The 72,089-nt window shown below is 45.6% G+C and overlaps 3 protein-coding genes across 3 annotated transcripts; all 3 read right to left on the reverse strand.

Annotated features, from left to right (window-relative positions):
* Nucleotides 1-1,171: 1,171 nt before the first annotated feature.
* LOC120978173 (neural proliferation differentiation and control protein 1-like) lies at nt 1,172-10,045 on the reverse strand. Its single transcript, XM_040406395.1, has 9 exons — nt 10,030-10,045; nt 9,512-9,643; nt 8,718-8,816; nt 5,703-5,903; nt 4,268-4,334; nt 3,643-3,721; nt 1,922-1,992; nt 1,747-1,837; nt 1,172-1,303 (listed from the first exon to the last, which is right to left on the reverse strand). Exons 1-9 carry the CDS (start codon nt 10,043-10,045, stop codon nt 1,247-1,249), a joined length of 813 nt encoding a protein of 270 aa, XP_040262329.1. The 3' UTR covers nt 1,172-1,246.
* Nucleotides 10,046-25,351: 15,306 nt separating this feature from the next.
* On the reverse strand, nt 25,352-27,759 carry LOC121009392 (heat shock 70 kDa protein-like). Its single transcript, XM_040442485.1, has one exon. It carries the CDS (start codon nt 27,550-27,552, stop codon nt 25,633-25,635), a length of 1,920 nt encoding a protein of 639 aa, XP_040298419.1. The 5' UTR covers nt 27,553-27,759; the 3' UTR covers nt 25,352-25,632.
* A 19,967-nt stretch (nt 27,760-47,726) lies between these two features.
* On the reverse strand, nt 47,727-50,375 carry LOC120977276 (heat shock 70 kDa protein). Its single transcript, XM_040405130.1, has 2 exons — nt 48,323-50,375; nt 47,727-48,204 (listed from the first exon to the last, which is right to left on the reverse strand). The coding sequence occupies exons 1-2, from the start codon at nt 50,243-50,245 to the stop codon at nt 48,196-48,198; spliced, it is 1,932 nt and encodes a 643-aa protein (XP_040261064.1). The 5' UTR covers nt 50,246-50,375; the 3' UTR covers nt 47,727-48,195.
* Nucleotides 50,376-72,089: the final 21,714 nt, after the last annotated feature.

Raw genomic sequence — 72,089 nt, forward strand, 5'->3', positions numbered from 1 at the left:
TCAGGATCGGCTGTGAGGGATTTGCTCTCCGCCATGTGGAACATTGCATCCCGTGCCCACCGCTATCGACTATTTGTACAGGGAAAGTCGCGGCGTATTAATCGCCTATAGGTTTCGGCTTCCGTCCCCTGATCCTGCAGCTGGACCTCCGCTTACTGATTGCAGCTAATGAATAGACCCCTGTGTGAGCGGACGGCGTTTTCCTCTACGGCGGAACGTTCTGATACGGGAGTGAGTGATATATAACGCTGCGTCGTGGAGCCGATGGCCGGCGTGACCGATGCTCAGGGTATGCGAGCGGACGTCGTGACCCGTCGCTGCTGAGCCACAGGTGAGGGGTGCCTGCCTGGGGGACGCTGCATGTGGGAGCGGGGGTACTTAGCGCAGGGCCTGGAGCGGATCGGGGTGCCTGTCTCGGGGTGCCGGAAGCGATCGGGAGTGCGGGCAGTCTCCAGCGCAGCTGGGGACCGGCTGCACGCTCGGCAGCCCCACATGTTATACATAGCGAGACGGGTGTGCAAGCCACCCTGCCTACCTAATCACCGTAGCGACGAGCTCGACGCAGCCGATCTGCCGATCCCCCGATCCTCCAGTGACGCATGCCCTTCTCTGGCACCAACCCACAAGCCGATTCGAAATCGTTCGAACCGACAAGTGGGGGGAGGAGGGCCAGGTTTAAATAGTGAACGCCCCGCCTCCCCTCACACAAATGCGGCACTCTTAATTGCCTACCACTAAGCTTGAGTTTGAGTGAATCGACCTTCGGATCATAGATCCGAAGTCGATTAGTTCAAATACTTTGATTTTAATGGCGTCTCCATACAGCATGAAAATGTATTTGCTCCTTGGAGCCACAGATACGACATTAAAATCGAACTATTTGAACGAATCTACTTTGGATCCATGATCCGAAGGCCGATTCGCTCAAGCTTAGTTGTGATCATCGGCCGTGCCGTATCACACGACCAAAGTTAGCGTGTAGCCCAGGCCGTAAAAATGGCCATATTTCTAACAAGAGCTGCTCCTTACACGCCTCCTCAGAATAAGGTCATCGGAGAAGATTGCATATTATATTATGAGATTATATTGAGATAATATATTTAGCCAAGTCGTGCAGTGACTGAGGAGAAGCTTGAGTCAGATGGGCAGGGCATGGAAATAAGTACATGTCCACGATACTGAGACTTTAATGCACACACTTTATAAATGACGCTTATGAGACACGTGACGTCCATATATCATGCTTTCACTGCTTGGTCCGTGACGGGTCAAACAGAGGATTATGAACTTCCATCTCTCCCGTCTGTAAAGAAAAAAAAAACACATGTTTAGCTCCTGTTTGATTTAAAGGGCGCTTGTCAGCAGGATCAGCCCTGTTAAACCAGGCACACTAGTTAGTAGGGGTGATCCCACTGATAAAAATGACACCTGTCTTGTGAAAATCGGTTGTGGCATTCCTGAGAAAAAAAAGACTTTCATTCTTCATGCACATAAAGGCTTTAGCGCACTGGGGGTGTGGTCAGCACTGGAGGGGCAGGGCCTAGACCCTCAGTGCACCTCCTCTTTTCAGTACTGGTCACACTTCTTGGTGCACTGAAAAAAAGTCTTCTATCTCGGGAACGCTGCAACCAATTTGTACAAGACGGGTACCGTTTTAATCAGCAGGATCAGCCCTACCATGCAGTATGTCTGGTTTAATAAGGTTGACAGGTGCTCTTTAAAGGTTTAGTTTAAGAAGTTACACACAGGGGCAAGTCCAGGACACTCGTAGATGGCAAATTCCTCAGTATCCGCCTCAGAGTCGGTGGACAGCTGCTGGCAAGGCTTCTTTTCAGAGCTGATGGGAGTAATGGAAGATAGTCGGATAGAAGGATTTGTAGAAGCAGCCAAGTGACAGAGGATCATTCACACTGCTCATTACCTCTCCCGTGCCTGGAAGTGCTTCTTCTGAGCGCTGTAATGTTGCATATAGTGAGACATCTGATCTGCCGACTGTAGGGAAAAGAAAGATTGATCTTTTTGTTTGTTATATATGGCAATATCTCATTTCATCATGCTGCACAATCTATATTGGTGACCTATGCTCAAGATATGTCATCAGATCGGTAGGAGTCTAACTAGTGGCACCCCCACCGATCAGCTGTTTGAAGGGGTAGCTGTGGTCGTGCGAGCGATGCATACTTTTCCTGCCCGTTCTCTTCTTTGCATCGGCGGTGCAGTGTAATTACAACTGCTCGTCCAGTGGTTATAGTCCACTGCCTCTCAATATCGTGGCACTGCACAACCCCTTTAACCCTAGTATTATATTTGAAATGTAGGATACGGGTGTGTCGCGGAAAATCATGCAATTTTGCCGGTGAGTGGGGTGAGTTTTTGCATGTGATTGCGTAGCGTTCTTTCGCTTTTCCGCGCGAGTGCAATGCATTTTGCACGCGCGTGAGAAAAAACGGAATGTGGTACCCAGACTTCTTCAAAGAAGTTCAGGTTTGGGTTAGGTATTCTGTAGATTTTATTATTTTCCCTTATAACATGGTTATAAGGGAAAATAATAGTATTCTGAATACAGAATGCATAGTAAATTAGGGCTGGAGGGGTTAAAAAATAATAAATTAACTCACCTTAATCCACTTGATCGCGCAGCCCGGCTTCTCTTCTGTCTTCATCTTTGCTGTGCACAGGAAAAGGACCTGTGGTGACGTCACTGCGGTCATCACATGGTCCGTCACATGATCTATCACCATGGTGATGGACCATGTGAAGAGCGCAGTGACGTCATCAAAGGTCCTATTCCTCAAAGAAGAAGACAGAAGAGAAGCCGGGCTGCGCGAACAAGTGGATTAAGGTGAGTTCTTCTGTGAAGAAGTTCGGGTCTGGGTACCACATTCAGTTTTTTATCACGCGCGTGCAAAACGCATGTCACCCGCGCGATAAAAACTGAACAACGGTCACGCGGGTTTGCCGCATTGCACCCTGAACGCCTCCGGAGCCAAAACGTGGCGCCCGTGTGAAAGGGGCCTAAGGGTTACATGGCATCATAAATCAATATAATGCTATATGACCCTAGCAGTGCTAGAAGGTCAGGACGGGTGCTGCGCTGCAAGTCTGCAACGTGACATCCGCTCGTCTGAAAGCAGCCTAACTGGTAACTCCCAGCTGGACCTTCATTGCAGACTGCTAGCAATTAATTCATAACTTCTAGCAGGAATAACAGGATTGGACCAACATAGAACCATCAGAATAGATGTTCCAGAATTGTTATTACATGGGCAATGGAAGTAGTTGCTAAAACAGACACGTCCAGAGAGGTGACAGGTCCTCTTTAAAGGGGTTGTGCCAAGTTTTCAAGTTACCCCTATCCACAGATTAGGAGAGAAGTAACCGACTGCTGGGACCCCCACAAGAACGGGAGTCCAGTTCCTCCGATCTGATGGTGCGGCAGGTCGAGCATGCACGCTGCGCCTCCATTCATTCTTTATGGGACTGCATGCTCGGCCACTGCTCCATTCATATAGGAGATGGGGAAGGGGGAACAAGAACCCCATTCTGGTTATTGGTGCAGCGATTGTAAACGATCGCTCACAGGATCATCGGCTCATATAAAAGGAGCCTTTACTATAAATTTTGGTGAGGACTGTGCCTTACCCTTTGGCTTGGGTGCTGCCTGCTGCCTTTGTATGCTGTATACGCCATCTCCTGTGCCAGACGCACTTCTTTTTGTAACCTGAATAAACAAAATTTACACAAATGGTTAAATGGCGAATGTAAAAATCCGTATTGGTCACCGATAACAGCTTGGTGTATGCTCAGCTTGGTGGGGGATGCATGTGTTTTTCACTGGGGAAGGGGAGTGATCCGCTGGCAGATCCACTGTGTGTACTAAGGATTGGGCATGTTGAAATCCAACATGCCCGATCCTTATTTTTTTTTCCAAATCTGCCATCCAGGGAGAGTGTGCTGACCGTGTTGCCCACCATGTATGAACGCCTGCACGTGTTAGGGTGCGTTCACATCGTGTTTTATGCCTCTGTTTGACGAATACGTTACAAAAACGCAGCAGTATCCTGCACAGTCTAGTAAAAAAAACGTATACGTTTTTGTTTTTTTTGTCGATGGTGAACGGATGCCACTGTATGGCATCAGTCTGAGGCATCCGTTTAACGTATACGTTTTTTGTATACGTTAAACGGATGGGAAAATCGTGATGCGAACCCGCCCATATGACCTTACATTACTTTATGGTTTAGACTTTCCCCTGTGTATTACGTACCTGTACCAGCACGTTGCCACCACAAGTATCCCAGACATGGCGGTCAGGCTGCAGATGACTATCAGCGCTGAAACAACACAATATACATGGTGAGGAGAGGAATACGCTTTATATTACAGCCATGTTATCCGAGCTGCCAGGGACAGGCGCAAATAAGAACAGATATTTTGATAAAATGTGAACTATTAAAGGGATTTATTTATGAGATTAGATAAAACATGGATACTCTGATATAGAAACCGCTCCATAGACTGGATCCCGTATTGCACGTCGGCTACATTCATTCCCTGTTGGACCGCCAGAGCTAGCGCTCGGCGATATCCGGCAGTGCTATAGAAAATTAATGGAGCGGCAATGTGCATAGTCAACATGCTGCTTCATCAGGAACGGGATTGATAGGGGACCCAATGGTCAGCCCTCAAGATCAGTTAGATATCCCCTAACTATAATACTTGGTACTACCCCTTTAAAGGGCATCTGTCAGCAGTTTTGTACCTATGACACTGGCTGACCTGTTACATGTGCACTTGGCAGCTGAAGGCATCTGTGTTGGTCCCATGTTCACATGTGACCGCATTGCTGATAAAAATGAAGTTTTAATATATGCAAATGAGCCTCTAGGAGCAACGGGGGCGTTGCTGTTACACCTAGAGGCTCTGCTCTCTCTGCAACTGCTGCCACCCTCTGTACTTTGACAGGGCCGGGTGTCAGGAGTGATCACATTTACTCTGTCTGGCCCTGTCAAGCAAAGTGGAGAGGACATGGCAGTTGCAGAGAGAGCAGAGCCTCTAGGTGTAAAAGTAAACTCTGGAGTATAATTCAGAATATAACTCAGGATAAGTAATGTATGTGCACCAGCAGAATAGTGAGTGCAGCTCTGAAGTATAATATAGGATGTAACTCAGGATCAGTACAGGATAAGTAATGTAATGTATGTACACAATGACTCCACCAACAGAATAGTGAGTGCAGCTCTGAAGTATAATACAGGATGTAACTCAGGATCAGTACAGGATAAGTAATGTAATGTATGTACACAGTGACCACACCAGCAGAATAGTGAGTGCAGCTCTGGGGTATAATACAGGATGTAACTCAGGATCAGTGCAGGATAAGTAAAGTAAGGTATTCACACCGTGACTCAGGTTGTGTATATTCCCTTGCGAAGGAAACCGTGTTATGAGCTCTTGGAGATACAGTATATAAATGGTATATGTCACTAGACAGGCACTTTTATTTTCGAGCACTTGCACCCAACACCCATGGACATAGCTAGGGGGGCATCTGGCGAGGGGTGCAGTAAAGTGAAATTTTGCCCTAATTGAAGGAAAGCCAAGCTACAACTCTGCTTCTGCCTTCTTTTTATGGTCTCTCGGATACCAGAATCCATTTCATAGTTAAAAGTTTGAAAATGGAGAGTAAGGAGTTTAAGTACTTAGTGACATGGTCTGGTTCATCTCGCTCTTCCTCCTCCTGCCCAGCTTCCTATCTTTCATCTGTGGTGGGAACGTTGAGGCAAGCAGTGATGGGGTGCGGACATCAGAGCTACTTTGGAGAAGTTTGGGTTTATCTCCTGCGGAAGTAAGATGTGGGGATGCAGCAGCAGCGGTGGTGGTGGTCATGGTAGTGGTGGACGCTGCAAAAGAAAGTGAGTGAGAATGAAAGAACTAGAAGAAGAAGCTACTAAGGTTTGACCAACAGAATCCACTTAAGGCTTTGATTTAAAAAACTGCATGTGTGATTCCAGCTTTAGGGTGCCTTCACACACTGCGGATTTTGTTCCAGAATTTTCCGCAAGGTGAAAATCGGTCTTTATCTGATCTTTATAGCAGAGTGAGCACAAAGAAGTCTCTCCTCAGTAAAAGACACCTAAAAGTTAGCAAAAAAGCACCTCAAGGACTCAGACTTTTTGGTCTGATGAAACCAAGATTAAACGTTGTATATGGAGGACACCAGGCAGTGCTCATCACCTGCCCAATACCATCCCTACAGTGTAGCACATACTGGGAGGACAGGGAGACTGGTCAGAGTTGAGGGAAAGCTGAATGGAGCAACGTACAGAGATATTCTTAAGGAAAACCTCCAACAAGACCATTCCCTAAGCACACAGCCAAGAGGTTTAGGGACAACTCTGTGAATGTTCTTCAGTGGCCCAGCCATTCCTGACTTGAACCCAATGGAACATCTCTGGAGAGACCTGAAAATGTCTGTCCACCGACGGTCCTCATCCAACCTGATAGAGCTTAAGAGGATCTGCAGAGAAGAATGGTAGAAAATCCAGGTGACCAAACCTTGCGGCATCATCCCCAAGAAGACTGGAGGCTGATCGTTGCCAAATGGGCTTCAACAAAGTCCTGAGTAAAAGGTTTTAGTTTTACCTTTTCAATAAAGCCGCATGCGGCCCCCAGAGCCAAGGTTTGCTCCCCCCGTCCTGCTGATCGTGCAATCAGCTGTGTGTCTGCCAGGAGTGCCACAGGATACAGCCTTACAGGTCCTTCTCCCGCACTGTAGCAGGAGCCGGACGGGTCCCCGGCTGCCAGTGACAGCGGGGGACCCGAGGAGAAGGCAGAAGCGGTTTATCAGTGCTTCTGCCTTCTCCTCAGATAGGTGAGCCTGTGCAGTTTGGACTCGGCTTGGGGGCAGAGGAGCGCAGAGCTACAGGGTCAGTAGACCCTGATCAGCTCTGCCTTGTACAAAGCCACCACAGCAGGCTGGTTTCCCCTGTAATTGGGGCTCCTTTGGATGCAATAGTGCAAAAAAACTCATTGTCTCACAAATGTCTTTCAGTGACCTCTTGGGAAAAGTATGAGGAAAAAAATATATATAAAAAAAATAAGTTAAAAAAAGAAGAAAACAAAAAAATAAAATATGGAGAAAAATAGAAAATATGTGGCAAAAGAAAATGATAAAAAAAATGTACAAAAATAAAATACATATTAAACAAAAAAAAAGTGTCCACTGTCCCCCAACGGTCTTTTTATGACCCCCATGGGGGATATATTATGTGGAAAAAAAAATACTAAAAAATAAATAAAATACAAAAAAATATATATAAAAAAATAAGTTAAAAATGATTGATAAAATGAAAACAAAATAAAAACAAATAAAAATACAAATAAAGGTAAAAAAAAGAAAATATGTGGCAAAAAAAATAGAAAATTATACGGCCTATGTGTCACGTAAAAAACTGTTGCAAAAACTATTTTGGTAGTCCAAGAAATAAATAAAGTTACAACCGTTTGAACCACCACGTGCGCTAAATCACAAAAAAAAAAGTCATTATGGCCTTTTACAGCCTGGCCATTAAAGGGTTAACCAATAAGCGCTCTCCCTGCTAGTAAGAGAAAGTGCTTACTGGTTATTTCATGGCGCCTGTAACTGGAGGGGCAGGAGGCTGTAATAACCATTGAGCGCTGTCCTCTGCAGTGTAGGAAAGCGCTGATTTTATTAATAGGAAGCAGGGTGGAAAGAAATGTCGCCATTTTTCCGGTAAAATTTTTAATATTTTTTTTAACAAGTTCCTGCAGCATGGCCCCTGAAATAGAAGAGTTAGACTTACCAGCTCCCCGCAGCTCCGGTCCTCTGCACTGCACTGATTACACCTGGCAGCGCATGGGCATAGTCATACACCACCGCTCCAGTCAATGATTGGATGCAGCAGTGACATGCTGCTTGTGGCCACATCACCGCTGAAGCCAGTCATTGGCTGGAGAGGCGCATGTGACTATGCCCAATCAGCACAGGGACTGAAAGATGGACCCCACGGGGGCGGAGTGCGGAGGACCGGAGCGGCGAGCAGCAGGTAAGTATAACTCTTTGGTTTCAGGGGCCATGCTGCAGGAACGTGTTAAAGGGATTTCCCAGTAAAAATGATTTTTTTTAAGCCCCTAATATACTGCACAATATTCAGGACAATTACTGGGAACAAGTCTTCATGGGAGAGCTTATTCCTGATATCTGGCCTGCGCCGCTGATCAGCTGATAAACAAGGAGTCGCTCGTTTGTCGGCTGATTCGCATATTTTATCAGGATGAAAGATGTACGATTATTGTCAGCACGTCTCCCAGTCAGCGGTGCACCTCGCATTTCTGCTGCCTGAGGTGAAAACTGAAATGGCGCCCCCCGCCCCAATGCCAATTTCTTTGCCACTATGAAAGCGCTCATTGCCCATAGCCCTTCGGCTGCCCCCCTCTTGCCCCTACCTGGTGCTGTCTGAGTCGCTGGTGCACCCCTGCTCCCTGTGTAATCAGGAATGTGCTACCGATAGAACTGAATGAGGAAGGAAGGGCTGGTGGCGATCATTCCTCCCCAGTCACTTGGCTTGTGTAATAGGCCGATGCAAATGAGCACCGATCAACATTTTTATATGTGGCCCCTTGAAATAGAGAAATGTTGACAATGCGGCCCCCAGACCGAAAAAAAAATCCGGGCACCCCTGATTTATACTGACCTGTCCCCGTTGGGTTCACTCTGTGTCCTTTGCTGATACTGTATTCTTGTATAACATCTATCACTGAATCGGGCTCCAGGATCTTCAATCTCCTGCTCACTGAAAGAAGCAGAGGCAGAAATATTGAGCACTTCTGTTGCAATTTACACCTGTAGACTTTAACAAGGTTGTCCAGGATCCATCCTCAGGATAGGCCCTCACAATGCTGACACCATGCACCCTCTCGGATCAGCTCTTTTGCAGTACCTCCAGAAGTCGGTGCTGGAACTACACAACTTCATTCATTGTGTAATGGATGGTGCTGGATACTGCAGCGCTGCTCCCGTGCACTTCAATACTAAGGTGACTGGCCCAGTCTACTGAACAGCGGATGGAGCTGTGTAGTTCCGATGCCGAATCCTGGCGCCAGAGCTACTGCAGAACAAATGATCGGTAGGGGTGTAGGGCATATACAATCCTGGAATACCCCTTTAATTGATATTAACACTCCTGTTTTCTGACTCCATAGGAGCGGGTCCTGGCATTATATCTATACATTGTCCTATCAGTGCCTGGGAACGGAAGGCAGTACAGGAACGGCAGAGAGGTAAGTAGCTGAATGTCTGGTCTGAGCTCTGGAAAAGGGTAGTTTAGGGTCTGGACCTGGTGTATAAGGTGTTTCTGGACTGGGATGTATATGTTTATTTCTTGTCATACTGCCCCCTATGGACCCAAATAAAATTACTATTGTGCTGCCAGAATAAAGCTGCTATAGCACTGCCCCCTATGGACAAGAATACGTCAACGGCTCATACCTTTTAATTTGCACATTCCAAAATTGGATTCCTCATAGTTGCTTATGCAGGGGCCACATTCCCGGCTGCCTGGAGGACACATTTCTCTCTTCTTCATCACACAGTCCAAGCTTGAAAGACAGCGACCGTGCACTGCAAGGAGACACGTTCTGATGTGGTGAGCACCTCCGATCAGATGTATATACAATACAAAGGTAGGGAATTCAGAGGGGCCACCATGTCATGATATATTACAGCAACAATCTAAGTAATCTTTTCTCACAGGTGATTTCAATTCTTGCCATTTCTAAACATCATGTCAGCTCTCCATTCCCTGACCTCCTGCTGAGCTTTGAGCAGCTCCTCAGAACACGCAAAGCTGTAATGTAAAGCATGGAGGAGCCAGAGCCTTTGAGACCAGAGTTGGATGACTGAACCTCAGGCTCTAATTCAGCTAATATGGAATCACTCTTTGTGACCATGTCCTACAGGATCTGAGCTAAATGGCTACCAACCCTGGGGTCATGGCCTAAACAAACCTGGTGTAGGACGCATGTTCCGCCACCCGAACCCAGCTCTGCTAACCTGCCTCAGATCATAAGACGTCATGGAAGAGTCATCATGCCTTGCAAGAGGGATTAGAACACCCTACCAAAGAAGGAGAGGAGGTAACGACCAGAATAAAGCAGCGGGATACTGCACCGTGGATAGGACGCGTGAGGACGGCCGTCAGTCAATGCACCTCTCTTTATTAGATGGGGAAGCACGAGAGAAGATCTGTCCATGATTAAACATGACTTGCACAAAGAAACAGCGCACAACGGTGCCAGAGGTGTTATGGCCACGACTGCTATACGAATTGGCGGGAGCTGATTAGCCTGCCTTGCCAATCCATGCTCCCAAGGTCCCGGGCACAAGAGAGACCACTGCTTTTTACTATAGTGTGCAAGCACGACCACCGCTGCTGGATTGCAGGGAGGTCGTAACCCCTGGAAAAGAGCAGTGTATAATAATGTGGTATAAAAATAAAAACAGCCAGCAACCAGGAGGCAACATGGACAATCACAATACATTAGTAAGTGGATTGTATTAACTTCATCTACATAATAAATGCCATTTGCTGAAGTGAGACAACCCCTTTAAATTTCCGATGGCTGCAGGACATACTCTGGGACAGGCTCCTATCTCAAGAATGGTGCTATTACTGTGGATCTCCTCAAACCAGGAGCTCCTCAGTTACCTGAATCTTATAGGGCCATTACTCTTTTATCGACGAATGTCAAGATCCCGACTAAAGTCTTGGGTAATTGACTGATTAAAGTTATCTCCTCTCACACATCCACACCAAACGCGTTTTATGCCTCAGAAGTCCACATCTATCAATATTAGATGTCTGTTTCCTAGCCTTCAGATTCCTCCAGAAAATTGCTGGGATAGATCCATTTTCTTTCTGGTTGCCACCAAAGCATTGGATGGCTCTATCTCTGGCATGCCATGGAATTCATGGGATTTGGTTGAGATTTTATTTCCTGGTTGAAGTTGTGTTCTAGTTTGAGTGGCCTTCCTGGACTGTTCCCTGTTGCCAGAGAAGAAGTCTCTCCAATTGTAACCCAACTGTTGGCAGCTCTTCAGAAGATTTCATACATTCAGGGGGTTAAGTATGGCTAGATAGAACATAAGGTCATGTTTTATGTGAAGGATGCTCTGTTTCTTGAGGTTCAGGACCCTCCCTGAGTGCAATCCTGGCACTTATAGACCTCTTTGGCACATTGTCTGGACTATCAGCTGGCATAAATCTGTGCCAATAGCTCAGTCGCATGACGTGTTGACTCAGTGAGTAACAGAAGTATTTGAACACCCTGCGATTTTGCAAGTTCTCCCACTTAGAAATCATGGAGGGGGCTGAAATTCACATTGTGGGTGCATTCCCACTCCGAGAGACAGAATTAAAAAAAAAATCAGGAAATCACATTGTATGATTTTTAAAGAATTTATTTGTCTTGCACTGCTGAACATAAGTATTTGAACACCTGAGAAAATCCGTGTTAATATTTGGTACAGAAGCCTTTGTTTGCAATTACAGAGGTCAAACGTTTCCTGTGGTTCTTGACCAGGTTTGCACACACTGCAACAGGGATTTTGGCCCACTCCTCCACACAGGTCTCCTCTAGATCTGTCAGGTTTCGGGGCTGTCACTGAGCAACACAGAGTTAAGCTCCCTCCAAAGATGTTCTATTGGATTTAGGTCTGGACACCGGCTAGGCCACTCCAGAACCTTGATATGCTTCTTATGGAGCCAAGGCTGTGTGCTTTGGGTCGTTGTCATGTTGGAAGACCCAGCCACGACCCATCTTCAATGCTCTGACTGAGGGAAGGAGGTTGTTGCTCAAAATCTCACAATAAATGGCCCCATTCATCCTCTCCTTAATACAGTGCAGTCGTCCTGTCCCCTTCGCCTTCACAGTAGGGATGGTGTTCTTGGGATGCAACTCATCCTTCTTTTTCCTCCAAACACAACGAGTGAAGTTTAGACCAAAAAGTTCTACTTCCACATGACTTTCCACATGACTTCCTCCCATGGCTCCTCTGGATCATCCAGATGGTCATTGGCAAACTTCAGACGGGCCTGGACATGTGATGACTTGAGCAGGGGAACCTTCCGTGCAATACATGATTTGAAACCACGATGCCGTAGTGTTCTACCGACAGTGACCTTTGAAACTGTGGTCCCAGCTCTCTTCATGTCATTGACCAGCTCCTCCCTTGTAGTTCTGGGCTGATTCCTCACCTTTCTTATCATCAGTAATACCCCAGGAGGTGAGATCTTGCATGGAGCGCCAGTCCGAGGGAGACTGACAGTCGTCTTTAGCCTCTTCCATTTTCTAACAATTGCTCCAACAGTTGATCTATTTTCACCAAGCTGTTTGGCAATTGCCCCGTAGCCTTTTCCAGCCCTGTGGAGGTCCACAATTGTGTCTCTGGTGTCTTTTGACAGCTCTTTGGTCTTGCCCATGGTAGTAGTTGGCGTCTGACTGACTGTGGGGTGGACAGGTGTCTTTAAAGAGCTCAGACAGGTGCTACTAAGTTAGATTAATGAGTGGAGTAAAGGTGGACTTTTTAAAGGCACAGTAACAGGTCTTTGAGAGCCAGAATTCTTGCTGTTTTTCAGGTATTCAAATACTTATGTTCAGCAGTGCAAGGCAAATACATTCTTTAACCCTTTGGCTACTGGAGGTTTTTTCGTTTTTGCGTTTTCATTTTTGTTCCTTATTTTCCGTGAGCCATAACTTTATTATTTTTCCGGTCACATAGCTGTATGAGGGCTTATTTTTTTGGCATAAAATGTTGTGGGAAGCGGTAAAAAAATTCCAAATAGGGTGGAATTGGAAAAAAACCGCAATCCCTCCATCGTTTTATGGGTTTTGTTCCCACAGCGTTTTGTTTACCGCAAAACTGACCAATGCCCTTCATTCTATGGGTCAGTATGATTACAATGATACCCCATATGTATAGGCTCTTTATGTCTAAATAGTGTTAAAATAAATGTAAACTTTGAGATTTTTTTTAAAATATATATCACCATATTCTGACCACCATAACTTTTTATACTTATGTCTACTGAGCTGTTTAGGGGCTAATTTTTTGTGAAACAATCTGTACTTTTAATTGATACCATTTTGGAGTATTTGATCACATTTTATTACATTTTTTGGGTTAAGAGAAGCAATGAAAAAATGGCAAATCAGCCATTTTGACCATTTTTTCCATTATGCCATTTGCAGTATTGGATTTTTTTTTTTCTATTTTAATAGTATGGGCATTTTCGGATGTGGTGATACCCATGATGTTTATATTTATTGTTATTTAGGTATTTGTTTTTTAATTATACGGAAAGGGAGGTGATTTAAACTTTTCTATATTTTTTTTATATATTTTTAAACTTTTTTTTTCTTGATAATTATGTGCCTCATATATGAACTTATTATTATTTTTTTTTTGTTTATCGGGAATTTATTATTAGCCTATTTTTCTCACTTTTGCTAATTTCTTATCCTGGCCTGCCATCTGGTGGCCAAAATAAGAATTGCAGTTTGAATACTGTTCGTCTACTCAGTAAGGCTTACAGTATTTAGCGCAACTACCTATGCCCGGATTGGACACGCGGGGTATAGGTTTTTGCGCATTTAGGTGCCGTGATCTCACTGGATCACGGTATGTATAGCATTTAATTAGCCGCAGGTCTCTGCTGTATGAAACAGCAGAGATCTGCCGGCCGCTGCACATGAGAGCGGGCGTCATGTTTACACATTGCACCAGCGCCGTACATGTACGTCGCTGGTAGCCTAAGGGTTAAAAATCATACAATGTGATTTCCTGATTTTATTTTTTTATTTTTTTATTCTGTTTCTCAGAGTGGGAATGCACCTACAATGTGAATTTCAGACCCCTCCATGATTTCTACGTGGGAGAACTTGCAAAATCGCAGGGTGTTCAAATACTTCTGTTCCAGTCACTGTAAATACTGAGGAATAGACGTTTTTGGTTCCTTAGCTGAATTTGAAGATCTTATTTCACATCCCCTGTTGCAAAAGTTTGTGTTTTCTGCCCTAAAATGCAAATTACTTACCTATTCCTCGCCACTCCGTTCCAGCACCAAGGCTCAGGTCCCCGGAGTGTGACTTTTATATGGTCACGTGCATCACTGCAGCCATCCACAGTCCCCAAACAGAATTCCAGAAGCGGCCCGTGACCACGGAGGTTTGCCCTCTGGAGATCTTTAGGTGTTACAAAGCAGATGTGGATCTATCTGGTGGTCCATTGAATGGATTTGACACCTAAGGGCGTTATCTAAGCACCTTCCGTGGTCTTCACCTTTTAACCACTGTACAGGTATTTGGACTCTGCTGCAGAGGAACCACCAGTCTACTACCCAAAAGAGAAGGTACCTAAAGAGAGAGCATGCACGCCCTATGAGCGTCGAGAGGCAGAGTTGTCAAGAAGCAGGTCTCAGTCAGTGTGGGAAAGAGATCAGCACAACTCTGGTGGCCGCACCCAGCCAGGGGAAGAGCGCCGGCAGGCCTGGAGCGCTAGAGATGTGGCGCGCGTACACCGAAACTAGAAGACAGTGGCGCATGCACAGAATTTAGAAAGGGTTTGAGATGACGTACCCTGTCTTCAGGGATGTCAATACAGCCAATCTAAATATGTTTTTGGCTGTGACTCTTCTACAAAGTGTCTCCACCTCCATGGCTCCCGCATGTTAATTTACATAAGCATTTGCGGCGGTATTTCACACGACATATTAGCATACCTTTCCATGCTAAAGCGCTACGCCCCAAGCGTTTTAGCTCTCGCCCTTGCAGTTTAGGAGGTGTAGTTCATCAGCCCCTGGATTGCAGATGACATCTCCAGTTTCCATGGTGCTTTCTCCCCGACGCACAACCGTAGTTTCGCCCCCTTTGCTAATACGACATGACTTCTTTCATCTGAATACTGTCACTCGGCGTGCACACAACAGAATATAATGACTTTAACTTATTAGCTGCCTGGGATGACGTTTTATTGCGTTACCTTGGCAACAGGATCGCCGTCTATATACAGGAAATGGTTAGTGAGGTCAGGAGAAAGGGGGGGGGGGGGGTTGGATGGAAAAAACAGGAGATAACGAACAGGTAATAATAGCTCGAAAAGAAAAAATCTCCAGCAAGACAAACATATAAAAAGCACGCCTTACCTGTGACAGCGACCAGGAGCAAAAAGACATGAAGTCCGGCGATCACCATCCTGTCCTTAGACTAACACATGAAGATGACCCCTCGATGATACGCTAATGCAGGGCAGCAGTCACATCAGTACACAGCAGGAAGAACGGCTATCGCTATAAAGTGCCCCCCAATGACTGACCGCACACCTACATGCATATACAGTCTATAGGTGCATGCAGCAGGTGGGCAGGGAGCGTCCGCAAGGCGACACGGTTGCACGCTATGTGCTGCAGCAGGTGGGCTTGCTTGCACTATAAGATGCAATTGCATAAAGTAAGATAATTAATTCTAAGCTGGAAGTAATAAAGAGGTTACTACACTAGTTCTCTACGAGAGGTCCCTTACTGCTCTGCATGCACGTGACGCCCTCTGCCGCTTTCTGTCCCTCGTCCTCTTGTGGTCTCCTGTCTTTCTGTGGAGTCCTGGCGAGGCGTGTTTATTTATCCCTGGCTCTGCGCACTGATATTTCTTTATGAATGGAGCGATGAGCAGGAGGGGGCTGCGTGTCTGTGTGCAGAGCCTAGTGTCATCCAGGAGACAGGCCAATGGGAGACGGGATGTAGCAGAGTGGATGCAGACCGGTGGCCGCTCTGCTTTACAGGCTGATTGAATCGGTTATAAAGCATCACAGTAAATATCGGTGGCGGATTCCGCGGGGAGGGGGGGGTTTTGTTCTGATGTTTTTGTTATGTCTCTTTCTGGAAAAGTTGGATGGCAATGAATTCAGTTGCCATTAAAAAATTTTATTCATCTTTCCTTGAGTCCTGATCAGTGTTGGTCCATATTCAGACTGGATTGACGCTGACCGTTATTCATATGATTTTAATTGCATCATGCAAATCAAATCTACTTTTTATAACAGCACTGGCGCTATCCTCTCCACTACATAGTGTCCTGTGAACAGTGCCAGGACCTCAAAAAGGAAAGGACTCCAGAGCTGGGAACAAGAAGTATATTATCCAATGTCTGATTTATTTGCAGCCTGTATTTTTATTGGGGTTACTTGGATTTATTTCTTGATGTGGGGGGTTCAGTCAGCACAACCCTGTATGCAGGTGCACATCGCTATGGCGAAATACACATACAAACGTAAAAACACAAATGCAATAGCACATCATTTCTTGATGTGGTCTGGTCTGAGGTCTGTTTATATAGAGGAGTTGAGCATTGATACTGATTTAGTTAGGGTGTCTGATCTGAGGTCTGATTTACACTGACGAGCAAAAGGGTAACGATGTTTTGTACTTTTGATTTTCAGGCTCCCTATCTCACCATCCACTACAGCTTCGAACGTGAGACTACCATCATCATATGGACAACCATCTTGGCTGTCTTATACATAAATTGGATTTTCAACTATTTAGTTGTGCAGATTCTTTGCTCCTGGTGGTGGAACAGTCTTTTTCTTCTTGTAGACTACAAATTACAACCTGTTCTCACATTGCCTACTAGCTCAGGGTGTTATTAGGTTGAGTCCTAGGCGAAGGTCACTGGTTTGAATCCAGGAGCAGCCATGAAGAAGATTTCCCAAGAAAAGAGAAACAGAATCATCCAGCTTATCGACAGCGGTATCTTGGCCAAGAAAATTGCCAAACTGCATCATGTGAGCACCATGACAGTTGGAAGAATATGAAATTAAGTCCATCCGTCCATTCCAAAGCCAAGAGGTGGACGTCCAGGCAAAATATTGGAGTCAACAAGTCTGCTCATCACAAGGTCTATCAGTTCTGGCGCGACAAACACGGCAGTGGAGGTGGCTCGTATGCTATATAATGGTGAGATCATGTATGTCCATGTAAGCACCGTGCGACACGCATTACACAAGTCTGGAATGGTGGCCCGAAGAAAGGTGAAGAGACCTCAACTTCAATATCGTCATAAGAAGCATCGGCTCGAGTGCAAAAAAGATTGGAAACTGGTGATTTTGGAGCGATGAGATGAAAGTCAATAGACTGGGCTCTGATGGGTGCAAATGGGTCTGGAAGCAACAAGGGAACAGGGGGCTAATGGATGGAGAAATTAATGGAACTGTCAAGTTCGGTGGAGGAAGCCCGTTGGATACTTGACCAGGATCGATGGTCTCAATGCTGAGCTAGATGTGAGTATCCTACAAGACGAGTTACTTTGTATACTCAAGTACAATGGGTATGAAAAGGACGACATAATGTTACAGCAGGACAACCACCCGAAGCATACGTCAAGTTTGGTTAAGAAATGGTTCAATGACAATGAAGTAGAGGTGCTGGGTTGGCCCCCACAGTCCCCAGACATCCACCCAATTGAACACTTGTGGTTAGAGTTGAAGAAAAAGCTGTATTCGTACCCAAGTGAGTCGACCAGTGTGTGCCAACATTGGGAACGCATAGAAGAGACCTGGGAACAGGTTTCGGTCAGGACACGCTTGAATCTGATCGAGAGCATGTCCAGAGGGATTCAGGCAATGCTGAAAGCCAAAGGTGGATTTACAAAAATACTAACAAAATAATAAAAATTTAGAATTTTGTGAGGAAAACGGTAACAATGCAGTTACATGACAAGAATCTGCATAACTAATCATATGCTAAATAGTTAAAAATCCAATTTATGTATGAGATAGCCAAGATGATTGTCTATAAAATGATGGTAGTATCACGTTCCAAGCTGGATGGTGAGATATGGAGCCTGAAAGTCAAATGTTCAAAATATTTGTTACCCTTTTACTCATCAGTGCATATAGGGGGTCTAAACTAAGGTCTGACTTATTTAGTCAGTCTGATTTTGGTATGATTTATTCATGCATATGATCTAAAATCTGATATACTATATAGGGGGTCTATTGTGGCGTCTAATTTATTTATGAGGGCTGGTCTGGGGTCTGATGTCTTTTGGGGGTCTGCAGTCTGATTTATGCAGGACTTTATTTCAGTAATTCAATACAAAAAGTGAACCTCACACATTCTATAGATACATTAAACACAGAGTGATATATTTCAAGTATTTATTTCTTTTAATGTTGATGATTATGGCTTACCACTGCCTAGGCAGTGATATTGCTATTTTCAGGATACATACTTTCACTTTCTCAGTGGCTTGATTATGAAAACCCAAAAGTCAGGTCCTCGGAAAACTAAAATATTATATAAGACCATTTAAAAAAATGATTAATACAGAAATGTTGGCCTACTGAAAAGCCTGTCCAGTATATGCACTCAATACTTGGTCGGGATTCCTTCTCCATGAATTAGGCTAGTTTCGAAATAGCCACACTAATATACAAACTGTACATCAGAGTTGATCCACCACACCAATAAGAAAGTACATACACAGCACTACAAAATATATAAATAAAAAACATTTATTAGTATCACAAATATAATATAAAACGATATCAATAGCAGCAGCAGTCATGTAATAAACTGCAGCAGCATTGTCACAATCATTAACATAGTATAAAGTCCCTTATGTACTGAACATATCAAAGCTAAAACCTCGCTTCATCAGGGGCTAGATCCCCTGAAGAAGCGAGATGTGAAACACCTGTCGGGGTTAGAACTACAATCGGTCAGTGTGTATGCCTGTTACATTTCATGTATTGATTCCACTGTGCACTTCTGACTCACTGATTTTGGCTTTGATATGTTCAATATGTAAGGGACTTTATGCCATGTTATGATTGTGTGACAATACCGCAGCAGTTTGTTTTATTACATGACTGCTGCGGCTACAGTTATAAATTATATTTGTGCTACTGATAAAGGATTTATTAATGATTTTGTAGTGCTTGTTGGTGTGGTAGTTTTATACTAGTGCAGCAGTTCTCATACAGCTAATTCTCCGCATGTTTGCTGGGTTGCGGCTGGATCTTGGCCGGTCACCTTTATAATGAATGGGGCTGGACGGCGACGTTTATGCTTTCGGCAAAGCAGGGAGATGCTAAACACTATTGTGAAACTAGCCTTACTGCACCTAGTATATAGGGGGTCTACTGTGGGGTCTGTGACTCTTTAGGGGATCTGTTTGGAGTCTGATTTATTTGGGGAGTCCGGTCTGAGTTTTTTTTTAGTTTAGGAGATCTGGTTAGGAGTCTGATTTGTTTAGGGGTCGGAGGTCTGACATCATTTTGGGGTCTTATCTGGGGTTTGCTGGCCTCCCCTGCCCCATCCTACATTTTTCACCTGTTGAGCTGATAGTGTTTGTGGGACCATTGTGTTTTCCACCTCCCCTAGCCTTTATTCCTGAAAGCAGCGTGTCACACCAGAGGGGCTTCCATTCAGCAGAACACAACCCGGACCACGGTACAGAGACCCCGACCCAGAGTGCCTATGGCTGGTGCTGTGCATCTGTGTCTCCCCTTCTACTTCTAACAAGATGTGGATGCTGAGAGCAGAAGAAGGATGGACCATTGCTGACATCCCTGAACTGGGAATCGGCGGGGCTCTGCAGGAGGGTTGGAGCAGGGGGCACTGAATTAAAATGGCTGGGTGCACCCGTGGTTCTGATATGTAAGTCCGCCTGGTTACAGAGCCATAAGGGAACCTAAGACATATCTCCATATAAAACAGATGTCATTCAGGAATCTAGGAAAGATGGATGACAACAGTAAAGAATGTTTGCCTTGATCGTCCTACTTCATGAAGAGATTGTCAGAACTACAGAGCCGGGGGGGGGGGGGGGGGGGGGGGGTAATGGAGATAGCTATGTAAATTTATATTCCAATCAGAGTCTGTGAAAAGCTGAGTAACAATCCCTACGGCTGTGGCCTTTGGAAATCCAGATGAACTGATTAGTCACAGAAAAGAGGACAGAGCAGGGACTGTGCATTTCTATGAAGCCTGGGCGACTGTGTGACTGAAACGCAGCAGCTGCTAAATATCTGAACCAAGTCCAAGGGAAAGAAGAAACAAAATTAACTGACTAAAATAGAAAAAATACCCAGTGTCTATAGACAGTACTAATATTATACACAATCTATTACTGAAATATCCCCATAACTGTGTCTCATATTACAGGGGTCGGCAACCTTCGGCACACCAGCTGTTGTGGAACTACAATTCCCAGAATGCTCCATTCATTTCTATGAGAGTTCTTAGAAGAGCAGAGGCAGTATGCATGCTGGGTGTTGTAGTTTTACAACAGCTGGAGTGCCGGAGGTTGCCTACCCCCGGTCTATTATAATTTTTATACACAGTAGTAGGTGTAGGGTTCCTTTAAGAGATGAGCAGGAACAGCAGAGTAAGGGCTCATTCACACGACCGCGTGAAACCTGTGCTGTGGACCGCAAATTGCGGTCCGCAATGCATGGGCACCGACCGTGGCCCAGCCGCATGGGAATCGTGGACCCATCCGCTTGAATAGGTCCGCAATCTCTCCGTTACGCAAAAAGATAGAGCATGTTCTATCTTTTTGTGGTGCGGAGGCTCGGAATGGAACCCCAGAAAGCACTCCGTAGTGCTCCGTTCCGCATCTCCGGATTTGCGGGACCCATTGAAGTGAATGCACAAGGAACGTAGCCCGTGTATTGCGGATCCGCAATACGGCAACGGGCAGCACGCGTTCGTGTGAACAAGCCCTAAATTTGAGATGTGGTATCAGGTTGTTAGATGTGTAGGTGACTGGCAGAACGAATGCAGAGAAGAAAGGGAAGGTCGTGATATAAAAATAGTAGTGAAATGAGGAAACATCGTGTCGTGCTGTGTGCGGAGGTCAGAGCTGAATAGAGGAGCGGGGTAGGAGCCGCCCATTATGACAGCACAGAGGGGAACGCTCTGGGACAATACCACTGCAGAGCAATCACAATAGGTAGTAATAAGCACCGGCTGCGAAGGAAACGAAATCCTGAAAAGTGTATGACTGGAAAAGGAACTTGCAGAGCGTATTTAAAGGAACACTCCAGGCAAAACTGATCCGCTGTGCTATGCCTAGTGTAGGGGCTCAAGGGCATGAAGCATGACAAAGGGATTTTCTTTTTAGGTGCCTATACACTGAACGTAATAGCTGCCTCCCGACTGCTCGGCGTATGTTTTCTAAAGGGAGAGTAGAGGAAGCAGCTGCCAGACGCCTATGGCAAAAGGAATGGGCATTAAAATTTAAAGCGCTCAATTGTTTCCTCCCTGACATCCTCTGTTAAGGTAGAGTCGAAAGTCCACAGTAGATGAAGTCTATAGGGAGAGGAATGAATGAGCTGCTGGAGGGAGACAGAGGCAGACACAATGTGGAAGGCTCTAGAGATTTTCCTATCTCACCCCAGTGCTGGATTCACAGCTACATTGCTCAGTACTGCCGTATGTTGTCCTCCATGTGGCTGCTTCTCACGGTAGACTACAGGGAGATAGGAGAGCAGGGTCCCCACGTCTTTGTGTGTCCTGTGTATGGGAGACACAATAGCCCCTAGTCTGCACCCACAAGCTCAGGGAAAACTTTACAACTGGATATTGAGCCGCAGAAGAGGAAAACTGGTGGAAAATGCAGGATACAGGTTATATAACGGCCAGATATGGTGTTATTCCTCATGTACACACAGCACAGCTTATTCTGAAAAGTCTCCTGAAACGACAGGTTCACTTTAAAAGGGTTATTCGAAACATGGACATTTATTGCATATCCACATACTGTGTCCTAAAAGTACCATGTGTGGGACCGGCCTGGCAAATTACTGCGCATGTGCATGGCTTTCTCCACTCACTTCTATGGGAGTTATGAAAACAGGCAAACATGGCTGCTCTGCTGTCTGTATAACTCCCATAGTACAGTGAATGGAGAAGGTCACCTCGTTACTTTCCTGGATGCTCTGGCGCCCTCACCAGGAAGGTAGGGGCACATACATAGGCGCAGATTAGAGATGAGCGAATCGATTTGTCTCATCAGCAGGACCTCTTAATCTGTGAGGGGCTATCCTGCTGCAGGTGAAGAAGAGCCCAACTGCTGCAAGATTGACAGCTCCTGACATATAGCCCGGCCCCGACAATTTCCTGCATTTAGCAAAGCAAAGGCAGAGGCTCTACTTTAAAACAACAACTGCGCAGGCGCTGCTACATTTCCAGGGGGGTGAGGGGGTGCGCCTGTGCAGTTGCTGCTCTGAAGCAGGGCCTCTGCTTTTGCGCAGGGGCTAAATATCTGGCCCTGTCAATGGTACAGCAGGTGGGCACCTTCAGGGAAGGTGAAGAGGTCCTTCTGATGAGACAAATCAATTTGCAGTATGCAGGTCTATCATACATTTATCATATATCCTGTAGACTTGCAATTAATGTTCTGGTACACGTATGCCCCAAAATATGTCAAAATTACTAATAGGCGTGTGCTTCTTAATAAATTTGGCGCATGTTACACCAGTAGTATAGCAACTGAGTTAGGCTACTTTCACATCAGTGTTTTCCTTTCCGCTATTGAGATCCGTCATAGGATCTCAAAAGCGGAGGAAAACGCAGGAGAGCAGACCCTGCACATATAGTGTGCTGCTCCTAGGGACCTCTGTGTGCATCCAATGAGAGGAGGAGCACGCACACCTACTGTAGTATATGTACCTACTGTATATGTACCACCTTAATCAAGGTCGCCTCATAGGTAGGTGGGGCAAAAGTGCACATGAACGCTACTCCCAAGATAGAAGTGCATTCACACCTGAAGGTGGCATATTAAACAATAAATTGTCTCTATAGTACTTGTATGTTTTTTTTTTTCTGAATTGCAAATGACTGTATTGCCCGTCTGCCGATCATCGCTAAGGCTACTTTCACACTCGCGTTTGGTGCAGATCCGTCATGGATCTGCCCAAAGCATCCATTCAGATAATACAACCGCATGGATCTGTTCAGAACGGATCCAATTGTATTATCTTTAACATAGCCAAGACGGATCCGTCTTGAACACCATTGAAAGTCAATAAGGGACGGATCCGTTTTCTACTGTGCCAGATCCATTTAGTCAGACGGACACCAAAACGCTGCAAGCAGTGTTTTGGTGTCCGCCTCCAAAGCGGAATGGAGACGGAACGGAAGAAAACGGAGGCAAACTGAGCGGATCCTTATCCATTCAGAATGCATTAAGGGCAAAACTGATCCGTTTTTGGACCGCTTGTGAGAGCCCTGAACGGATCTCACAAACGGAAACCAAAACGCCAGTGTGAAAGTAGCCTAATTCTCTACACTGCTCTTAATGAAAACTAAACATGGACTCCGATTGTTTGCTACAGGAAAAAGGACATTTTTGTCCCTCTAAGGCCTTGTTCACATCAGCGTTCAGCCTTTCCGTTCTCCTGCTCCGTTATAGGAGCAGGAAAACGGAAAGGACGGATTCGGCTCATAACTGAGCCGAACGGAGCCTACGGACCTCATAGACCCCCATAGACTATAATGGGGTCCGTTAGGTTTCCGCTCAGAAGATGATTTTGGAGCGGAGACAAAAGTCCTGCATGCACAACTTTTGTCTCCGCTCCAAAATCATCTTCTGAGCGGAAACCTAACGGACCCCATTATAGTCTATGGGGGTCTATGAGGTCCGTAGGCTCCGTTCGGCTCAGTTATGAGCCGAATCCGTCCTTTCCGTTTTCCTGCTCCTATAACGGAGCAGGAGAACGGAAAGGCTGAACGCTGATGTGAACATAGCCTAATACAATCAACATACACATAGCCGATTTACGCGACCCTGGATACATTGTAGCAAACTCTTAGTGAACAGTATTAAGTCTGTATTTGAAACAATGTGTCTTGTATTTACTGGTAGAGGAAACATAGGAATGTTTTATGTAAGTCCTCATCTAAAAGAAGCCTGGGTTTCCAGGATTTAGGACTCACGGACGTAATCAGCCGTGGAAACGTGGTCAGTGTGTATGCCACAGCTCCCCGGACCCAAACTGACTGCATCATCATAGTAATTTAGGATACAGACAGTCTCTATCCGATTTCTGGGCTAGAGAAGTATATCGACATCATTATGCGAGGACAGTACAATAGTCCCACAATCAGATAGGAACTGATTGTATCATAAGTTACTATGATACAGTCAATTCAAGTTAAAGGGCTTGTGCAGCGATTCATATAGATGACCACCACAGGTCATCAACATCTGATCGGTGGGGGTCTATGCGAGCTCCTCTTCCTGGTATTTACACAATGCGTCGTCTCCTGTGGAGTGGCGGTGTAGTGTAATTACAAATACTCAATCCATTCATGAGAATACAGGGAGTACTCGTCATTACACTGCACTTCTGAGACGGATGATCATCGGGGGGTGTCGGACCCCCCCCTTCAATCTGATATTGACGACCTATAAGGGAGCCGTGGTCGGCCCAGGAGATGTAGCCAATATATGTAGACCTTGTTTCCCAGGCCGATCATGGTCGTGTTTATGAGCCCTTAAAGCAATCCTCTATTTCAGGGAAAATAAGACACATTAACTGGGAAATAACTGTACACTTAACTGGTGACCTCCTTTATATCTGCAGACCTGCCAGTTCCTGGATGACCGGCCAGTTCCATCCATGATGGCCGCCCTCGCATTGGCCAGCACTGCCCACACGAGCACGGTGATAGGAAAGCTCGACCAGCAGGAAGTGTGCAGCAGTGCGGCCATCATGGATGACTGACGAGGATCCTGGGAATTCATAGAGCTGCGGCTGAAAACATAAGGAGATCACCATGTAAGTGCTGCATGGTCCCCATTTAATCTAATTATAATTTTTTTTTTTAAGCAGAGGGTCACGTTAAATATTGATGACCTATACTTAGGCTAGGTCATCAATATCTGATCAGTCAGGGTCCTACTCCCAGCAACGGGACAGCGCAGCTCTGTACACTGGGCAGTGGCTGTGAATGCTACCGCAGCGCTGCTCCCGTTTAGTATTTTGAGCTTTCCTAATTACACCGCTCCTGTCTATGGGCTGTACCTGGTATTACAATTCAGTCCCATTAGGTAACTACTGCAATACCAGACACAAGCAACAGACTATATAAATCAATTTATATTGCATTAAAATAGTTTATATTTTAAGATAAGCAGCCAAAACAATAGAACCTGATAGATATGACACAAACGCAATCTACTTGTCAAAATAAATTTATTTACACAAAAAGTACAAACACTACTAATAAACAGTTACAGTAATGTATTCGGACAGGGCAAATAAAAAATATTTTTAAAAAATCATGAAAAACAAATATCCAAATAAATTATATCAACATTTTTCTGCAGGAAATATTCTCAATATCCTTAGCTTATAATAAAAATAAAAAAACATAGAACCAAAAAGTCCATTTATCAGGTTTGAGCATAAAAAAGTCAAACAGTTCTTAATCCCCCTCCTCAGTGGTGGGCCCAGAGCTTTTACCAATAGTCAATGATCAATCAAAGGGCAACAGCTCAGCAGCAAAGTCTCAGTCCGTTCTGTTCATAGCTGGGGCCTTTTTAATCCACCTCCTCAATGGTGGGTCCAGAGCTGCTGCCCTGTCGGGCCTGTGCACCACAGCTGGAGCCTGGCATACCTCCCTGGTACATCTTGGTGATGATGGGTTGGCACACCTTCTCCAGCTCTTTCTGCTTATGGGTATACTCGTCTTTCTCTGCAAGTTGGTTGTTCTCCAGCCAGGCAATGGTCTCCTTACACTTGTCTGAGATGGCCCTCTTATCTTCATCACTGATCTTCCCCTTCATGTTCTCATCTTCCACCATGCTCTTTATGTTGAAGGCATAGGACTCCAGGGAGTTTTTGGCAGTAATTTTCTCTCTCTGGTCATCATCATCCGCTTTGTATTTCTCAGCGTCTTGCACCATCTTCTCTATCTCCTCTTTGCTCAGTCGGCCTTTATCGTTTGTAATGGTGATCTTGTTCTGTTTGCCTGAGCTCTTGTCCACAGCGGACACGTTGAGGATACCGTTGGCATCTATATCAAAGGTCACCTCGATCTGGGGTACACCCCGAGGAGCAGGGGTAATTCCACTCAGCTCAAATTTACCCAGCAGGTTGTTGTCCTTGGTCATGGCTCTCTCACCCTCATACACCTGAATGAGGACACCTGGCTGGTTGTCGGAGTAGGTGGTGAAGACCTGGGTCTGCTTGGTGGGGATGGTCGTGTTGCGTTTGATGAGGATGGTCATAACCCCTCCAGCTGTCTCCAGGCCCAAAGAAAGAGGAGCCACATCCAGTAGAAGAAGGTCCTGCACATTCTCTGACTTGTCTCCCATGAGGATGGCAGCCTGGACAGCAGCCCCATAGGCCACAGCTTCATCTGGGTTGATGCTTTTGTTCAGCTCTCGGCCATTGAAGAAGTCCTGCAGCAGCTTCTGCACCTTGGGGATACGTGTGGAGCCTCCCACTAGGACAATTTCATGGATCTGTGACTTGTCCATCTTGGCATCTCGCAGGGCTTTTTCAACAGGCTCCAGGGTACCACGGAAGAGGTCGGAACACCACTCCTCAAAGCGGGCTCTAGTGATGGAAGTGTAGAAGTCAATGCCCTCATACAGGGAGTCAATCTCGATGCTTGCCTGGGTGCTGGAGGACAGGGTGCGCTTGGCTCTCTCGCAGGCTGTCCTCAGCCTCCTCAGGGCCCTCTTGTTTTGGGTAATGTCCTTTTTATGTTTGCGTTTGAATTCTTCCACAAAGTGGTTGACCATTCTGTTATCAAAGTCCTCTCCTCCCAGATGAGTGTCACCCGCTGTGGCCTTTACCTCAAAGATGCCGTCATCAATGGTGAGGATGGAGACGTCGAAGGTGCCACCTCCCAGGTCAAAGATGAGGACGTTGCGTTCCCCACGGGCTCCTTTGTCCAGGCCGTACGCAATGGCGGCTGCTGTAGGCTCATTGATGATTCTCAGCACGTTGAGTCCGGCGATGACACCGGCGTCTTTGGTGGCCTGACGCTGAGAGTCATTGAAGTAGGCTGGCACGGTGATGACCGCATTGGTGACGGGATGACCCAGGTAAGCCTCTGCCGTCTCCTTCATCTTCAGCAGCACCATAGAGGAGATCTCCTCAGGGAAGAAGGTCTTGTGCTCTCCTTTATACTCCACTTGGACCTTGGGCTTTCCTCCATCACTCACCACCTCGAAGGGCCAGTACTTCATGTCAGACTGCACCACCGGCTCATCAAACCTTCTGCCAATCAGCCTCTTGGCATCAAAGACTGTGTTCTGGGGGTTGAGGGCCACCTGGTTCTTGGCAGCGTCTCCGATGTGTCTCTCGGTGTCGGTGAAGGCCACGTAGCTGGGGGTGGTGCGGTTGCCCTGGTCGTTGGCGATGATCTCCACCTTGCCATGCTGGAAGACCCCCACACAGGAGTAGGTGGTGCCCAGGTCAATGCCAATGGCGGTTCCTTTAGGTGACATCTTGGGTTAGGATGAGAGTGCTGGAAGTATCAGAGAGATGAGTGCAGGTGGCAGAGCGGCTTCTTGGTGAAGAGCTTCTCCTGAAGTTGCGCTTTGCAGCTCGTGTCTTGTGAGGAGAGTTATCAGTAACTGCTGCTTCACGCTGCACGGCTCCTATATATATGTGTACAGTGTAGACACGTCACAGCCTTCTACCCAATCACAGCGCTCCTCACCACGCTCCCCGCATAGCTTAGCAACTATCTCGAAGTTTCCCGAACGTTCCCCGCAGAAGCAGCCAATCACAGAGCCGCATTACACACAGCCCGATGGAGAATATTCGGGAGCTTTCTAGTCAGTCTGAAGCTCGACCAATCAGCGGAGGCGGCAGTCCGTGACGTCACTGAGCAGAGCGAATTTTCGCGATAGTTCCAGGCGGAGCTGTGAGTCAGAGAACTTCTGAGCCAATCAGCGCGAGGAAGGGGCGGGGCGTGCGAGACAGCTCCCGAAGAGTCTGGAAGATGCCCGGAGACTGTGTGACCGGAGCGGCGATTATCAGCGCTGAGAACGTTCTCGGTTCTTCTCGTCCCGTCTGCTGTGTGTGAGGGGAGGACGCAGCGGGCGGGGACAGGTCTGACAGGGAAACGGAGAGGTAGAGGCGCCGTGTATATGACAGCTGTGGGGGAAGTAGCTGGAAGTCGCAGAGTTTTACCTGACACTTTGGGGTTATTGGAGGTCATGGCCCCACCAGGAAAAAATAATATATAGATTTTGTGGGATAATTTAAAAACCGTTACATGTGAAATAAATAGAAGAACCTTACATCAGAGGGAGTGCGCTGTGAACCGGACCGTGACCGCGGCCGTACATTCTGCAGGGGCTCAGCATGAGCTGGAACCGTAAGGCCGTGTTCACATGGTCAGGATCTGCTTGTAAATTCTGTCAGAAACCACAGACATTGCTCCGGTAATGGAGGGGAGTGCGGTATATGAGACGCCGTACACGTGTCCCGGGGGAAACCTGCACAGAATAAGCCTCCTTTCCTTTCACACTTTCAGGGTTTTGGTGGTTTTTTTGCAGTAAAAACTGCAGCTCCAGATGTTCGCTGACGGTCTGTGGGCAATGTGAAATGCAGGACAGAAGAGGGTTTTTCCGCCTGGAGTTTTTGTTCCTTAGGCCTCTTTCACACGAGCCTTGCGGGAAAATTTGCGGGTGCGTTGCGGGAACACGCGCGATTTTTCCGCGCGAGTGCAAAACATTGTGATGCGTTTTGCACTCGCGTGAGAAAAATCGCGCATGTTTGGTACCCAAACTCGAACTTCTTCACAGAAGTTCGGGCTTGTGATCGGTGTTCTGTAGATTGTATTATTTTCCCTTATAACATAGTTAGAAGGGAAAATAATAGCATTCTGAATACAGACTGCATAGTACAATAGGGCTGGAGGGGTTAAAAAATAATTTAACTCACCTTAGTCCACTTGATCGCGCTGCCGGCATCTCCTTCTGTCTCCTTCTTTGCTGATTGTAGGAACAGGACCTGTGGTGACGTCACTTCGGTCGTCACATGGTCCATCACCATGGTAAATGATCATGTGATGGATCATGTGATATACCGGAGTGACGTCACCACAGGTCCTGTTCCTACAATCAGCAAAGAAGGAGACAGAAGGAGATGTCGGCAGCGCGATCAAGTGGACTAAGGTGAGTTAAATTATTTTTAATTCTTTTTTAACCCCTCCAGCGCTATTTTACTAAGCATTCTGTACCACACTGGTATCCTGTGGGGGAAGCTAAAGGGAAGAGGTGGAAGGCGGGGTGAGTATGTTAGGATTTGGGTAAGTAACCCCTTCCTCTTCCATTACCTCTGGTTTTCCCTCATCTACAGTCGTGGCCAAAAGTTTTGAGAATGACACAAATATTACTTTTCACAAAGTTTGCTGCTAAACTGCTTTTAGATCTTTGTTTCAGTTGTTTCTGTGATGTAGTGAAATATAATTACACGCACTTCATACGTTTCAAAGGCTTTTATCGACAATTACATGACATTTATGCAAAGAGTCAGTATTTGCAGTGTTGGCCCTTCTTTTTCAGGACCTCTGCAATCTGACTGGGCATGCTCTCAATCAACTTCTGGGCCAATTCCTCACTGATAGCAACCCATTCTTTCATAATCACTTCTTGGAGTTTGTCAGAATTAGTGGGTTTTTGTTTGTCCACCCGCCTCTTGAGGATTGACCACAAGTTCTCAATGGGATTAAGATCTGGGGAGTTTCCAGGCCATGGACCCAAAATGTCAACATTTTGGTCCCCGAGCCACTTAGTTATCACTTTTGCCTTATGGCACGGTGCTCCATCGTGCTGGAAAATACATTGTTCTTCACCAAACTCTTGTTGGATTGTTGGGAGAAGTTGAGGGTGTTTTGGTGCCATTCTTTATTCATGGCTGTGTTTTTGGGCAAAATTGTGAGTGAGCCCACTCCCTTGGACGAGAAGCAACCCCACACATGAATGGTCTCAGGATGCTTTACTGTTGGCATGACACAGGACTGATGGTAGCGCTCACCTTTTCTTCTCCGGGCAAGCCTTTTTCCAGATGCCCCAAACAATCGGAAAGAGGCTTCATCGGAGAATATGACTTTGCCCCAGTCCTCAGCAGTCCATTCACCAGACTTTCTGCAGAAGATCAATCTGTCCCTGATGTTTTTTTTGGAGAGAAGTGGCTACTTTGCTGGCCTTCTTGACACCAGGCCATCTTCCAAAAGTCTTGGCCTCACTGTGCGTGCAGATGCGCTCACAGCTGCCTGCTGCCATTCCTGAGCAAGCTCTGCACTGGTGGCACTCCGATCCCGCAGCTGAATCCTCAAAGGAGACGATCCTGGCGCTTGCTGGACTTTCTTGGACGCCCTGAAGCCTTCTTAACAAGAATTTAACCTCTTTCCTTGAAGTTCTTGATGATCCTATAAATTGTTGATTGAGGTGCAATCTTAGTAGCCACAATATCCTTGCCTGTGAAGCGATTTTTATGCAATGCAATGATGGCTGCACGCGTTTCTTTGCAGGTCACCATGGTTAACAATGGAAGAACAATGATTTCAAGCATCACCCTCCTTTTAACATGTCAAGTCTGCCAGTTTAACCCAATCAGCCTGACATAATGATCTCCAGCCTTGTGCTCGTCAACATTCTCACCTGAGTTAACAAGACGATTACTGAAATGATCTCAGCAGGTCCTTTAATGACAGCAATGAAATGCAGTGGAAAGTCTTTTTTGGGATTAAGTTATGTTTCATGGCAAAAAAGGACTATGCAATTCATCTGATCACTCTTCATAACATTCTGGAGTATATGCAAATTGCTATTATAAAAACTTAAGCAGCAACTTTTCCAATTTCCAATATTTATCTAATTCTCAAAACTTTTGGCCACGACTGTACACTCCTTCTCTTGTCCGTCATGCAGCAGTCATGGCCAGCATATTGCAGAGCTACCGTTGCGCTCTTCAGGGGACTCTGCAGTTTGCTTCATTCCCCCTCGGCCTATCTCCAGGCCTCCCCGCGGTATCTTCTGGCTTACGATCCCATGCTTTGGTTCAACGAGCGACCACTTCCGTCCAGCCCGCGATCGATGTGAGCTACTGGGAAGGGGACGTGGCCTCCTCCTCATCTTCTCGGTGTGAAGGGAGACCTGCCCTGAACTTTCTTCAAGCCCCGACTCTGCTCTAGGTTTGGCTGCGCCACTGCAAGCATGTCGCTGGGGGAACCAAGCTGATTTCCTCCTTTGTTTTCTTCTGGTACCTTCACCACCATGGAAATGACCCAGCTCCTCAGCCCATGGCTCCATCCATCTCCAGTCTAGGCCTTACTCCTGGAGGTGGGATGTGCTTCTCTCCTGGAGGTGGGATGTGCTTCTCTCCTGGAGGTGGGATGTGCTTCTCTCCTGGAGGCGGGATGTGCTTCTCTCCTGGAGGCGGGACGTGCTTCTCTCCTGCCAAAGTTTTTAACACACAGTGATGCTTTTTCCTACCCTGTAATTCTGCCCCCCCCCCCCCCCCCATCTCCAACATAAAAGAACGGTTTATACTGGACTCCATCCTCCACAGCTCCTGCCGGACTCTCTTTTCTCTTGCCTGGGGGACTACATTCGCGACACAATAGGTAAGATCTGCCCTGTTGGCACACCCACTTAAAGGGGTTTTGCCGCGATTTTAACCACCTCAGCCCCCCTAGCTTAAACACCCTGAAAGACCAGGCCACTTTTTACACTTCTGACCTACACTACTTTCACCGTTTATTGCTCGGTCATGCAACTTACCACCCAAATGAATTTTACCTCCTTTTCTTCTCACTAATAGAGCTTTCATTTGGTGGTATTTCATTGCTGCTGACATTTTTACTTTTTTTGTTATTAATCGAAATTTAACGATTTTTTTTTGCAAAAAAATGACATTTTTCACTTTCAGTTGTAAAATTTTGCAAAAAAAAACGAGATCCATATATAAATTTTGCTCTAAATTTATTGTTCTACATGTCTTTGATAAAAAAAAAATGTTTGGGTAAAAAAAAAATGGTTTGGGTAAAAGTTATAGCATTTACAAACTATGGTACAAAAATGTGAATTTCCGCTTTTTGAAGCAGCTCTGACTTTCTGAGCACCTGTCATGTTTCCTGAGGTTCTACAATGCCCAGACAGTACAAACACCCCACAAATGACCCCATTTCGGAAAGTACACACCCTAAGGTATTCGCTGATGGGCATAGTGAGTTCATAGAACTTTTTATTTTTTGTCACAAGTTAGCGGAAAATGATTATTTTTTTTTTTTTTTTTTTACAAAGTCTCATATTCCACTAACTTGTGACAAAAAATAAAAAGTTCTATGAACTCACTATGCCCATCACGAAATACCTTGGGGTCTCTTCTTTCCAAAATGGGGTCACTTGTGGGGTAGTTCTACTGCCCTGGCATTCTAGGGGCCCAAATGTGTGGTAAGGAGTTTGAAATCAAATTCTGTAAAAACTGACCAGTGAAATCCGAAAGGTGCTCTTTGTAATATGGGCCCCTTTGCCCACCTAGGCTGCAAAAAAGTGTCACACATCTGGTATCTCTGTATTCAGGAGAAGTTGAGGAATGTGTTTTGGGGTGTCTTTTTACATATACCCATGCTGGGTGAGATAAATATCTTGGTCAAATGCCAACTTTGTATAAAAAAAATGGGAAAAGTTGTCTTTTGCCAAGATATTTCTCTCACCCAGCATGGGTATATGTAAAATGACACCCCAAAACACATTCCCCAACTTCTCCTGAGTACGGCAATACCACATGTGTGACACTTTTTTGCAGCCTAGGTGGGCAAAGGGGCCCATATTCCAAAGAGCACCTTTCGGATTTCACTGGTCAGTTTTACAGAATTTGATTTCAAACTCCTTACCACACATTTGGGCCCCTAGAATGCCAGGGCAGTATAACTACCCCACAAGTGACCCCATTTTGGAAAGAAGAGACCCCAAGGTATTCGCTGATGGGCATAGTGAGTTCATGGAAGTTTTTATTTTTTGTCACAAGTTAGTGGAATATGAGACTTTGTATGAAAAAAAAAAGAAAATCATCATTTTCCACTAACTTGTGACAAAAAATAAAAAATTCTAGGAACTCGCCATGCCCCTCACGGAATACCTTGGGGTGTCTTCTTTCCAAAATGGGGTCACTTGTGGGGTAGTTATACTGCCCTGGCATTCTAGGGGCCCAAATGTGTGGTAAGGAGTTTGAAATCAAATTCTGTAAAAACTGACCAGTGAAATCCGAAAGGTGCTCTTTGTAATATGGCCCCCTTTGCCCACCTAGGCTGCAAAAAAGTGTCACACATCTGGTATCTCCGTACTCAGGAGAAGTTGGGGAATGTGTTTTGGGGTGTCATTTTACATATACCCATGCTGGGTGAGAGAAATATCTTGGCAAAAGACAACTTTTCCCATTTTTTTATACAAAGTTGGCATTTGACCAAGATATTTATCTCACCCAGCATGGGTATATGTAAAAAGACACCCAAAAACACATTCCTCAACTTCTCCTGAATACAGAGATACCACATGTGTGACACTTTTTTGCAGCCTAGGTGGGCAAAGGTGCCCAAATTCCTTTTAGGAGGGCATTTTTAGACATTTGGATACCAGACTTCTTCTCACGCTTTGGGGCCCCTAAAATGCCAGGGCAGTATAAATACCGCACATGTGACCCCATTTTGGAAAGAAGACACCCTAAGGTATTCAATGAGGGGCATGGCGAGTTCATAGAAAAAAAAAATTTTGGCACAAGTTAGCGGAAATTGATTTTTTGGATTTTGTTCTCACAAAGTCTCCCTTTCCGCTAACTTGGGACAAAAATTTCAATCTTTCATGGACTCAATATGCCCCTCAGCGAATACCTTGGGGTGTCTTCTTTCCAAAATGGTGTTATTTGTGGGGTGTTTGTACTGCCCTGGCATTTGAGGGTCTCCGCAATCATTACATGTATGGCCAGCATTAGGAGTTTCTGCTATTCTCCTTATATTGAGCATACAGGTAATGAGATTTTTTTTTTTCCGTTCAGCCTCTGGGCTGAAAGAAAAAAATGAACGGCACAGATTTCTTCATTCGCATCGATCAATGTGGATGAAAAAATCTCTGCCAAAAAAAGAAAAAGGATGGGAAAGGCGTCTGCCAGGACATAGGAGCTCCGCCCAACATCCATACCCACTTAGCTCGTATGCCCTGGCAAACCAGATTTCTCCATTCACATCAATCGATGTGGATGAATAAATCATTGCCGGGATTTTTTTTTTTATATATACAAAGTGTTTGCCAAAGTATATGAACACCGCCACCTCCTCAGCTCATATGCCTCGGCAAACGTATCTTTTACTGCAGAGGAGAAATCTCGTCTTGCAGCGCCGCATACACCGACTTGCGTGTAATCTGACAGCAGCGCAATGCTTCTGTCCGAATGCACATCAGTGGTGCAGCTAGTCGATCGGTTGGTCCACCTGGAAGGTAAAAAAAAACAAAACAAAAAAGAAAAAACCAGGCCGCAACGCGATAACTTTATTAACTTTAGAACAGAACATATTAACTTTTTTTAACTTTTTTACTTACCGGTAATTTTTTTTTTGTTTAGTTTTTTTTACCTTTATAGAACAAACCTCTCCTTCCCCATGGGACAATGTGCAAAGCGCAAATCGCCCAAAGATGTGGCAAAGTACGTTATGCACTTTATCCCAGGTGAAAGGAGAGGTTTGCAGCAGCTGTGAGTAAAAGGGCCCTAATAGCCCTGTGTGCCTGTCCTGTGAGATGCAATCCCTATGCTAGGTGTACCTGTGTGTGGTACTTCCGGAAACACTCACCAAAGCATAGGGCAGGGTGGTCAGGACAGAAATAGCGGGTGTCACGCCTTATTCCACTCCTGCTACAGACACGACATCTTTTTCGGGGTGGCGGTTGGGTTGAGGTACCAGCAACGACACTGGGGAAATGTCGCTCGTGTAGACGGCTAACTACACTGGTGGATGGGGCCACGGAACCTCCTGGGTAAAGGAGGTTCTCGATGATCTCTTCCTGGAATTTGAGGAAGGATCCTGTTCTCCCAGCCTTACTGTAGAGAACAAAACTATTATACAGCGCCAATTGAATTAAATATACAGACACCTTCTTATACCAGCGTCTGGTTCTGCGGGAAACTAAATAGGGAGCCAACATCTGGTCATTGAAGTCCACCCCTCCCATGAGCGCATTATAGTCGTGGACTGAGAGGGGCTTTTCAATGACACGGGTTGCCCTTTGAATTTGGATTGTCGTGTCTGAGTGAATGGAGGAGAGCATGTAAACGTCACGCTTGTCTCTCCATTTCACCACGAGCAGTTCTTCGTTACACAAGGCAGCCCTCTCCCCCCTTGCAAGACGGGTGGTTACAAGCCGTTGGGGGAAGCCCACGCGACTAGTTCGCGCGGTGCCACAGGCGCAAATCCGTTCTAGAAACAAATGCCTAAAGAGGGCCACACTTGTGTAAAAATTGTCCACATAAAGATGGTACCCCTTGCCGAATAAGGGTGACACCAAGTCCCAGACTGTCTTCCCACTGCTCCCCAGGAAGTCAGGGCAACCGACCGGCTCCAGGGTCTGATCTTTTCCCTCATAGATCCGAAATTTGTGGGTATAGCCTGTGGCCCTTTCACAGAGCTTATACAATTTGACCCCATACCGGGCACGCTTGCTTGGGATGTATTGTTTGAAGGCAAGGCGCCCGGTAAAATGTATTAGGGACTCGTCTACGCAGATGTTTTGCTCTGGGCTATACAAATCTGCAAATTTCTGGTTGAAATGGTCTATGAGGGGCCGAATTTTGTGGAGCCGGTCAAAAGCTGGGTGGCCTCTGGGACGGGAGGTGGTGTTGTCGCTAAAATGCAGGAAACGGAGGATGGCCTCAAATCGTGCCCTGGACATAGCAGCAGAGAACATGGGCATGTGATGAATCGGGTTCGTGGACCAATATGACCGCAATTCATGTTTTTTTGTCAGGCCCATGTTGAGGAGAAGGCCCAAAAAAAATTAAGTTCGGAAACTTGGACTGGTTTCCACCGGAAAGGCTGGGCATAAAAGCTTCCCGGGTTGGCGGATATAAATTGTGTGGCATACCGGTTTGTCTCTGCCACGACTAAGTCCAAGAGCTCCGCAGTCAAGAACAGCTCAAAAAATCCCAGGGCCGAACCGATTTGAGCCGTCTCAACCCGAACTCCAGACTGGGCGGTGAAAGGGGGAACTAATGGTGCGGCTGAAGTTGGTTACTGCCAATCAGGATTTGCCAGCACCTCAGGGATTCTAGGGGCTCTACGGGCCTGTCTGTGCGGTGGCTGCGACGGGGTAACTACTGCACGTGCCACCGTACCAGCTTCAACTGCCCTTCTGGTGCTCGCCACGTCACCATGTTGTACGGCAGTGCTGGTACTAGGTCCAGGAAGGGCTGCGCTGCTGGTGTATGCCTCACCACGTGATCCGGCAGCGACAGCCCCACTCTGCTGCTCTTGAAGCGGATCCTGCATAACCTGTGGTCTAGCGACACGGGGCCTGGTACGCCTGGTGCCATCAGGGACCTCAACCTCCTCGTCCGAACTTTGGGTCAGAGAGCCACTGCTTTCCACAGGTTCATATTCTGACCCGCTAGATTCGTCAGATGAGGGTTCCCACTCCTCATCCGACTGGGTCAGAATCCTGTAGGCCTCTTCAGAAGAATACCCCCTGTTTGACATTTTGGACTACTAAATTTCGGGGTATTCCCTGAGACTACCCAAGAAAAAAAGCAAGCCTGTCTTACAAAGGGGAGGCTAGCGAAGTACCGGAGGCCGCTGCGGTTGATAAAAAAAATATCAAAACTGATTTTTTTTTTTTTTATCGCCGCAGTGCGTGTAAAATGAATGTGCAGTGATCAAAAAATATATATTTTTTGTCACTGCGGTGGGGCGGGCGTGGGTGAACGCACGTGTGGGCGACCGATCAGGCCTGATCGGGCAAACACTGCGTTTTGGGTGGAGGGCGAGCTAAGGTGACACTAATACTATTATAGATCTGACCGTGATCAGTTTTGATCACTTACAGATACTATAAAAGTACAAATGCTGATTAGCGATACGCTAAACAGCGAATAAGTGACTGCGGTGGGCTGGGCGCTAACTCACGCTAAACTACCTAACCAAGGGGCCTAAACTATCCCTAAAACCTAACAGCCAATACCAGTGAAAAAAAATAAGTGACAGTTTACACTGATCACTTTTTTTCCTTTCACTAGTGATTGACAGGGGCGATCAAAGGGGTGATCAAAGGGTTAATTGGGGTGCAGGGGGGTGATCTGGGGCTAAGGTGTAGTGTTTGGTGTACTCACAGTTCAGTCTGCTCCTCTGCTGGATCCAACCGACGAAAAGGACCAGCAGAGGAGCAGACAAGCCATATAACAGATCATATTTACTAATATGATCTGTTATATGACTTGTGATTGGATTTTTTGAAAATCGCCAGCCTGCCAGCCAATGATCGTTGCTGGCAGGCTGGTGACGAACTTCTTCTTTAACTTTTGCCGGCCCGCGATGCGCATGCGCGGGCCGGCTTGGAGCGAAGTCTCGCGAGATGACGCGTATATGCGTGATTGTGCGCAGCGCTGCCACCTCCGGAATGTGAATCTGTGTTAGGCGGTCCGGAGGTGGTTAATATTGATGACCTCTCCTCAGGATAGGTCATCAGTATCAGATCAGCGGGCTGCATTCTCTTTATTGTTTACCTGCTCGCCGTCGACATCACAGCAGTGTAATTACAAGTCGTCATATTGACTTCAATAGGACGGCTCGTTCCTATTCAAGTGTACACTACAGAGCCATCCCATAGAAGTGAATAGGACGGCTTGTAGTTACACCTGCTCACCACTGCGATGTCAACGGTGAGCAGGTAAACAATAAAGAGAATGCAGCGCTTGCACGGAGCATGGCTCTCTCTTCAAACAGCTGCCGGGTATCGGACCCTCACCAATCTGATATTGATGATCTATCCTGAGGAAAACCTCTTTATTATTTCAGGCATCTCGTTTACATGTGACTGATAATTACCCCTTTTATTTTTTCAGTGGTTGTTCTCCTCTAGTCTCTTTATATAGAAGCATAAACCAGTCATTAACATTACCTTTATCTACGGTCGGAGTAGTTGTGTTATCAGTAGGCACCATATCTGACCGGCCGTGCACCAGGCAGCAGCTTTACCCCCCATCTGTACGGCGGGGTAATTGTACCGTTACTAAACGACGTAGGTGGCAGGCCTACATCACTCTGAGGCGCTCCAGGCAGCAGGCGGGGTATTTGTGATTTGACAGGACACTGTACCTGAAGCCTAATCAGTACTTTACCTCCTTGCCCCAGACAAAGGCAGTACCTTCTCAACGGGTGGAGTACTGCCCTGTCCCCAGATGCCAGGTTTGTGACCTCTATGCTGTTCCACTCTGCACCAGGCATCACCATTAGCCCCTTCTATGACAGAGTAACAGATCCCTCCTTAAATGTGGTATTTGAAAGGCCTATGCAGCCTCTCCTGCACCAGACAACCGCAAGGAGGAGTAACTGAGCCACAGATAGATACATGACGGTTCTATCCAGCTGTCGGGCCCCGGACAACCTCATTACTCTCTTCTCCACGTCGTGTAATTGTACCATCCCTACAGTTTCTGTTCTCTTGCCTGCTGTGTTCTGGAAGGCGCCGCTCGTATTACACAGTGCAGTTTTGCGCCAGTCATCCGCCTTATCCTAGTCACAGGTGAAATTATTATACCTGCTCTTGCTCCCTGGCCCATGCAGGACCATGCCGACTGTGCCTGGTGGTGTGGTCAGGTACCTTTGCAGGTCGTCTAGCACGCAGGCCACGCTGATGTAAACGGTTTCGAATGGTCGGACGTGACACTTGGGGGCCTCTCACCTCCCTTAAATGTGCCTGGAGTTGTGTGGCATTCATCATCCGGTTCCACAGGGCAGGGGCAGACTGGGCCCTGGAAAAAAAAAAATGCTAAAAGTGGCCCCAATTTGTAGGCAGGTCCAAATTAACAGAAGTCAGGGCAACACGAGTAGGCAGGGTCAACAAAACCAGAGTGCAAAATACCATTCCAGCAGAACCAAATAACACAGTGTAGCACAATATACTGCCCCAAAAGCAGTCCCTCTGTGGTGACCATCAATAGCTCCATCTTCTGTCCTCCTCCTCCAGTTGTCTATAGAGCAAGGGGGTTAGGAGGTGAGGTGCAGGCTACAGCAGTTCAATTCAGGAGGGGATTTGCTGTCGCCGGTTGGGTACATAGATACCGGATTCTCACAGCGTTAATTACTGCTCATTATGTACCCTATCAGTGTCAGTGAGGAGGACCTGGGTGGCCCTCTGGAGCATCGGCCCACCGGGAAATTTCCCTGTAGGGTCTATGGCCAATCTTCCCCTACCGCAAGGCTTTGTTCACAATGAAGCGGTCATCAGTGTGGGATGTGGCCAAAGGACGTCTCCTTCTATACCTTTCTGTGACTCTTCAAGTCTCTTTGTATCTCTGTTGCAACCTGCTGATGACACTCTGTGACACTCTAAGCTCAGTGGCCACTTCCATCTGAGAAGATCCTGCTTGAAGCCTCGTGGTACTGTCGATCAATTGTTAGGTGTCGTCTTGGTCTCATGATGTCAAAATGTGAACAGCATGATGAGGAGGACTGTTTAAATACTAAGTCTAACTGAACCAGTAAATCTAACACCTGTTCTGAATTTTGCCGTTAAATTCTTTGTTTGAGAACAGCAATTTGTGCACAAAGTACTGAAACAATGATCAGTTGGACATGTGCATTCAGAAGTTTAGAGAAGGTCACATTAAGTTCACCTGTGAAGGTTAGAGTACATTTTAGGTTCATCCTGAAATTTCACCCACAAGCCAAATATCCCAAACTTTTTGTGAGTAATGTATATCAGGAGGCTTCATCTCTTCCTTCAGAAGGTTGAGTACTGGCGTTATCCCTTACTGCGGTACTGAACGGGGCCAAACAGCTATGAAGTGCTCCAGGCAACATAATTACTCCATTTTCAGGGGGATATATTTGCTCTACCTCTAGTTTCTGGATTTAACGACCCTGTATAGTACTGATGTGCGTCAGCTGCATTATTCCCTTCTTGGGTGGAATGTCCACATCAGCATCAGATTACGTTTCTGTCAAGCCTACACTTTCTGGTGTTTACCAGCCATAATCAGGATGGAATTCAAAAACGAGGAGAAATCGTATCTGTCCTTTATACTTTCTCTCCTTTATAGTCACTCCTGATTTTTGCTTAGGAAAACGTGTAGACATCTGAGTCTCACTTCCTTCTGGGATTCGCGTCCCCACCTATCCCTTGGTTGAACTTGATGGACTTATGTCTTTTTTCAGCCGTATCAACTATGTAACAGCATGCAGAAACCTGACCGTGTGTCCGTACCGTCACAGTTGTGTCATGTGCCAGGTGGCCACATTGCTCCGGTCAGTAGGTAGATCTTTGGCACTACCTCCAGATGCAGGATCTGTCATTACCAGGCGGGTGCATTTATCTTTGAGTTTACGGGGGGATAGCTCTGTTGCTAAACGCTCTATCTGGTAAAGTTAGGCTAGTTTCACTTAAGCAGGGTGATCCAGCCACCAGAGAATGCTTGGAATCGGCCGGACACAAACCGCAGAGTCCAGTGCTTTTTGTCCGGCTGATTCTCAGAATATTTGGCAGGTAGCAGCTAGATCTCTGCCGGACCCCATGATAGTTAGGCGTCAGGCACTGATATTTCTTTATGAATGGAGCGATGAGCAGGAGGGGTCTGCGTGTCTGTGTGCAGAGCCTAGTGTCATCCAGAAGACAGGCCAATGGGAGACGGGATGTAGCAGAGTGGATGCAGACCGGTGGCCGCTCTGCTTTACAGGCTGATTGAATCGGTTATAAAGCATCACAGTAAATATCGATGGCGTGTGGCGTATTCCGCAGGGGGTTGTTCACAGTTTTTGTTATATCTGTTGCTGGGTGAGAAATTAATTGAGTTGCCATTACAATTAATCTTTCCTTGAGTCCTGATCAGTGGTGCACACATGGGGGTCCAATGGGTGTAGACCCTCCAGACTGGATTGGCACTGAGAGCTTTTTATATGATTTTAATTGCATCATGCAAATCAAATCCACTATATAACACCACTGGCGGCATCCTCACCTCTGCAGGTCCTCTCTCTCCGGCCACTGCCGCAGCAGCATCGGGTCCTGTAAACAGTGCCAGGACTCGAGGGCTCATGCACACAACCGCAGCTTTGGTTCCAATCCGATACAAATGTTTTGCAGAATGGATGTGTATCCATTCATTTCAGTAGGGCCGCAAAAGATGCGGACAGTACACTGTGTGAGGTGAACATCCGTGTGTCCGTTCTGTGGCCCCGCAAAAAAAATAGAACCTATCCTATTCTACAAGAAAAGGCATCTGAACTCTACGACAGGACCTGCGGAAGGGAAAATGCGGGATTCACACGGCCGATGTCTGTGATTTGCAGAACGCAAAAACGGATAATGTCATGTGCAGGAGGCCGTAGTGTTGGGGCAGTGCCCAAAGGAGAAGGGGCTCCAGAGCTGGGAACAAGAAGTATATTATTCAATGGTCTGATGTCTACTTTATTTGTTTGAAGACTATTAATTTTGGGGTAATGGGGCTTGAATTCTTGAAGGGGTCTGAGGTCTGTGTATATACAGGAGTTGGGCACTGATATATTTAGGGGTTCTGATTTATTTAGGGTGTCTGATCTGAGGTCTGATATATATAGGGGGTCTAGACTGAGGTCTGACTTATTTAGCTAGTCAGGTTTGGTTCTGATTTATTCTCGCACAAGATTTAAGATCTTATATATTATATAGTGGATCTACTGTTAGTTTTGGATGTTAGTTTGGATTTACATAGAGGATCTAGTGTAGGGTATGATTTATTTAGTGGATCTACTGTTAGTTTTGGATTTACATAGAGGATCTAGTGTAGGGTATGATTTATTTAGGGGGTCTGGGTCTGAATTATTTAGAGAGTGTAATTTATTCTGGGGTTTGATCTGAGATCTGATTTATATTGGGGGTCTAGTCTGGACTCTTATTTATTTAGGGGTCTGATTTGTATAGGGGGTTTAGTCTGGAGTCTGACCTAAAGTATTTAGGAGGTCTGATTTATTTTGGGGTCTGAACTGAGGTCTGATTTACATAGATGATCTAGTTTGGGGTCTATTTGTTTAGGTGGTCTGGGTTGGGTCTGCTTTATACAGAGATCTGATCTTAGATCTGATTGATATAGGGGGTCTAGTGTAGGGTGTGATTTACTTATGAGGTCTGATTTTGAGTTTGATTCATTTGGGGGGTCTGGTGATTTATTTAGGGGTTTGTTTAGGAGATCTGGTTAGGAGTCTGATTTGTTTAGTGGGTTGGAGGTCTGAATTCATTGTGGGGTCTTATCTGGGGTTTGATGGCCTCCCCTGCCCCATTCTTATATTTTCCACATGTTGGGTTGATAGTGTTTGTGGTACCATTGTCTTTTCCTCCTCCCCTAGACTTTATTCCTGAGAGCAGCGTGTCACACCAGAGGGGCTTCCATTCAGCAGAACACACCGGCCCAGACCACGGTACCGAGACCTCGACCCAGAGTGTCTACAGTTCCACACCTAGTTAGAAGTAAATGAGAAGAAGGATGGACCATTGCTGGTGTCAGTGTACTGGGAATGTGCGGGGCTCTGCAGGAAGGTTGGAGCAGGGGGCACTGAAAGAAAATTTCTGGGTGCACCCGTGGTCCTGATATGCTAATTTGGGAACCTAAGACATATTAATATATAAAACATATATCTAACTAGTGTAAAGTAGAACTGACTTAGTTGCCCATAGCAACCGATCAGATTCCACCTTTCATTTTAGACAGCTCCTTTGGAAAATTAAAGGAGGAATCTGATTGGTTGCTATGGGCAACTAAGCCAGTACTACTTTACACCGGTTTGACTTGGCCCCTCTAAGGTTCGAAATAATAACAGATACACAAGATATACACAGAGACCCTTACAGATTGCATATGCTGGCTACATCCCACTAAGGTACAGTATAAAAGCTGGACCTTTTCAGCCACCAGTTGAAGCTCAACTACGAAAGGACGCTTCGCCTAGAAATGCTTTCCCGATCCAGACTGTCTGCTTTTCGCTGAAATGGGCTTCACAGCTGATGTGTCGCTGTCAGATGATGTTAACTCAATCGGTGACGCACGTTCTCTATTCTTTGCACATAATTAACTTGCAAAATGAAGGACATGAAATCTCTCTATATCTATATGCTATTGTTATATTTATTGTTTATATTATATATCTATATGCTATTGTTATATTTATTAAAATCATATTATTAACCTTCATTTGAAGTTGCAGTAAAGAGTCTCTCTTTAAAGAGTATCCGAAACTGAAGTCTTGCTCTTATCAGCAAAGCACATTTAGAAATCCAGATGAACTGATTATCCATAGAAAAGAGGAGAGAGCAGGGGCTGCGCATTTCTATGGAGCCTGGGCGACCGTGTGACTGAAATGCATTAGACAGTACTATTATTCTATACAGTCTATGACCCTCTGGTATCAGATATTTAAAGATGAGAATATCCCTATAAATGTGTCTCATATTACGATCTGTATTATGGTTATGCACAGTGGTAGGTGTAGGGTTCCTTTAAGAGCAGGAACAGCAGAGTAAACTTGGGATGTAGTGTCATCTTGTTAGATGTGTAGGTGACCGGCAGAATGAATGCAGAGAAGAAAGGGAAGATTACGATATAGAATAGTGAAAAGAGGAAAGGCAGGTTGGGGGACGCCTATTCTTCACATAGGTACGGATTAGAGATGAGTGAATAGATTTCTCTGATCAGTCTGTGAGCGGCTGTCCTACAGGTGAAGAAGTGTCCACCTGCCACAAGATTGACCGGCTGGACATATGGCCAGACCCTGACTATTTCCTACCGGCGCCGCTGCTCTAATTGTTAGAGCGAGGGCAGAGGCTCTGCTTTGGCTGAGGAGCAGCGACGCTGCACTTCCGGGAAATTATCAATCTTGTGACAGGTGGGCAGCTCTTCACCTGCAGGGACAGCACCTCACAGGAGAAGAAGAAGTCCTGCGGATGAATCCATTCGCTCATCTTTCATACAGATCCCAGAGATGGTATCATACATTTATAACATATCCTGCAGACATGCCGTAAATCTCCTGGCACAGGGACAGCCCAGGATGTGCCGGATTACTAGTAGGTATGTGCTTCTTAATAAATCTGCCACATCTTACACCAGTATAGCATCTGAGTCAGAGTAAAAAATAAATTGCCTCTATAGTGTTTCTATGTGTTTTTTATTGTATTGACCATACCAACCATCATTAGGCTCCATTCACACATCCGCAAATGGGTCCGCATCCGTTCTGCAATTTTGCGGAACGGGTGTGGACCCATTCATTCTCTATGGGGACAGAAAAGATGCAGACAGCACACAGTGTGCTGTCCGCATCTGCATTTCCGTGCCGCGGCCCCGAACTTCAGTGCCGCGGCTCCGCAAAAAAAAGAACATGTCCTATTCTTGTCCGCAATTGCCAACAAGAATAGGCAGTTCTATGGGGGGGGTGCGGGCCGGGTGTATTGCGGATCCGCAATATACTATGGAAGTGTGAATGGACCCTTACTCATCATTTTCTACACTGCTCTTAAAGGGGTTGTCCCACAAAAAGTATTCTACAGTTTTCAAACCAGCACCTGGATCTGAATACTTTTGTGATTGCATGAAATTAAAAATTTTGTATATCTACTGAGTTATTTAATAAAATGTATCTGTATAGTGACACCTATTTTCTAATTTCTTTGTCCTGCTCACTGAGATGGACGCACATGCTCAGTTTCATCGAGCGTGGACACGCCCCCTGAGCTATGATAGGAAGAGAATGGACATGCCCCCTGAGCTGTGATAGGAAGATAATGGACACGCCCCCTGAGCTGCAGCAGAAAAGACACTCCCCTTGAGCTGTCAGCTTGATATAAATCTAGCAGCAATGAATGTGGAGATCTCTGGATCCATGTGAGGTCAGGGCTGGTCATGTACTATATGAGGTCTGATTTTTATTTTTTAATAAATAAAAACTAAACTTAGACTCCGACTGTTTGCTATGGGAGAAAAAAAGGACACTTTTCTCCTCAGGTCTTATGCACATGACTGTGTCCTGGCTGTGCCTGTGCTGCAGACTGCCATGGTGTCCACAATCCGCATCCGACAGTCCGCAACGCAAAAAAGTATTGAATGCACTCCATAGTGCTTCTGATTCGTGCCGTCGTTCCGCAGTGCATCTTCCGGATTGTGGACTGCAATATGGGCATGGGCAGCACATGCCTGTGTCTATGAGGCCTATGGTTTCTACACATGCAGCCAACATGGTAAAACGTTCACGTAGCTGATTGTTTTATTAGTGTGAACGACCCTGGATACAATGTAGGAAACTCTTGGTGAAAAGAATTATGTCTAAACCCAGGGACGGATTGGCCATAGACCTTACAGGGAAATTTCCCGGTGGGCCGATGCCCAGGAGGCTGCCCGGGCCCTCCTCACAGCCGGCCATTGGAAGTTTTTGGGGATGTATTTTGTGCTGCACTGTGGTCTTTGGCTCTGTTGGGGTGGAAAATATGGTATTGCTCTCCTTACCTTCCATCAATTTGAACCCAATTTCAAAATGGGGCCACTTTAAGTTCCCAGTCCACACCTATCTGTACCAGTTGTTGTGACAGAAGGAGAAGGGCTGTGATTGGCTGCAGAAGTCACATGTACCCCCGTCGATGGACATTTTTAGCGCCACAAGGAGAGGAAGAGCAGGGGGGGTGCGACAGACACAAAACCCAGAGCTATGACCAGGTAAGTTTGATCACCACTACGGGTTGGTCGATATTAGTCTTGGATAACCCCTTTAAATACATGAAGTCTCCTCCTAATCTAAAAGATGCCTGGATTTTGCAGGACTTAAGCATCATGGGCAAAACCGTGATCCTCCCATAAAACATGGTCCATGTGATGGCCACAGCTCCCCAGAAGAGACTGCATCCTAGTAATTTGTGATACACCCAGTTTATCTGATCACAGGGCTATTGCTGTAAACGGACATCATCTTGTGAGTGTTCTGCTGTAGACGGCCCATCAGATATAAACTGTAACATAAATTACTATAATACAGTCAGTTTGGGTCTGAGGAGCTGCAGTTGGCCTGGGACATGCAGGCAAACACATAAACCACACTTGAGCGACCCTCTGTTGTAGAGGGGGGGGGGGGGGGAATCACATTTAGGCCTCATGCACACGACAGTGTTTTTTTTACTGTCAGTGATTTGGCTTCAGTGGTCCGTGTCCGATTTTGCTTCAGTTGTGTTTCCTTGTGTCTTCCTTTTTTTTTGTCTGACAGGGGGAAAAAAAGGAAGGTTAATGAAAAGTGTCTTGTAGAAAAAAACGGACACGGATGACATACCAGTTGTGCATCCGTTTTTTTTTGACAGACCCATTAACTTGAATGGGTCCGTCCTCCATTTTCCACTGACAAGAATAGGACAGGTTATATTTTTTTGACGGACTGGAATCAAGGACGCGGAGAAAAAACGGAGGACTATCAGTTTTTTTTCACAGCTCCATAGAAATGAATGGGACCTCCGCTAAACTGTGCAAAATGACGGAACGGACGCAGATGCACACAACGGTCGTGTGCATGAGGCCTAAGGGTCCATTCACACGTCCGCAAATAGGTCTACATCCGTTCCGCAATATGGGAAACGGGTGCGGACCCATTCATTCTCAATGGGGCCGGAAGAGATGCGGAGAGCACACTATGTGCTATCCGCATTCACGGAGCGTGGCCCCGAACTTCCGGGCCGCAGCTCCGCAAAAAAATAGAACATGTCCTATACTTGTCCGCAATTGCGGACAAGAATAGGCAGTTCTATGAGGGGTGCCGGCCGGGTGTATTGCGGATCCGCAATACACTACGGACGTGTGAATGGACCCTAACTGGGGGGACAAACAGAACACTTACATGGTGACCTAGAGCAGGGCCCGACAAGCAGGAAGTCTCTTAGGACTACCGATGCACAGTCTGCAGCAGTACGGCCATCTTTGATGACAGAAGAGGATCCTGGTAATTGATGAAGCTGTAGCCGCAAAGGAGATCACTATGTAAGTGCTGTTATTCCTCAGTTAATGTGATTTTTTAATTTTTTTTTGTATGCGGAGTGTCCCTTTAAATATTGATGACCTATCCTTAGGCTAGGTCATCAATATCTGATCAGTGGGGGTACTTCTCGCAGCACGGGGAGAATGCGGCTCTGTACACTGGGCAGTGGCTGTGAATGCTATCGAAGCACTGCTCCCATTCCGTTTTTTTGAGCTTTCCTAATTGCACCGCTCCTGTCTATGGGCTGTATCTGGTATTACTATTCAGTCCTATTGAGTAACTACTGCAATACCAGACACAAGCAACAGACTATATGAAACAATTTATGTTGTGTTAAAACAGTTTATATATTTTACGAGAAACACCAAAAACACTAGAAATACCTGGAAAAATTTAAAACAAAAAACTTAACACAATCTAGTGGTCAAATAAATTTATTTACACAAAAAGAAAAAAAAAACAACACAAAGTATCTAATAAACAGTTACAGTAACACATACTTAGGACAAATTAGATAAAAAATATTTTTTTAAAAATCATAAAAAAGACAACAAACATTCAAATAAAATATATCAACATTTTTCTCCAGGAAAAATACTCTCTTAGGGATTTTTGGGACCGTATACGGAACCATTTATTTCAATCGGTCCGCAAAAAAAACGCAAGGTACTCTGTGTGCATTCCGTTTCCGGATGTCTGTTCCGCAAAAAAATAGAACAGGATTGTACACGGACGTCATCCGTATTTTTTACGGATCCGTTTTTTGCAGACCGCAAAATACATACGGTCATGTGCATGAGGCCTTAAAGTCCTTAGTTTATAAAAAAAAAAAAAAACATAGAACCAAAAAGTCCATTTATCAGACTTGAGCATAAAAAAGTCAAACAGTTCATACTTTTTAATCCACCTCCTCAGTGGTGGGCCCAGAGCTGCTACCAAAAGTCAGTCAATAAGGGCAACAGCTCAGCAGCAAGTCTGTGTCCGTTCTGTTCATAGTTGGACCCTTATAAAAGTTCTTAATCCACCTCCTCAATGGTGGGTCCAGAGCTGCTACCTTGTCGGGCCTGTGCACCACAGCTGGAGCCGGGCATACCTCCTGGCATGCCTCCCTGGTACATCTTGGTGATGATGGGTTGGTACACCTTCTCCAGCTCCTTCTGCTTATGGGTATACTCATCTTTCTCTGCAAGTTGGTTGTTCTCCAGCCAGGCAATGATCTCCTTACACTTGTCCGAGATGACCCCCTTATCTTCATCACTGATCTTCCCCTTCATGTTCTCATCTTCCACCATGCTCTTTATGTTGAAGGCATAGGACTCCAGGGAGTTTTTGGCAGTAATTTTCTCTCTCTGGGCATCATCATCCCCTTTGTATTTCTCAGCATCTTGCACCATCTTCTCTATCTCCTCTTTGCTCAGTCGGCCTTTGTCGTTTGTAATGGTGATCTTGTTCTGTTTGCCTGAGCTCTTGTCCACAGCGGACACGTTGAGGATACCGTTGGCATCTATATCAAAGGTCACCTCGATCTGGGGTACACCCCGAGGAGCAGGGGGTATTCCACTCAGCTCAAATTTACCCAGCAGGTTGTTGTCCTTGGTCATGGCTCTCTCACCCTCATACACCTGAATGAGGACACCTGGCTGATTGTCGGAGTAGGTGGTGAAGACCTGGGTCTTCTTGGTGGGGATGGTCGTGTTGCGTTTGATGAGGACGGTCATAACCCCTCCAGCTGTCTCCAGGCCCAAAGAAAGAGGAGCCACATCCAGCAGAAGGAGGTCCTGCACATTCTCTGACTTGTCTCCCATGAGGATGGCAGCTTGGACAGCAGCCCCATAGGCCACAGCTTCATCTGGGTTGATGCTTTTGTTCAGCTCTCGGCCATTGAAGAAGTCCTGCAGCAGCTTCTGCACCTTGGGGATACGTGTGGAGCCTCCCACTAGGACAATTTCATGGATCTGTGACTTGTCCATCTTGGCATCTCGCAGGGCTTTCTCAACAGGCTCCAGGGTACCGCGGAAGAGGTCAGAACACAACTCCTCAAAGCGGGCTCTAGTGATGGAAGTGTAGAAGTCAATGCCCTCATACAGGGAGTCAATCTCGATGCTTGCCTGGGTGCTGGAGGACAGGGTGCGCTTGGCTCTCTCGCAGGCTGTCCTCAGCCTCCTCAGGGCCCTCTTGTTTTGGGTAATGTCCTTTTTATGTTTGCGTTTGAATTCTTCCACAAAGTGGTTGACCATTCTGTTATCAAAGTCCTCTCCTCCCAGATGAGTGTCACCCGCTGTGGCCTTTACCTCAAAGATGCCGTCATCAATGGTAAGGATGGAGACGTCGAAGGTGCCACCCCCCAGGTCAAAGATGAGGACGTTGCGTTCCCCACGGGCTCCCTTGTCCAGGCCGTACGCGATGGCGGCTGCTGTAGGCTCATTGATGATTCTCAGCACATTGAGTCCGGCGATGACACTGGCGTCTTTGGTGGCCTGCCGCTGAGAGTCATTGAAATAGGCTGGCACGGTGATGACCGCATTGGTGACGGGATGACCCAGGTAAGCCTCTGCCGTTTCCTTCATCTTCAGTAGCACCATAGAGGAGATCTCCTCAGGGAAGAAGGTCTTGTCCTCTCCTTTATACTCCACTTGGACCTTGGGCTTTCCTCCATCACTCACCACCTGGAAGGGCCAGTGCTTCATGTCAGACTGCACCACCGGCTCATCAAACCTTCTGCCAATCAGTCTCTTGGCATCAAAGACTGTGTTCTGGGGGTTGAGGGCCACCTGGTTCTTGGCAGCGTCTCCGATGAGTCTCTCGGTGTCGGTGAAGGCCACGTAGCTGGGGGTGGTGCGGTTGCCCTGGTCGTTGGCGATGATCTCCACCTTGCCATGCTGGAAGACCCCCACACAGGAGTAGGTGGTGCCCAGGTCAATGCCAATGGCGGTTCCTTTAGGTGACATCTTGGGTTAGGATGAGAGTGCTGGAAGTATCAGAGGGATGAGTGCAGGTGGCAGAGCGGCTTCTTGGTGAAGAGCTTCTCCTGAGGTTGCGCTTTGCAGCTTGTGTCTTGTGAGGAGAGTTATCAGTGACTGCTGCTTCACGCTGCACGGCTCCTATATATATGTGTACAGTGTAGACACGTCACAGCCTTCTACCCAATCACAGCGCTCCTCACCACGCTCCCCGCATCGCTTAGCAACTATCTCGAAGTTTCCCGAACGTTCCCCGCAAAAGCAGCCAATCACAGAGTCGCATTACACACAGCCCGATGGAGAATATTCGGGAGCTTTCTAGTCAGTCTGAAGCTCGACCAATCAGCGGAGGTGGCTGTCCGTGACGTCACTGAGCAGAGAGAATTTTCGCGATAGTTCCAGGCTGCACTGTGAGTCAGAGAACTTCTGAGCCAATCAGCGCGAGGAAGGGGCGGGGCGGGCGAGACAGCTCCCGAAGAGTCTGGAAGATGCCCGGAGACTGTGTGACCGGAGCGGCGATTATCAGCGATGAGAACGTTCTCGGTTGTTCTCGTCCCGTCTGCTGTGTGTGAGGGGAGGACGCAGCGGGCGGGGACAGGTCTGACAGGGAAACGGAGAGGTAGAGGCGCCGTGTATATGACAGCTGTGGGGGAAGTAGCTGGAAGTCGCAGAGTTTTACCTGACACTTTGGGGTTATTGGAGGTCATGGCCCCACCAGGAAAAAATAATATATAGATTTTGTGGGATAATTAAAAAACCGTTACAGGTGAAATAAATAGAAGAACCTTACATCAGAGGGAGTGCGCTGTGAACCGGAGCGTGTGACCGCGGCTGGACGTTCTGCAGGGGCTCAGCATGAGCTGGAACCGTAAGGCCGTGTTCACATGGTCAGGATCTGCTTGTAAATTCTGTCAGAAACCACAGACATTGCTCCGGTAATGGAGGGGAGTGCGGTATATGAGACGCCGTACACGTGTCCCGGGGGAAACCTGCACAGAATAAGCCTCCTTTCCTTTCACATTTGCGCAACATTTTTTGTATCGATATTGAATGGTTTTGCAACGCATCGTGCTGCGAATGTGACTGCGACTTGGATGGATTTTTTTTTGCGACATCCTTATATCATTACAGAAAATGTAACGTGGTTTTGCTGTTTTTTTTTTTGTTTGTTTTTGTAAAAACAGCTGTTTCAGGTCTATTGTCTTTTATGGTCATTCGGTGGCATTTTTTATTTTATTTTTTACATTTCTTTCAATGCATGGAAAAATAAGGCGCTTAGGCCGGGTTCACATCACGTTTTTGTCATCCATTTAACGTACCGGTATATGTTGGGGGGGAAAGGATGCAAAAGTGTAGCACACCGCGCTTTTCTATCCTTTAGGGCTCATGCACACAAGATAGGATTTTTTGTAAAAATAAAAAATTATTTAACTCACCTTAATCTACTTCTGTCTTCATCTGTGAGAAATAAGACCTTTGATGACATCACTGCGTTCTTCACATGGTCCATCACATGATCCATCACCATGGTGATGGGGAATGTAAAGTAATAGCTATTTTTGGAGTTATTACTATCTATTATAAAAGTTGAGAAATTGAAATTTGCTAATTTTTCAATTTTTTTTATTTTTTTATAAATAAAAATGAAATTTTTTGACTCCATTTTACCACTGTCATGAAGTACAATATGTGACGAAAAAACTATCTCAGGATGCCTCTTCCTCTGCCCGCCCCGCACTTCCTTTGCGTCCTTCTCAAGTTCTATGCAGCGAGATCCCGCGCCTGCGCTCTCCATTGCTTATCCGGGGCATGCGCACTGCGATGCCCATTGTCGGTGTCTCTGGTCCGCCTCCTCGCCGCTGTTTCTTGCCGTTGGCCGGCGCATGCGCAGTAGCTACTGCGATGCCGTGCCCACAATGGGCATCGGAGTGCGCATGGCCCCGGCAAAGCTATGGATAGCACAGGCGCGGGATCTCGCTGCAGAGAAGGAGGACGCAAAGGAAGAGCGGGGCGGGCAGAGGAAGAGACTGGAGCGGGGATATGACGAAAAGAGGCAGAACAGCCTGGGCACCAACGAGGTGAACGCCGCCCCTGGGCACTTGCGAGCCCTAATTTACATATGAATAAAAGTCAGTTTTTGCCTTGGGGGAACTTCAGAAGAAAACATCAAAGGTACCATTAGAATCATAGACTGCTATGCTAGAGCGCTATGTAAGCGGTCTATAAGGTCACAATCTGGTGACAGACTCCCTTTAAACACATACCAATTTAGAGCTGGAGGGAGCTTGAAAACACCAACGTACGTTTCGCCGCGCTTCTTCTGGGGGCGTGTCTACCTGAGCCAGTACTGATCCTTATATACCCCAGTCCATTGAAACCAAACCTCCCTCCTCATTAACATAAAGTTGTTACACCTGTGTATTCCACCTGCTGCGAGTAGAGCCCCAATCACAACAGAGTGGCGCACGTCCGCGAAACTGCCCGCAACCCACCGGGCAGAACTGGCGCGAGAACTCGCACCAAAGTATCGCCCACACTTTTGCAAACTCCCGCGCCTGTGTATACCTTAACGGAGGACAGCAGCAATCACGCAAGACGCCAAGCGTCTATATAGAGTGACGTCCGCCCAATCAGGATCGCAGCGGGCGCCATCTTGGTGAAGGGCAACACTGCCAGCTTCTCTCTTTGCATCAAAGGACATCTACTTAGCCCTTAGAATGTTAGTAAGGCTACTTTCACACTTGCGTTAGGAGCGGATCCGTCTGGTGTCTGCACAGACGGATCCGCTCCTATAATGCAAACGCTTGCATCCGTTCAGAACGGATCCGTTTGCATAACCATGAACAAAAAAAAAAAAAAAAAAATATTTTATTTTTTTTTCATGATAATGCAAACGGATCCGTTCAGACTTTACATTGGAAGTCAATGGGGGACGGATCCGTTTGAAAATTGAGCCATACTGTGTCATCTTCAAGCGGATCCGTCCCCATTGACTTCCATTATAAGTCTGGACGGATCCGCTCGCCTCCGCACGGCCAGGCGGACACCCGAACGCTGCAAGCAGCGTTCAGGTGTCCGCTCACTGAGCGGAGCGGAGGCTGAGCGCTGGCAGGCGGATGCATTCTCAGTGGATCCGCCTCCATTGAGAATGCATCAGGGCTGGACGGCTGCGTTCAGGACCGCTCGTGAGCCCCTTCAAACGGAGCTCACGAGCGGACACCTGAACGCAGGTGTGAAAGTAGCCTAAGCTGAATCGGGCACCTATATAATCCCTTCAAATTGACCACATACAAAAATAATAAATAAATACCTCAATATCACAATATAAACAATTCATTTAGAACCAGATTCGCAATGGATCATTAAAAGGATGTAACTACATGATTACATTTAACCCATCGTCATATCTTAAAATAAACAATATAATTGGAATATATATTTTATCAATTAAAAATCAATAATTAAAAAAAGTGAAAAAGAAAAATTACGAAAAGTGAATAAAATTAAAAAAATAGAAAGATGAAGGAAAAGTGCTCAGGTGATTAAGTGCAAGGTGTGAAAGTGAACGTGCAAAGGATGTGAATCAATGACATGATTATAAAGACCATACAGTAATCGTAAATCAGGATTAGTGATTATATTTAAAATATATAAAAAATCTACTTTATAACACACCAGATATTGCACAACTATAAGGCCTATTGCACACGACCGTATGTCTTTTTCAGTGTTTTGCGGTCCGTTTTAAACGGATCCGTTGTTCCGTTTTTTGTTTCCGTTGTGTTTCCGTTTCCGTTCCGTTTTTCCGTTCCGTTTTTCCGTATGGCAAATACAGTATACAGTAATTTCATAGAAAAAAATGGGCTGGGCATAACATTTTCAATAGATGGATCCGCAAAAAACGGAACGGATACGGAAGACATACGGATGCACTTCCGTATGCATTCCGTTTTTTTGCGGACCCATAGACTTTAATGGAGCCACGGAACGTGATTTGCGGCCAAATATAGGACATGTTCTATGTTAAAACGGAACGGAAAAACGGAAACGGAATGCATACGGAGTACATTCCGTTTTCTTTGCGGACCCATTGAAATCAATGGTTCCGTATACGGACCGCAAAAAACGGCCAGTAAACGGGAAAAAAAAAACGGCCGTGTGAAAGAGGCCTAAGTGTATTGAAATCATTAGGGATTCAATAATCCCCATAGGATTTGGTGTGAACCGTGTATAACACGGGTGTCAAACACAAGGCCCGCGGGCCGAATCCGGCCCGCCAGACCTCGTCATGTGGCCCGCGCAGCGAGCGAGCTGGCGGCGGTGGCTGGGCACAGGGAGATGAGCGCTTCCATTGTGGAAGCGCTCATCTCCAGTCATCTGTATCGCCGTCCTCAGGACAGCGATACAGATGCCTGCCTGTGCTGCGGTAGGGGAGGGAGAGGCGTGTCCCTTTCCCTTCCTCTGATAGGCTGCCGGCCTAGGCGGCGCGATGACGTCATCGCGCTGCCTGGGCCATACAGCGTGGGCCACAGGCCAGAAAAGGCCTGCATCGCATCACTGACATGGAGGTAAGTATGTGTGTTTTTTTATTATTTTTATTATGTACAATACTTTTACTGGCGGGGGCTGTTATTACTGGCAAAGGGGGGGCTGTTTGTTATTACTGCAAAGGGGGGGCTGTTATTACTGGCAAAGGGGGGGCCGTTATTACTGGCAAAGGGGGGGCTGTTATTACTGGCGGGGGCTGTTATTACTGACACAGAGGGGCTCTTATTACTGGGGGCTGTTATTACTGGCACAGAGGGGCTCTTATTACTGGGGGCTCTTATTACTGGGGGCTGTTATTACTGGCACAGAGGGGCTGTTATTACTGGGGGCTGTTATTACTGGCACAGAGGGGCTCTTATTACTGGGGGCTCTTATTACTGGGGGGTGTTATTACTGACACAGAGGGGCTCCTATTACTGGGGGCTGTTATTACTGGCACAGAGGGGCTCTTATTACTGGGGGCTGTTATTACTGGCACAGAGGGGCTGTTATTACTGGGGGCTGTTATTACTGGCACAGAGGGGCTGTTATTACTGGGGGCTGTTATTACTGGCACAGAGGGGCTCTTATTACTGGGGGCTCTTATTACTGGGGGGTGTTATTACTGACACAGAGGGGCTCCTATTACTGGGGGCTGTTATTACTGACACAGAGGGGCTCTTATTACTGGGGGCTCTTATTACTGGGGGGTGTTATTACTGACACAGAGGGGCTCCTATTACTGGGGGCTGTTATTACTGACACAGAGGGGCTCTTATTACTGGGGGCTGTTATTACTGACACAGAGGGGCTGTTATTACTGGGGGCTGTTATTACTGACACAGAGGGGCTCTTATTACTGGGGGCTGTTATTACTGGCACAGAGGGGCTCTTAATACTGGGGGCTGTTATTACTGACACAGAGGGACTCCTATTACTGGGGGCTGTTATTACTGACACAGAGGGGCTCTTATTACTGGGGGCTGTTATTACTGGGGGCTGCTATTACTGGCACAGGGGGGCTGCTATTACTCGCATAGGGGGCTATTATTACTGGCACAGGGGGGGCTGTTAATACTGGCACATGATTGGGGGCACTATAGGGGCATCTACTGAGGCCACAAAGAAGGGGTATTTTATATGGGGGGCTCTGTACAGTACAATTTTATACTGGGACACATGGTGGGTACTATGGGGAAGGGGGGAGAGGAGTACTATGGGGTCATCTACGGGGGACACTAAGAAGGGGTATTTTATACTGGCACATTATGGGGGCACTATGAGGACATTAGCTCAAATGGGGGCATTACAAGGGGGTATTTTTTGCACTGTCACATTATAAGGAGAATTATTACTACTGGGGGGGCATTATGGTGGGCTTTATTACTCCCCCATGGTATGACCCCCTAGTAGCAGCACCAGCCTCTCCCTGCTCTGCTATCCCTCTGCACCTTCTCCAAATCCTTATTATGAAATCTTTCTCATTAGGATAAAACACCTCATCAGCTCCACCGAGCCCCCGGCCAAAGTGTGGAAGTGGCGTCTGAGATCCCCAAGGGCCAAGCCAAGTAACTGTAAGTTTTCCGGCCCTTTGAGGGTGACCAAACTGCTGATGCTGCCCCCGATGAATTTGAGTTTGACACCCTGTATAATATCCCAATATAGCAACATAATTAATATAATATACAATATAACATTTTCGAATTACAGTGATTACGGTTCCAATAATGATCAAAAAATAAATAACAATTCGAAATGTCCCCAATAGTAGTCATCCCAACTCCAAGGGTCTCCGATACGCATGTGGCCAACGTACATCTTCAATCTAAATATCCTAGGTATAAGGAGGTGATACAGGGAGCGATTGTCTCTAAAATGAATCAATTAAATAGACACCAAACATATTCACAGTTAAAAACAAATTAACGTTTTAAAAGACGAAATCCAGCCAGAGGAGCACACAGAGAGTGAACTATCCGAGTTATGTTGATCCCTGAAGTGTCTAGAAATCGTTTGTAGATTCTCCAAATCCTGTGATTCCTTCGCTGCTTGTATTGCTAGAACATGTTCCCTGATACGTCTCTTCAGGGGGCGAGAGGTCATGCCCACATAAATCAATTTACGTGGACAGATGGCCCAATAGATCACACCCAGTGTTGCACAAGTTATTGCATGTGTAATTACATACTGTTTCTTATGTGCAGAATCCCAAAAGTGCTCCGCCCTGTCCATGTTAACACAAGCAACACATTTACCACATCCCTTACTACCCCACGAGGGGCCCTTGGTACCAAATAATCCTGGTTTAACCACCTCCCGACCACCTAACGCAGGGATGCGTCCTGCGGGCGGTCGGTTTGTTCCTCGTAGACGCATCGGCGAGTTCACAGCGACGCGCAGCTAAGAAGATGATCTACAGCCTGCCAGCAGCGATCATTCGCTGGCAGGCTGTAGAAGCGATTTTTTTTTTTAACCCCAAAAAGGTATATTAGACGCTGTTTTGTTAACAGCGTCTAATATACCTGCTACCTGGTCCTCTGGTGGTCCCTTTTGCTTGGATCGACCACCAGAGGACACAGGCAGCTCAGTAATATGTAGCACTAATCACCACACTACACTACACCCCCCCCTGTCACTTATTAACCCCTGATCACCCCATATAGACTCCTTGATCACCCCCCTGTCATTGATCACCCCCCTGTAAGGCTCCAATCAGACGTCCGTATGTGTTTTGCGGATCCGCAAAACACGGACACCGCGGATCCGCAAAACACGGACACCGGCAATGTGCTTTCCGCATTTTGCGGATCCGCACATTGCCAGAACTATAGGCTTTACAAAAAACGCAGTGTTCGCCCGATCAAGCCTGATCTTGTGCGCACACTTGCGTTCAGTCCGCCCCACCGCAGTGACAGAAATTATTATTTTTCTGATCACTGCAAAAACACCGTAAAATCGCTGCAGTGCTATAAAGATCACTTTTGAGGGGCATGGCGAGTTCATAGAAGATTTTTTTTTTTTTTGGCACAAGTTAGCAGAAATAGATTTTTTTGTTTTTGTTTTTTCTTACAAAGTCTCATATTCCACTAACTTGTGACAAAAAATAAAATCTCACATGAACTCACCATACCCCTCACGGAATCCAAATGCGTAAATTTTTTTAGACATTTATATTCCAGACTTCTTCTCATGCTTTAGGGCCCCTAAAATGCCAGGGCAGTATAAATACCCCACATGTGACCCCATTTTTGAAAGAAGACACCCCAAGGTATTTCGTGAGGGGCATGGTGAGTTCATGTAAAATTTTATTTTTTGTCACAAGTTAGTGGAATATGAGACTTTGTAAGAGAAGAAAAAAATATATCATTTTCCGCTAACTTGTGCCAAAAGAAAAATATTCTAGGAACTCGCCATGCCCCTCACGGAATACCTTGGGGTGTCTTCTTTCCAAAATGGGGTCACTTGTGGGGTATTTATACTGCCCTGGTATTCTGCCCTGGTATTTTAGGGGCCCTAAAGCGTGAGAAGTAGTTTGGAATCCAAATGCGTAAAAAATGCCCTGTGAAATCCTAAAAGTACTCATTGGAATTTGGGCCCCTTTGCGCACCTAGGCTGCAAAAAAGTGTCACACATGTGGTATCGCCGTACTCAGGAGAAGTAGGGCAATGTGTTTTGGGGTGTATTTTTACATATACCCATGCTGGGTGAGAGAAATATCTCTGTAAATGACAACTTTTTAATTTTTTTTATACAAAGTTGTCAATTTACAGAGATATTTCTCTCACCCAGCATGGGTATATGTAAAAATACACCCCAAAACACATTGCCCTACTTCTCCCGAGTACGGCGATACCACATGTGTGACACTTTTTTGCAGCCTAGGTGCGTAAAGGGGCCGAAAGTCCAACGAGTACCTTTAGGCTTTACAGGGTTGCTCACAATTTAGCCCTGCCCAAAATGCCAGAACAGTAAACACACCCCACAAGTGACCGCATTTCGGAAAGTAGACACCCCAAGGTATTCGCTGAGGGGCATATTGAGTCCATGAAAGATTGAACTTTTTGTCAGAAGTTGGCGGAAAGGGAGACTTTGTGAGAAAAAAACAAAAAAAAATCTATTTCCGCTAACTTGTGCCAAAAAAAAAAAAAAATTCTATGAACTCGCCATACCCCTCATGGAATACCTTGGGGTGTCTTCTTTCCAAAATGGGGTCACATGTGGGGTATTTATACTGCCCTGGCATTTTAGGGGCCCTAAAGCGTGAGAAGAAGTCTGGAATCCAAATGCCTAAAAATGCCCTCCTAAAAGGTACTCATTGGAATTTGGGCCCCTTTGCGCACCTAGGCTGCAAAAAAGTGTCACACATGTGGTATCGCCGTACTCAGGAGAAGTAGGGCAATGTGTTTTGGGGTGTATTTTTACATATACCCATGCTGGGTGAGAGAAATATATCTGCAAATTGACAACTTTGTATAAAAAAATGGGAAAAGTTGTCTTTTACAGAGATATTTATCTCACCCACCATGGGTATATGTAAAAATACACCCCAAAACACATTGCCCTACTTCTTCTGAGTACGGCGATACCACATGTGTGACACTTTTTTGCAGCCTAGGTGCGCAAAGGGGCCCAAATTCCAATGAGTACTTTTAGGATTTCACAGGGCATTTTTTACGCATTTGGATTCCAAACTACTTCTCACACTTTAGGGCCCCTAAAATGCAAGGGCAGTATAAATACCCCACAAGTGACCCCATTTTAGGTATTCCGTGAGGGGTATGGTGAGTTCATGTAAAAAAAAAAAATTTGGTCACAAGTTAGTGGAATATAAGACTTTGTAAGAAAAAAAAAAATAACATTTTCCGCTAACTTGTGACAAAAAATAAAAACTTCCATGAACTCACTATGCCCATCAGCGAATACCTTAGGGTGTCTACTTTCCGAAATGGGGTCATTTGTGGGGTGTTTCTACTGTCTGGGCATTGTAGAACCTCAGGAAACATGACAGGTGCTCAGAAAGTCATAATGCGTAAATTCACATTTTTGCACCATAGTTTGTAAACGCTATAACTTTTACCCAAACCAATAAATATACACTTATTGCATTTTTTTTTCATCAAAGACATGTAGAACAATACATTTTGAGAAAAATTTATATAGAAATGTAGTTTTATTTGAAAAATTTTACAACAGAAAGTGAAAAATGACATTTTTTTGCAAAAACTTCGGTCAATTTTGATTAATATCAAAAAAAGTTAAAATGTCAGCAGCAATGAAATACCACCAAATGAAAGCTCTATTAGTGAGAAGAAAAGGAGGTAAAATTCATTTGGGTGGTAAGTTGTATGACCGAGCAATAAACCGTGAAAGTAGTGTAGGTCAGAAGTGTAAAAAGTGGTCTGGTCATTAAGGGGGTTTAAGCTATAGGGGAGCTGAGGTGGTTAAACATGGTATAGTGGCTTCCACTTTCTTCAGGATGTCTATAGCATCTTTCAAATAGGAGGGAAGGCCTTCCACTAGAGGAAATAAAAAAAATTCTATGTATTTACAGATAGGATAATTTAGGCCATTCACCCCTGACAGTTTCCCCGGAGGTTGTTCAATGTTCTTATGTACATTCGGGAGAAAATAGAGAGTGGGGATTACTGAGTGTTCGGGCATCAAACATGAGTATTGTTTCTTAGATATTAATCCCGCTTCAATATTCTGGCAGAGAATGGCATCTAATTCTTTCCTGAATTTCTCAGTCGGATTGAAAGTCAGTTTTCTATAACAATTAGGGTCAGTCAGATTGAACCGGATTGAACAAGGCTGATCCCTTCTTATAGTAAACTGATTATTTTGATGTCTGAGTCTGTCCAATTGTCCATACTTTATTGAGGTTATTGTAATATTATTTTTGCTGGACATGGTTGGCCACTGACATCAAGTAATTGGGTATGCACTATAGGGGATACGTTTAGGGGCCCAGTCCTCTCTATCCAGTACAACTATTACTGCACAAGTGGTACATAATAACATCACATATGTAAATTTGGAGTCTGGTGGGGTATATCATCTATCATAGTACCTACCTGCAATGTTTTTAATATTGTCTTTGATATTACCAGTGTATGTCTAATTGTGGACACGTAATAAAGATGTCTTTTTGTATTATACGTGTGGTGTTTTTTAATAGGTTTTTGATAACCATCTGTTATGAAAGGATCAGTTTGTATTATCTTTAACATACCCAAGATGGATCCGTCATGAACTCCATTGAAAGTCAATGGAGGACGGATCCGTTTTCTATTGTGTCAGAGAAAACTAGTCCGTCCCCTTTGACTTGCATTGTGGGTCAGGACGGATCTGTCTTGCTCCGCATCCCAGGACGGAAAGCAAACCGCAGCATGCTGCAGTTTGCTCTCCGATATTAGAATGGAACGGAATGCATTTTGGAGCATTCCGTTCTGTTTAGTTACGTTTTGTCCCCATTGACAATAAATGGGGACAGAATGGAATCGTTTTTTTTCCGGTATTAATCTCCTATGATGGATCTCAATACCGGAAAATATTAACGGTAGTGTGAAAGTAGCCTTAGCTCCTCCTCTCAGCTATACCCCTCCTGCATACACTGAGCTAATCAGTTTATACAAAAGCAGTAGGAGCAGCCAGGAGAAGCCAAAAGAAACCAATTATATGAAAGAGAGCTGGAGATGGGTCAGAACCAAGAACAGGTGGGACCCACCAAAAAGAACCAGCAATGAACTTACTGGGTGGGAGCTGTGTCCCCCAATCAACTCAACAAGAAAATTATTTTATAGGTAAGCACAAAAAAAATCCCATTTTATCGCTCGTATCATTGGGGGACACAGGAGACCATGGGATGTTCCAAAGCAGTACCATGGGGAGGGAATAAAAGACCAGAACAAATCTAAGGCTGGCCATGGGATCCCGCACAGAAATGTTAGGAAAGGATGTACAGGAACCCTGAATAGGACAGGGAGAGCATTAACCAGGAACCAAAAATCGGAGGGCTGTAGATTCGTCAGAGACCATCTACTGTCACCGTTTAGCAACTCTGCCTGAAGGGGACAATGTGGTCATCAGCGGAATGCACAGATTGGTCCGAGATAGGAGAAATTCTTCTCCAGGAGAGAATGTGATGACTATGTCCGACGTCACAAAAACATCAGAGAAAATCTGGACCTATAATAAAAAATAGTACAGGCGTTCCAGAACAGTAAGTATCCACCCTCAAGAGTATGGATACTGGCCAGGTAGACAGAAACATAATCTGGGGGGAGTGCAATGAGTCGTCTTGCGGAGGAGCATAACGTAGAAAAGGTGTTGCGTTCCAGCAACGAAACATCTATTAGCATTGACAACATGCGACAACACCATAGTCCTGTCCGGTGAGGGGGGAAAAGCAGTTGATGCACAGCATGTGCCTTGAATAGGTGTGTCCCCTACATCAGGACATGTCAAATCTATTACTCATCTCTTAAAAGAGGCAGTGTTGATGGTGTCACAGCATAAACAGTTAGCGCCAATGTCCCACTTGAAATGAGAACCTTGTGGTAGACCAATGTTGTAGAAACGAGAGGGTTATGTCAACCAGGGAGAACCCCGCAAAAGTGCGCACCAGAAATGAATGGCTCATCAGCTATAGCATGCATACTAATGCAAATATCTGGTCAGAGAATGGAAGTACTGCAGATGACCATGTCAATAGGGAATGAGTGGACGAATCAGCTAAAACTTCAAGCGCCAGCATAAAGACCCAACATATTAGTGCAACGGCATCCATTGGTCGCGTAAAATGAGCCAGAGATCCACCTGAGATGGAATGTAGACACAACCACCTTACCTAAGACCTGTGTGAGGGTTCCACCTATAGAAGGAGAGAAGTGGTAGAAGCTACCGCATACAGTGTCAGGGATATAAAGCAAATGCTTTATATAAAAGATAGGATCAAAGGAAAAAATTCAAAGGGAGTTGATCCTAGAGATGGACATATAAAACACCTCAAAAAGAGATCGTTGTTAATTTAATAATATTGTGCAATCAGTAAATCATGGTATAAGCGTCTATGCAAAAATATAAATAATTTATTATACAATAACTCAAAGCTTAATCAATAGAAAAACTCAATAATATGTAATAACAGACAGTACTCAAAATTCACCACTAGATGGCTCTAACACGAATACCAGCGTTCCATGTTACCTCTCAAACGTAAAATGTAATACAACCGTCTCGACCACAATTATGAGATATACACAATAAACTTAATATTGATTAAGTAGAAACAAACCCTTGCTCTGCTAAAACTATGACCAATCTCGGATATCGGGTAGTATTGCTACACAAATTATAAATTATCAAGCCAGATATGAACATGGAATTGAAATATTCCAATCAGAGAGATTCTCTTGATATCAATATTAGACCTTTTATTCAGTAATATGCATCTTTACTGAATAGTGATGTAGCACTTTTTAATATTACACTTCTGCAATAAAGCGAGGATTAGCTAAATATCAGGCTAATAATTCAATCAGTACTACACATAATAAAGTTATACGTTACCCGAGAATGTAGATGATATGCAGAGTCTAAGGGAAGTCAGCTCTAAGGTCCGTTCTGATCATTGGGATTTTTCTCCTGGGGTCTCTTTTCTTTCTTTTTTTCTCTGTGTTTCTGTGTCTTCTGTTGCTCCCTGTTGTTGTTCCCTGTCGTGTGTGTGGTTTATGATGACAAACTTATCAGTTAGACACATCTTCCTAACTTGGAGTTTTCCAATCATTGTTGGTTAGGCGTGTACATATGATAATGACTGTGATATCACTATATCACTCAGAATGCATTTACACTGTTGGCGCAATGTTACCTATTCATACCTAGGTGGCACTATTGCATAAGCTATTAGCATCATACTAGTAAGGGTTAACTGTCCAGGTCTGATTTCTCTTACATTATATACACATAATATATGGAATCCTAAATCAGAGCTAAGGGATTATCTTTGACACATAAACCAATTAAGGCAATGACTTTGTGGCACCATTTAGACTTTTCCCATACTCTCAAATTTATGTACCGATAAGAATATAATGGACCTTGTACTCTCACAGACATGTGTGTCTCCTCTGTTACCCAATGGTTGATTGATTGTTAGCTAAAATACCACACTTAAAATTCTTCTCATTATGCTTAAGGGGTGTATGCGTTACTAGTGAGAAATATATAAGATAATAGATGCATTGACGTCCTACATAATATTCAACAATACAAAACAATATATGTCCTATTGATCTTATACTAAATCTTAATGTTCATTATACATATACAGATTTTCTGCTTCATCAATAGACATTAAACCATAGGGATAATTAGTTCAGTCTAGAGAATATTTTTATCTCAGTCCTAAATCCATAAGGAGACAAGAATGACTCTTCTCAGACTGGCACATCTTATAGAAAAGAAACCTTATGAACTGTGTCCTTTCCATGAACCTCTTTCGGCCTACTTTAAAATACATACACAATGGTGAATATAACACAATATGGCCTATTAAATATGAAATCCACTATAATTAGGATATTTTGATATAAATGTTATATACCTATGAAAAAGCACAACAACAGAGCCAGTGCCGAAACATGGAACAGAACAGAAGGTAATGTGGTAGAAACCACAGAACCATATCCAGTGCAAATGCAAGTGTAACACCCCAGTATGGTGTTACCACTCCTGCACCCTGCTACTATCTCTAATGGGCTAGCAAAACGTAATTTTATGTATTTTGTTCAGGTCCTCCACAATGTGCATTCCTAATATGTTTATGCAATTGTTCATATGTAATGTTGCCTGGTTCACCAGCAGGTGGCAGCATTTCTGGCAGAACTATCTTAGACAGAATGGAACTCACCATTCCATTCGCCCCCCTTTTGGGCAGAAGTGGGCGAGTCCTGCTGGCTACCAAAAGGAAGTGGGGCAGTTCTGCTTTGTTCTGGTTGAGACTCCATGTTGGAGCTTTCAGGATTCTAACCTATTCTTTGGCTGAAGATAAGTCTGACTAAAAAGTGAAGTGCAGCCTAAAGAAGAAGCCAAGTTATCCAGTCAGCTTATCAGTACAGCAGAGTGAGAGAAAGATATAGCAGAGATGAGTTTGCCTGTCAGTTCATGCTGAAGCATGCTGTAACCAAGACAAAGCCTGTAAACTGTTTGAAGAAACGTTTATTCAAAGTAAAGCTTCCATTGAACTTCATCTCAAGGTCTGAACTCAAATTATTCTTTCCAATCCCTCGAATATTCCCCCTATTTATTGCTTCGGAGCCAAAGCCTGGGGTCCAGTGGTATCCAGGTAGGAGCACCGTGACACACATAAAGAGGCATTTAGGCCGCACCACTCAGCATTTCCTACACCTTGGACGCTATAGGAAGGGCCCTGGGGGGAGGCGCCTGTTGCACAAGGAGAGAGGAAGAAAGCAACGCGGTTGCCACCATGGCTTGCAGGGGGAACGTAAGCCCCGAGCCTGAGAAGGGAACCACACAGTGGTAGACAAGGCACTTAGGGATAAGGCAAATTCTCCACCAGAGAATGGGGCAAGACAGGAGTAGCCACAGGAACTCGTGCTGGCGCAATACTCCACCTGAGGGGGAGGTCATACCGTAGAAGACATAGTATATAGTGATAACACCATACTCCACCTGATGAGGAGACCATACAGAAGGTGCTATGGTATGTAGTACTAACGCAAATAGTCCACCCAAGGGGGAGACTGTTCAGTAGGAGACATGGCATGCAGTGTTAATACAAATCCTTCACCTGAGAAGAAGCTCATACAGATAGTAACCACCGAAACAAGGGCTTAGCGCAATACCTGAGAAGGCCATACCGTAGTAGCCATGATATGTAGCGCAAGCATAAATACTCCCCCTGAGAAGGAGGCTATACCGTGGTAGCCACAAAAGCCAAAGTCAGGGTAGAAACGCCACCTGGGAAGGAGGCCCTACAGTAGTAGCTACGATCTCTAGTGCTAGCGTAAATACTCCACCTGCAGAGGTAGTAACCCCCAAATTCTCTTCTAGGGCAGATACACCACCTAAGAAGGTGTTGAGTATCATGACCAATCATGTAGTGTGGAGTCCCACCGGGACTTAAAACAGTGTTGTGGGGACACACCCTGGGAGGACAGGGATTTCCATGTCGGCACTCAAAACCAACAACCAAAAACAAAGGGGATAATGCGGTAGTGGCTGCCATATCCAGTGGTTGGGTCCGTATTCCACTTGTGGGGGAGGACCAGTTAATAGTAGGTACCGTCTCTTGGCATACACCCCCTGTGCAAGAATATGATAGGAAATATAGCATCTGTTGCTGTGGCGTAGTAGACATAGTATCCAATGATGGTGCAATTACTTCACCCATTTATGTAAATACTGAACTTGTGGGAGTAGATAACGCAGGATATACTATCCAGTGATAGAGCAATTACTCCTCCTATGGAAGGGTGTAAGCCGTGTACTCCCCAGGTGGGGTGGGCTCCCCAGGATACAGTGAAGTCACGAACGAGGGAAGCAACCCCAACACTAGCTTTTGCCAAAACAGAATTTTACTTAAATGTGGCAATAAACACAACCTAAAATGTGGAGAACATACAATAAATTTACATACACCCAGCCCGAAGGCTGCACAGCATGGAGCCCTCCGATGGATGCAGGAGGAAAGAGCAGTAATTACCTACTGGCGGGCACAACTAAACTGCCACACATTACCTGTTATTATCCTAAAAGAACAAGAATCACTGTATGGGTATGTGGTACGGGCTAGCTTGCATTGCAGCACAACAGCTTACAATCTTACACAGATCTACAGTATTCCCCTTCCCATAACTGGTCCTGTAGCACGTGCCTGAGTATTCCTTCTGAGCAAAATGCCAGCCTGGCTTGAGTTTGTGGAAATTTTATCGGCTCTCCAATGTGAAATGGAGTCCTTGCAATGAACAGTAGTAACACTTGTGGCCTGACACAATCAGGGACCCAAACTAACTAGCTACAGGCCTGGTCTCAGTCAGGCGCCAACACTGTAATGAGGTGCGTGCACGATCTTACCGACCCGGGTCTGCTTTGCATCCGCTGGTGACTCTGAACAGAACAAATGCCTCTCCAACAAGCATTCGGTACCACAGTATATGTAGCTTTGCTCCTCAGCTCTCATCAGCGTTCCTGGAAGCAACCCTTATTCCTCTGGACAGGATCAGGGTCTTGAACACGATCAGCTTCACTTAGCTGCAGCTCTGGTCACTCTCACATCAAGATGCCGTCGGATTCACTGCTCACACAGTTCCTGAGTGTCTCTCACAGCCTCACTATAAGATGGCTACTGCCTTCCTCTCCAGACTTGTAACTCCACCCCATGAGAGTTCCCAACATCACATGAAATGCAGTCTGTTGCTGTGCTTAGGAAACAGCGGCATCTTGTGGCCAAACAGCAGAATGTCAGTCCAGATCATTTAACTTCATTTAAACAAACACAATGTTCAGACAATGAGAGCTGTTTCCCCATCTCACAAGGGGGTAATGCGACCAGCTGTGCCGTATCCAATGGTCATGCAATTACGCCACCTATGAAGGGAGGTAATGCAATAGGCTGTACAGTATGCAGTGTCCGAACAATTACACCACCTATGGAGGGGGGTAATGCGACCGACTATAGAGTATGCAGTGGTAGTACGTTTATGCCACCAATGAAGGGGGGTAATGCAACAAGCTGTACAGTATCCAGTGGTCGAGCAATTAGGCCTCCTATGGAGGGGGGTAATGCAACAAGCTGTACAGTATCCAGTGGTCGAGCAATTACGCCTCCTATGGAGGGGGGTAATGCGACAGGCTGTACAGTGTGCAGTGGTAGTGCATTTACGCCACCTAAGAGGGGGGGGGGGGGGCAATGCTACATAGTGTGAGGCATCCAGTGGTAATTACTCAACCAGAGGAGTGAGTAACACGACAGGATGCACGGTATACGTGGGTAGTGCAATTAGTCTGTCTATGGATGGAAGGTCATATGATGGGACGCACGGTATACATTGGTAGTGCCATTACTCCATCTATAGGAGGAGGGGAATATAAATGTACGGATGTACAGCAACCAGTGGTAGTGCAACTACTCCACTTAAGGAAGGGGGAACGCGACAGGATGTACAGCGCCAGTGCGTGTCCGTGGAAGTGGGGTTGCATGAAAAACATCAAGTGGACTTGTTGCAGGAAGTGTGGCAGTAACCGAATGAGGGGGAGCGCACATGCACCACCTTAGAGGGGGTTAATTCTGCAACAGACACCACACGTAGCCACAGGCCGACTGGAAAGACTTCCGGCTGGAACAGAAGGCTGGCAAGAAAGGCTGTGGGATTCCCAACACCAGACTGAGGAGACCTGGAACGGGGGTACTCGACGGCCGATAGCTGGATGCAGTGGTTGCCCCGGGAGGGGATGCGACGGCTGGTAAATGGTACCGTGGGGGGGGCACAAGGAAAGAACCCGGGTCGGGAGGGAATGCAGTAGGAAAACAGCACTTGGCCAAGGAATGGAGGGGTGGAGAGGGGAGGAATGGAGAGGGGAGGTGGGGGTGAGAGATTGAGGGAGGAGGTGGATGGAGGGGGTTATACTCACCCTGTGTTCACAATTCTCACCCCATCTTCATCCTCTTCTCCCCCCCTCGGGGTACCAGCAGGGTCACCTCTTCAGCCACTAGCACTCTGAGGTGGTAGTGAGACTGGAGTGGAGGGGGGGACTGCAGAAATGCAGGTGACCCCATGGCTGGCAGGATGCATGGGAGCTGAGCCACCCTGGTCCACTTTTGCCTTCTTGGGGGAGGTTGGGCGGTGAGGGGAACCGACATCGGCCTTACTCCCCGTGTAAACAGAGAGGCCGGGCGTCTCTCTCTTTCCCGTACCTAAAGGGGGAAAAAGGAAAAATAACAAAAGAAGACGCCCTGAAAAATACGGAATGCACACGGACGTCATCCGTATTTTTTGCAGATCCGTGTTTTGCGTATACTTGGTGTATGGCATCAGTCTGAGGCATCCGTTAATGTATGCTTTTTTTGTATACAATAAATGGATGGAAAAAGCGTGATGTGAACCCAGGCTTAGCCGATTAGAAAAAAAAAGCATAAAAAAAACACAGCAAAAAATGCTAGTAAAAAATGAATGTGCCTAAAGATCCTAAAGGAACATTCGACGTCATTTGTCAAAGACCAGCTATTTATGTGAGTCCCTGGGCTGTCAGAGGTCGCGCATCATTTATGAGTAGTTTTTTGACAACTTTTACGCCAGGAAATAAATGTTTGGGAATGTGTCAGGCCAATTGACCAGCCAGCACCACTTTCCAGTGGCAAAGTCGGTGTAAAGACACTGGAGTCTTGCAATTTTTTGTACGCCGAAAAGTACTGTACCATGGTATTCGAAAACTTAATATTTTTTTTCTGTTTTACTACTTTTGTTCAATAAAACCCCTTTATAAGGGATAAATCCTTAGGATGTGCATAATTTATGAGGAGGCGTGCACCTGGAGTAAAATTTTACTCCGCTCCCTTAGTGGAATCGTTTTCGACACCTTTTCCACCTGGAAATTGCATAAATGTTTGTTAATGTGCCCCCACCACTCCTCAGTGGCAAGGACGGCCTAAAGACTCCGGGGTCTTGCGGCTTTTTTGAAGATAAGTATTGAGCTATAATGTGTGTTTATAAGATCACAGATAAGGAGCCGTCAGCTGAGCTGCCTGACGGAACAGAGTGAAAATTCAGATCCTGCTACTAGAGAAACTCAAGGCTGCACAAAGACAGGGGTTCAACATTTTTAATAAAAACCAATAGAAAAGATGATTTTTAGTTCAAAATCAGTAGAATGCAAAAATCAAAAAGCATTTAATGTATGTTTAAGTATGTCAAGAAATACTTTTACACAGAGAGAGTAGGTCAGGCTTGGAACAATCTACCAGCAAAAGTGATTGGAAATCGACAGTAAGTGAATTTAACCCCCTCCAGACATTTGACAAACTTCTACGTCACAGCGGGAAGTGACTTCCTGCAAATTGATGTAGCAGTACGTCATGATTAGCGGGCAGGCACCTGAGCTGTGTGCGCGCAATCAATGCAGAGGCCGGGCTGTGACTGACAGCCGGGCCCCCCGCTGTATCCGCCGGCATCTCTGTAAACGGTGGGTTAACCCCTGATATGCCTAAATCAACACTGACCGCAGAGGAAGGGGGCTCCCTCTGCCTCTCTATCGGCCCCCTGTTATCGCAGTAAAGGCCCCTACCTTTGTGGTGACTGCCATGGCAACCCCAGGCCTCACAAAGGCTTTGGGGCTGCCATGTATGGAAGCTTTTGAGGCCCACTGGCACACTGGCAGTGTGTTACACCGACAGTCAATGTAGTGCAATACAGCAAAAAGTGTTTTATAAAAAAGAAATAATATTTTACAGTAAAAAAGTGCACCTTTCCCTTCATCAAGCATTTTTTAATTAAAAAATTTACTAAAAATACACATATTAGATATCGCCGCATTTGTAAAATATCCATTACCTACCCCCCCATATGAACAACATAAAAAATATATAATCTGTGCCAAAACAGACATTTTTTGGTCACCTTGCCACAAAAAAGGTTTAATATAGAACAATCAAAAAACCATACAGTATGTACCCAAAAATTGTACCAATAAAAACGTCAATTGCTTCTTCAAAATGAGCCCCTGCACAAGATGATCTGCAGAAAATTAGAACAAAAATATGGCTTTCAGAAAAAGGAGACATAAAAAAGATTTTTATTTCAAAAATGTTTTATTATGTAAAACTGAAACAAAAAGAAATACAAATAGACATATTTAGTATCGTCACGTCTAACGACCTGCTCTATAAAAATAACACGCGATCTATCCTGTCAGGTGAACGCCGTAAAAATAAAAACTGTGCCAGAACAGCCAGTTCTTTGCCTCACAAAAAGCATAATATCGAGCGTAAAAAAATTATATGTACCCCAAAATAGTACCAATAAAACGGTCACTTTCCAAAATGGGGTCACTTTTTGGGAGTTTCTACTGTAAGGGTGCATCAGGGGTTTTTCAAATGCGACCTGGCAACTTAAAATTATCCCAGTGAAATCTGCCCTCAAAAATCCATATGTTGCTCCTTCCCTTCTGCACCCTGCTGTGTTCCCATACAGCGCTTTATGACCACACGTGAGAGGTTTCTGTAAACTGCAGAATCAGGGTAATGAATATTGAGTTTTGTTTGGTTGTTAACCCTTGCTACCTTCCAGGAAAAAAATTGATTAAAATGAAAAATCTGCAAAAAGAAGTGGCATTTTGAAATGTCTCCTCTATTTGTCTCATTCATCATTTTTTACACCTGTTTTAGGCTTAGTAAATGGTCTAAATGTAAGACAGCAAAGAAGCTGTCTTACATTTAGACTGGTGCTGGATGCGCCAACGTTACGTAGAGGCCAGCGCTTCTTCATAACTTCGGCGGAACCGACTCCAGCTATGGGCCTTTATTAAGACCTGCATCTAAAACGCTGGCCTTAATAAATGTGCCCCCATATCTTTGTGCAATTTTGACTGGCAGTTTCCCCTTTTATTTATTGGAGTGGTTGTTCTCCTCTAGTCGCTTTGTCTACAGGCATAAACCAGTCATTAACATTACCCTCATCAGTGGGCTGAGTAGTTGTGTTATTAGTAGGCACCATATCTGACCGGCCGTGCACCAGGCATCGGTTTCACCCCCATCTGTACGGCGGGGTAATTGTGCTGTCACTAAACGACGTAGGTGGCAGGCCTACATCACTCTGAGGCGCTCCAGGTAACTGCATTCTCCGGCAGCAGACGGGGTATTTGTGCTTTTACGGGATACTGTACCTGTCAAGCCTGATCAGTACATTACAAAAGAGAGTTTTCAGCGCTTCTATAAAACCATCTTCTTCATTTAGGCTCCATTCACACGTCCGCAATGTGTTTTGCGGATACACGGAGACACGGATCCGCAAAACACGGAAAGCGGCAATGTGTGTTCCGCATTTTGCGGACCGCACATTGCCGACATAATAGAATATGCCTGTTCTTGTCCGCAATTGCGGACAAGAATAGGACATGTTCTATTTTTTTGCGGAAACAGAAGCATGGATGCGGAAGTGCGGATCCGCAAATGTGGATGCGGACAGCACATTCCGTCCCCATAGAGAATGAATGGGTCTGCACCCTTTCCGCAAAATTGCGGAAAGGATGCGGACACATTTTGCGGACGTGTGAATGGAGCCTAAAC

The sequence above is a fragment of the Bufo bufo genome, chromosome 8 (genome assembly GCF_905171765.1).
Source record: "Bufo bufo chromosome 8, aBufBuf1.1, whole genome shotgun sequence".
Lineage (NCBI taxonomy): Eukaryota > Metazoa > Chordata > Amphibia > Anura > Bufonidae > Bufo > Bufo bufo.

Bases quoted from the DNA above. Each gene is read 5' to 3' on its own strand.
- LOC120978173 (XM_040406395.1), bottom strand. The intron at 8,817-9,511 runs GTATGAGCCGTT...TGCTTCTTTCAG, and splicing joins TGGAATGTGCAAATTAAAAG to TGAGCAGGAGATTGAAGATC. The intron at 3,722-4,267 runs GTACGTAATACA...TTGTTTATTCAG, and splicing joins GTGGCAACGTGCTGGTACAG to GTTACAAAAAGAAGTGCGTC.
- LOC121009392 (XM_040442485.1), bottom strand. From the start codon at position 27,552: ATGTCACCTAAAGGAACCGCCATTGGCATTGACCTGGGCACCACCTAC.
- LOC120977276 (XM_040405130.1), bottom strand. From the start codon at position 50,245: ATGTCACCTAAAGGAACCGCCATTGGCATTGACCTGGGCACCACCTAC.